Below are 60,948 nucleotides of genomic sequence, written 5' to 3' on the forward strand. Positions count from 1 at the left end.
TGCCTACCCCTTTTTCGGCGACCCTCAACCTTTCCCAACATCAAATCTTTATCCAGCGACGCCTCTCTTCTCATCAGATGACCAAAGTAGCTGAGCTTTAACTTTAGAATTTGATCCTCCAATGAGCAGTCAGGGTTTATTGTCGACAATATCGACTGATTTGATGTTCTGGCAGTCCAAGAAACTCTCAAGTCTCCGCCAGCACCACAATTCAAACGCGTCAATTCTTCGGCGGTCAGCCTTCTCCACAGTCCAACTCTCCCATCCATACATCACAACTGGAAAGACCATAGCACGAGTTATACGGATCTTGGTTGGCAGACTAATTTCTCTGCTCTTTACTAGACGGTCAAGGCTAACCATGGCTCTCTTTCCCAGAAGCAGGCGTCTCCTAATTTCATGGCTGCAGTCTCCTTCCGGGGTAATCTTGGAGCCCAAGAAGAGAAAATCTGTCACAGCTTTCACTTCTCCATTGATGCTCCAGGACTTGATAGGGCAAGACGCCATGATCTTTGTTTTTTTTTAATGTTCAGTATAAGCCCAAACTTCTCACTCTCTTCTTGTACGCGCATCAGAAGTCTCTTGAGTTCCACTTCACTTTCTGCCATTAAAGTGGTATCATCCGCATATCTAAGGTTGTTGATACGTTTTCCAGCAATCTTCACTCCAGCTGAAGACTCGTCCAGACCGGTCTTCCTCATTATGCACTCTGCATATAGGTTATATAGGCAGGGCGGCAGTATGCAGCCTTGTCTCACTCCTTTCTCAATCGGAAACCTATCAGAAAGACCACGCCCAGTTATGACTGTGGCCTCATGCCCTTCATACGGGTTCCTGGGGAGACAGATGAGGTGAATTGTAACTCCCATCTCTTGGAGAGCTTGCCACAATCTGCTGTGATCTACGCAGTCAAACGCTTTCGCATAATCAATAATGCAGAAGTAGATGAGTTTCTGGAACTCTCTTGCTTTTTCCATGATCCAGCGAAGGTTCGCAATCTGACCTCTAGTTCCCCTGCCCTTGCGAAACCCAGCTTGCACGTCCGGAAGCTTCCGATCCACATACTGCTGCAGCCTACCTTGGAGGATTTTCAACACCACCTTGCTAGCATGCGAAATAAGCGCGATCGTGCGGTAGTTGGAATAATCTTTGGCACTGCCTTTCTTTGGAATGGGGATGTAAACTGACCTCCTCCAATCCTGTGGCCACTGCAGGGTTGTCCAAATCTTCTGACATAATGCATGCAGAATGTTAACAGCGTCATGGTTGAGGTTTTAGAGCAACTCAGCTGGAATGCCATCAGTTTCGCTAGCTTTGTTCTTAGCAAGACTGGCTAAGGCCCATTCAACTTCACTCTTCAGGATGCCCGGCTCGAAATCAGTAATCACAACCGTCTTAGGTTGGGTTTGCACATCCGTTTCCTTCTTGTACAGTTCTGTGTATTCCTGCCACCTCTTCTTTATCTCTGAAGCTTCAGTGAGGTCCTTGCCTCGTTTGTCCTTTACGCGTCGCCTAAGAGACGGTGACATTACCTCCGCGATCATGCTCTCTTGTTGAAGTGAAGTGCGACATGGCGCATACCGGCGATGGTATCGCCGAAAGGGCAGTCACCCTGGTACTAAGCCGAGGTGTTTCTATAGCTCGAGGGCTAGTTAACTTGACCAATGGGCAGACCGAAGTGCTGCTGACAAACTTCAGCGACGAGCGTCAACAAATTTCGAAAGGCACAACTGTGGCCTTTTTCGACTGCCCCCCAAATGCGCAGCACCGCTTCTTACTGCAACAGGAAGGATCAATGTGCAAGATGCCCGTACCCATCGTCGGTGCGAGTCCAAATTTGTCTTCTTCAGAACGTGACCGTCTTTTGGATCTCATAGATCAATTTCGAGACTGCTTTGCTGCCGAATCGCGGATCGGCCAAGCGCAATTTGACAAAACATCGAATTATCACGGATGACTCAATTCGCCCGATTCGACAAAATCCTTACCGTGTAGCTCCGAAAGAACGTGAAGCCATTCAGCGCCAGGTGGCCGTAATGCTTAGAGACGACGTTATCCAGCCGTCACAGAGCCCCTGGGCTTCCCCCGTGGTACTTGTTAAAAAGGACAGCAGCTTACTGTTTTTCATAGATTACCGCAAGCTCAACCAAGTAACTAAAAAAGACGTGTACCCTCTTCCTCGTATCGACGATTCTCTTGATCGCCTGCGAAATGCACGTTACTTCTCATCAATAGACTTGAAAAGTGGATATTGGCAGATTGGAGTAGACGAGAGAGACCGGGGGAAGACAGCATTCGTCACTCCCGACGGATTGTACGTGTTTAAGAGCAGGGTTCGCGTTCGGTTTATGCTCGGCACCAGCAACATTTCACAAGTTGATGGATACTGTGCTCTCGAAACTTAAGCGGCAAACATGCCTGGTGTATCTTCACGACGTGACTGTGTTTTCGGCCACATTTGAAGAGCATCTACGCCGTTTGCTAGCTGTGTTTCGGGCCATACGATCTGCGGGCCTCACACTAAAACCCGAAAGTGCCACTTCGGTTACGAGGAGCTGCAGTTCTTAGGTCACGTCGTTAGCCAAGAAGGTGTCCGGCTTGATCCTGAAAAACTCTCCGCAGTCGCCAAGTTCCCAACACCTACGGACAAAAAGACATTGCGGCGCTTCCTGGGTCTTTGGGCCTATTACCGTCGGTTTATTGCTGGCTTCTCACGAATTGCCTGGCCAATATCTTCACTGACGAGTGACAACGCTGTCTTTCGCTAGGGTGAAGAACAGCAACAAGCTTTTAATGAGCTGCGGAGGCGTTTTCAGACACCACCTGTCCTTGTCCTGGCGAACTTTGATGACACGCCCCTACACTGCTTCATACGGATGCCAGCAACGTGGGCTTAGGTGCTGTGTTAGTGCAGCGCCAGGATGGTGTGGAAAAAGTAATTGCTTACGCCAGCAGGACCCTATCTAAAGCAGGAGCGAACTACTCGGCAACCGAAAAAAAATGCCTTAGGCGGTTATGAAGTTCCGCCCTTATTTGTACGCTCGCCCCTTTCAAGTTGTTAGCGACCATCACTCTCTCTGTTGGCTGACGCATCTAAAGGACCCTTCAGGGAGACTCGCGCGTTGGAGCCTTAGATTACAAGAATTCGACATGGCCGTTATTTACAAATCTGGAAAGAAGCACACGGATGCTGACTGCCTTTCGCGAGCGCCAGTCGAACCTTCCACTATGACCGATGAAGACAGTGCGTTTTTAGGTGTCATAGATGACGCAATGCTTTCCCAACAGCAGCGAGAAGATCAGGAATTGCTCCCTCTTATTGATTTCTTGGAAAAGCGAACTACGGTTGTGCCTAAGATTTTCGCCCGAGTAATCTCTTCATTCTTTATTCGCAACAACGTACTTTACAAGAACTTCCGCCCTGGGGGAGTCATCTACTCGTCGTCCCATCTGCTCTCCGCAGTGAAGTTTTGCAAGCGTGTCACGACGAGCCAACCGCCGGTCACCTAGGCTACACCCGAACGTTGGCTAGAGTCCAGCACGGATACTACTGGCCAAAACTGCCGGCGACAGTGAAACACTATGTACGTACGTACTGCCAGCGCCGTAAATCACCTCCTGTAAAACCAGCTGGCCTACACCACCCTCTTCAAGTGCCAACGACACCTTTTAAGCAAATCGGCATGGACCTCCTGGGACCATTTCCGACGTCCACAGCCGGAAATAAATGAATAATTGTCGCCACCGATTATGTAATCCGCTACGCGGAGACCAAGACACTGCCAAGGGGTACCGCCGCCGAAGCAGCCCGGTTCTTCGTTGAGAACATTGTCCTGAGGCATGGCGCTCCGGCATTCATTATAACTGACCGAGGAACTGCATTTACGGCCGAACTTTTGGAGACCGTTCTCCGCCTCAGTGGTACCAGTCACCGTAAAACTACAGCCTATCACCCCCAAACCAACGGGTTGACGGAACGCCTCAATAGAACCATCGCAGACATGCTTTGCATGTAGGTCGACGTGAACCACAAAAATTGGGACGAAATTCTTCCCTACGTCACGTTCGCCTACAATACGGCATGCCAAGACACCACTCGTATGACACCATTCAGCCTCCTTCACGGGCGACCAGTAGCAACTATGCTGAATGCAATGTTGCTCCCAAATGCCGACACCGATGATCTCGATCAGGACGCCGAGGAATTCGCTCAGCGTGCAGAGGAAACTCGCCAACTAGAGCGTGTGCGGATAAAAATCAGCAAGAGCATGATGTACGACGCTACAATCATAAACACCGACATGTCATGTACGAACCTGGCGACAAAGTGTGGGTCTGGACGCCTATTCGCCGCCGTGGACTCTCCGAAAAACTATTGCGGCGATACTTCGGGCCCTATGTTGTTCAGCGACGTTTAACCGACGTCACTTATGAGGTGGTGCCAGACGGGGTGTCGACCTCAAAGCGACGCCAGCAACAAGCCGACGTCGTCCACGTTGTACGTATGAAGCCGTACAACTCGGACTGACCTTGACCTCCTACTTCCTTTTATGCTCATCGGGACGATGCTTCCTGAGGAGGGGGGCAAATGCCGCATAGAAGACGACGCCAAAGATGATGACTGGCCCCACAAGCGCGAGCCTGGAAGAAGAAAGAGGAAGCTTGAGCGCAAGACTCGTTCCAGTCGACTATTAAAACCGCCTTATCTTTCGGGCCTCCTTGGCGTTCTATCGAGACGCGACAATATGAAAAAAACATGATCTTGAAATGGTTAGGTGTCCACCATTCCATGGAGTCCACGCAAAAGTATAAGGTGCATTCCTTTCCCTAAAACCTAACTTAAAGGTGGTCTAAATTACTCCGCAGCCCTCCATTACGACTCCTTTTCTCTTTTTCCACTTTCACTCACACCTTCCTCCCTTCCCTTACGGCGCGGTTCAGGTATTCACAGTGCAAGTGTGACAGACATTGCGTCTTTCCCTTGCTGTGAACCAATTATTGTTACATATATTATTAAGAAAAATTGTTAAAAACTGCGAACTAAGCAGGCGGTATTACAAAGGCTATCGCTGCAACACTCACAGCTTTAGCTCTATCACTACGTTCAAGCCATGCCTAAATCCCCACTTTTATTGCGATAGGAATACTGCGCCAGGTTACGAGCCGTCGCGAATCCCCGGCGGACGCCACGCTTGACCTTGAACAGCCGCGGAGGAGGAGGAGCAAAAGAAGAAGGCTGGTAACTTACACTCTCGCGTCATACTCTTCAAGGGTGAGCTTAAGTGTCCCCAATAATGTAGCACCTAACACTCATACGGCGTGATAGGGGAATAATGTAGTAGGCAAAAGAAGCTTCCGCCATTGGTATCGCAATTCAACTATGGTTAACCAGAGTTAAACCTCCACTAGGGGTGAACGTTCCTCCACCACTGGGAGCGGACGTGCGATTCATGGGCTCCGCTGACAATCTTCGATTGCGGCGGATTAGAATACTGGATCACCATATATTTAGCACCCACGGGTTGCCTTCAACACCTGACATCGCCTGATACCACCAGTGAGCCTGTGAGTGCCACATTTTCGGCTGTCTGACTTCTCGCTACCCCGTGAAGAGCGCTAACCCTAACGGCCAAGGAGTTGGGGTGCCTTACCGCCGCGGAGACGCCGGTGCGCCCGCGGATGCGCGGCATAGCGTTCGCGCAACGCGGGTCTAACGACGCTCGCCAGTGAGTGCTCCCGCTTCATTGATGACTACCACGACCACGATGAATTCTCTAAGAGGCTACGACCCGACGGAGATGGACTTCACTCATGTACCAACATCCCAGCAGCAGCTGATGCCCCCGCAGGATCTCCCGAAGGAAGACAACAGCCATGGCTGGAACATATGGCCCCGGCGCAACAACGACAGAACGGCGCAAGCTAAATCCACGCCTCCCAAGAAAGAGCAGGGGAACAAAGAACACCGAGAGCCTCCTGCACCGAGACCTCCGCGTCTACCGAGTCTCAGGAATTTTCCATACAAAGTCATCGTCCGACCTAAAACCACGGTGGATCTGCAATCTGTGGCTCCACGCTCCTACGATCTCGAATTAGGGATCCAAGCAGCCCTCAACACCCCTCTACAAGAAAAGCCAACGCTGCGCGTTGTTAGCCAGCAGAACATTATAATGGTGTGTACTCACTGTGAGGAAGACGCGTTCCGCCTCGCCAAGCTTAATTGTCTGCACCTCGACGGCAAGAGTATAACGGTCACCGCTTATGTTGCCTTGCCAGATGATGTCTGCAGGGGTGTCATACATAATATCAAGCCTGAAGTGAGTGATGACTCTATCTTCCAAGACGTGTCCTCACCCAGCCATTCCATCCTGGGAGCGCGCCGACTGGGCAAGACTACGTCGGCAGTCATCGTCTTCGCCGGGCAGAAGGTTCCCTTCACGGTCAACTACGGGTGGTCAGAGCGCCGCTGCTACGTCTACCGGAAAACAAGGGCGGCTTGTATCAACTGTGGAACGCCAGGTCACCGAGCAGATGTCTGCCCGAAACCCAAGGGGGCTGCTTGCCAAACCTGTGGAACGCCGAGTCCAGATGAGACGCACGAGTGCACACCCGTTTGCGCGCTGTGCAAGGGCCCGCACAAGACTTATGCAAGAGACTGCAAGGAGAAATTCCAGAGACCGCTGAACAAGAACGCTAGTGCCGCGTCATCAAACGCGGCATCAACAACGAAACTTGAAGATGAAGAAGATAGGAGCAGGCCAAGGCAGAAGAAGCAGCCTGCACAGCGACACAGAGGAGCGTCGTCATCAGTCTCCCGCTCTCGTTCCGCCTCCCGCGGCCGTTCCAGCTCAAGACGCCGGGCAACAGGCTCCACCCAGGACGCCAGTCACGTGGAGGCGGGTAAAGAACAAGGGAAGGAGAACCTCATCAAGACCACCGGGGCGCCGAAGAAGACGTCCTCGGGTCAGCTTTCAGATTCGAAGGTGAGCTTTGCAGAGTGGCCTCCCCTCCCCTCGTCCTCCCCTCAGAATAACACGGAGTTGGCAGCACTCAAAAAAGAGATAGAAAGTCTGAAAAAACAAGTCAGTGCTTTAACAATCCAAAACCAAGAGCTTAAGCGAGCTACTACTAGCGCAATAACCCCGGTAACTCAGCCGACTCCTCAAAACCAAAAACAGCAGGTAGTACCTAGCTCCCAGCCCGCCTTAGGCGAGGTCTATCAACAAATTATCCAAGAACTGAGGTCCTTCAAGGAGGAGTTTCAAGCTTTTCCAATTTACGTGAACGCCCAATTCCAAGAAATTCGAGAGCAGATTGCAAACAACCGACGATACACGGAGACGGCAATTTCTGCACTTCGGAAGGAACATGCGTATAAAAGACATAAGTCGAAATTCGCTCGTACAATGCAAGTGGACGAGCCATCCGATACGGATTCAACATGCCAGCCAAACCTAGAGTAAAGATCTGGCAGTGGAACTGCCGGGGATACAGGAGAAAGCAGGCTGCTCTAAATCTACTTATGTCTCAGGAGTCTGACCCACCGGCAGCTATCCTAATTCAAGAACCCCACCTAATACCTATTAAACTCCAAGACTATGTCACTTACCAGCACGACCAGTTAACTGCCACGTTAGTGCACAAATTATACACTGCCATATTGCACGACCCTTTCGAGCCGGATATTGCCCACTGCTATATAACTATTCTTCCTCTCCAAAGAGGAGCGGCAAGCACGCACGTATTGAATGTATACAGCCCTCCTAAGACAGGCACGCAAAATTGGGTTCCCTCATAAAGAAATTTCTGACCTCAGTGGGCCATTCCCCCTGCGTGATTGGGGGCGACTTCAACGCGCCACACCCTTCATGGGGCTACCCGGCAGCGACACCAAAAGGCAGAAAACTGGAAGAAGTAGTGACGCAAGAAGGGTTATCGACCCTCACCGATCCCACTTACCCTACGAGGCTGGGAAACAGTGTCAGTAGAGATACGTGTCCTGACCTGACGTTCACCAAGAACATACAAAGCGCCATTTGGAAGAATACCGAACAGCACCTGGGAAGCGATCACTTCATACTCTCTCTGGAGATAAGCACAAATGCGTGCAAGCGCAAAATAGGTATCGCAAGAGTTACGAACTGGGACAGGTGGAGAAAGGCCCAGACATCTCCTGCAAACCCTATTACCGACCTAGAGGAATGGGTTAAAGATGAGGTGCACACTTTGAAAGCCTTTACAAAAGAGGTCTGCACGACAGAGGACTGCCCAGCGGTCGATACGCACCTTCTACATTTATGGGAAGCGAGGCACTCATTGACAAAGAGATGGCGCAGACAGCGGCTTAACCGCAAACTCAAGAAAAAAATAGAGGAGATAAACAAAAAGGCAGAATCCTATGCCATATCCTTAGCCAGACAGAACTGGAATTCGCTCTGTGATGGTATTCAGGGGAAGCTAGGGGTGTCAAAGACTTGGAAGCTCCTACGTGTCCTAATCGACCCCAGCAGCAGCAAGTCGGCCACTAAAGACAGGCTCACGAAGATCGTACACGCCACCCCGGGTACGGACACAGAGTTGATGGAAAAGCTCAAGACCAGGTATCTGTGCACTGACCAAGTCGTGGAACAGCCGGAGTATTCTGGGCTGCCGAATCCCGAGCTGGACATCCCACTCACGAAAGAAGAAATAAAAGCAGAAATCGCGGCCATGAGAAAAAATGCAGCTCCAGGTCCAGATCAGATAACAGCGAAGCTCTTATTTAACCTCAGCGATGACACCATCACCTCGCTGGTGGAATGCTTCAACGAGCAGCATTGGGCTACAGGAACGTTACCAATATCCTGGAAGACAGCCGAGGTTCGGTTCATTCCGAAGCCGAACAAACCCCTTAAACTGGATAATCTAAGACCGATATCGCTGACCTCGTGTTTGGGGAAACTCATAGAGAGGGTCATCAACACGAGACTGAGTAGATACTTAGAAGATAACAACCTCCTACCTAACACTCAATTCGGCTTTCGCCCACACCTATCAACACAGGACGCCCTGTTGTACTTGTACAAAGACCTCCTTGAGACACCTCCCAAGTCACAGACAAGGGCCATCCTGGCACTTGATTTGAAAGGAGCGTTCGATAACGTTCTACATAAAAATATCCTGCAAAGCCTCGCCGATACCAACTGTGGCGCAAGAACCTACAACTATATCAAAAACTTCTTATCAGCCAGGCAAGCCACTATAAACTTCGGTGGAATAAAATCAGATCTCATCACTCTAGGCCCGAGGGGAACTCCGCAAGGGGCGGTACTGTCACCCCTCTTGTTCAACTTAGCTATGAAAGATCTACCAGGCCTTCTTGCCGAAATTCCCGGCATCAAACACACATTGTATGCGGATGATATCACTGTCTGGTGCAACTCGGGGAGTGACGCCGAGATCGAGGAGCGTCTTCAAGCAGCAGCGGACACGGTGGCCCGGTACGCCAGGGAGAGAGGCCTCCAGTGTGCGCCGGAAAAGTCCGAGTTGCTAATTCTGAAGAACCCGAGGACACCCCTAGCACAGAACATCTCGGTGTATATAGAGAGCCACCCAGTACAGAAACCCACGGAGATCAAGATCCTAGGGCAGTATATCCCGCAGGGGCGACAGAACACCACCACAATGAAGAAGCTTACAACATCCACCGAGCAAATCCTCCGGATGATACATCGTATCCGAAATAAACACCATGGCATGAAGGAAAGGGACACCATCCGCTTGGTGCAAGCTTTCGTGATCTCGCGGATAATGTACGGGACGGCATTCCTTAACCTCTCCAGGTCGGAAATTGAAAAGTTGGAGACACTCATCAGGAAAGCCTACAAGACGGCCCTGGGGCTACCGAACTCCACGCCAACGGCCAAGCTCATGGCTCTAGGAGTACATAATACCCTCGAAGAGATGTGGGAAGCACAATGGCTCTCACAACTCAATAGGCTCGCACTTACAACACCCGGCAGAGAACTGCTCGAGAAGATCCATGTTAATCAGCCCTATACAATTGACCAAAGGGAAGAGGTCCCACGCGATGTGAGAAGACGCATCAACGTGTACCCCATTCCACGGAATATGCATCCCGCATATAACATCGAGAGGAGGATAGCAAGAGGGGAAGCCCTGCAGAAGAAATGGGACAAGCAGACTAACACCCTTTACGTGGACGCAGCAGGACCACACAATGGAGTCATGACTATCGTAGTCTCAACGCCTGCGGGGTCGGTGGTGAACTGCGCCTCGGTGAAAACATCTAACCCCACTCACGCAGAGGAGGCAGCTATTGCATTAGCTGTAGCATCTAACCCCAACGCCGTTGTGCTCACTGATTCCCAAAACGCCTGTCGCAACTTCAATTACGGATTAATTCATAAGTCAGGGTTGTCATTGCTAACTAAGCACCCACCCAACCAAGCATCAATCATCTGGTTTCCCGGTCACCTGGAACTACCAGGAGGAAACGAAGCCGCTCACAGGCATGCCCGAGCTCTTCTATACCGGGCGTCTCCCCCTGATGACCATAAAGGGTGCCGTGACCTGATAGGTTTAGCAGTGTATGCTGACAATCTCGCGCCATACAGAACAGCCAGAAAGGAGTACCCAACACCACACAAATCCCTCAATAAGTTAGAAGAGAACATCCTTAGGAGACTACAAACCAACACATACCCAACACCAGCTAAATTACACCTGTGGTACCCTACACTATACTCTCCGCAGTGCCCACACTGTGGAGAGGTAGCTAACCTCTACCATATGGTGTGGGCATGCCAATTTAATCCCTTAGTTGACCCCATTCCCAACCCCTCGGAGGAGCAGTGGGAGGCTATTCTGCTCAGCGATGATCCTGACCGTCAGCACTGGCTGGTGGGGAGGGCCAGCGCAGCAGCAGCAGCCAATGGACTACCGGACTAGGCGGCCCACCCACATGTTCTGAGAATACTGAATAAAGATGTTTTCAATCAATCAATCAATAAACCTCCACTATTTGTTTTTTCTTGTATGGGGCTGAGGACACGACCAATGAGTACAAATCATAATAGTGCATTCTTCAACAACAAGGATAGAGAAAGGCACGCCTCATGATAAAGCTCGCCGGCCATTTTGTTGAGCCCACGTACCGGAGGCACTCTCTCCTCGCTGGCTAAGTCCTGAGGACGGTTCTCCTCAAACCGAAACTTCCACCTGCATAATTTGAAAAAGGTGCAAAGGTAGCAGATAATCATTTCCCGGGTCATCCACTTCGTGTCCTGAACTTGCGCACGTAATCTGTGTGATCAGTGTATACTATAATCAATTAATCCCGCGCACCTCTTCTCGCCGACAAGCGCCGGGGGCGTTCTCCTCCAGAGCCTCTCCACGTTCTGCGGCTCCTCGCTGCGGACCCGGATGGAGCTCAGGCCCACCGAAGACCTCCGCGGTTGACAGTGGCCGTCCACTGAGAAAACGCACACCGACTCGACCTCGTTTAGAATACACCTGATGTTGCTGCACACAGCTGCCCACAGTAAATGTGGTGCTGTTCAAAACTTTCGCCTTTTATTTGGCAAATTCGTTTCAACTTATAGTACTCTAATTTATCATCATAATTATCATTAGCCGTGCTATACTTGCTGCAGGGCGAAGACCTTTCCCATATTACTCCAGTTGACCCAGTCCTATGCTAGCTGCATTCATTTGCCCCATGCGAACTTCCTAACCTCATTCGACCACCTAACTTTCTGCCGCCCCCTGCTACGCTTTCCTTTCCTTGGAGTCCAATTTGTTACCCTTAGAGACCATCGGCTATCCTCTCTTCACACTACATGCCCTAGCCATTTCTTCTCCTTGATATCCACTAGAATGTCACTAACAGGACTTATAAATACTTATTAGCATTTACATGAGCGCCGCCATACGCGCACAGGAGAAGACACACCTTCTGAGGAGCTTCAAATATGAGGAAAGGTTTCTTCCTCAAATACGAAGCTTCTAAAAAAGCTGCAGAGCTTTCATCCATAGTCGTATGGGTTCTGTTATACAGATGTGAGCGAGTCATTATTCTTTACAGGGAATTGTTTAGTTTGGTCTGCGGGGTTTAACGTCCCAAAGCGACTCAGGCTATGCGAGACGCCGCAGTGGAGGACTCCGGAAACCTGGGATTCTTTAACGTGTACTCTCCACATTGAAAAATACACTCAAATGAAAACGTATGTTATAAAAACGGGCTCAGGAAAAGAAAACAACAGTACCGCCTAAGGAAGCAGGTGTGGGAAGAGTAAAAAAGACGCCTCTAATAATACCGGAGAAGGGAGCATCGCATGGTAATATCACATTCAATGATACATCTATGCTATCCGGAAATAATGCCCACGTAACTACCACAGAAACTTGTAGACACAGGTTTTACATAAGTATTTGTGCTTATACCGTCCAAACCATTGTAAGATTTGCAAACACGACAGCAAACTGTTCCATTATTTCCATCTTACATGCTAAAATATTTTTGTGCTGCCTATTTCAAAGATCTTCACCGCGGCCTTCCGTGCTGCACCTCATCTATCCTATGTTCTAATTCCAACGTCTGCATTACTTGTTCTTATCAATGCTCGTTACAGCAGAAGCACACAAATTGCTTGCCAAGATTGCGCCGCTTCGAATCTATTTCCAAATGGCAACACGATTACATTGTTATCATCTTCGCCATCACCATCAGCACAACACTAGACAATGCGACAGAGTATATTTCACCAATGACTTGTCAAGGTGGCAGAACTAATTTGACGCTTTGTTGTCACTGCGAAAGATGCAAGCATGCCGGGAGGACATAAAACTCCAATCGGGCGAAACATTTGTTTCGTTAAAACACCCGTCTGTCACTTATGACCGGCTACATCTATCGCGACCTTCCAAGGCCGCATCATTGGCATAAGGATAATAATTTTCGTTCTTTTCATGTAAGGCTATGTATACATTTACTTCCAATACACCTGCAAATTTAAAGTGGAAAGCATACAGCTGTTCACTGCAACCCTTCTGCACATATCCCTCCTCACCGTTGTAGAAGGTCGCGAGGACCACTGCAGTAGACCACGGTGGAATAAGGCCCGTGTTTGGCTTAAATTTGAACTCAGGGTCATCGCCGAACTGCACAGAGACAGGTGACCTTCATTAAGGTTTTGGGCTCATGTTCACGGGATTAGCCACCCTCGTCCAGCACGTCGTGGACGCCCGAAGCGGCAGCAGACACGATTCCGAAGGCTCCGGTGGTGCATCGAGCCACTTTCTTGGTACGGACGTCTTTTAATTCAGTGCGAAGCGGATCCCTGTCGTTGACAAAAGTCTCTGAAACACTATCGGAGCACTTGTCGACCAGTGAGAGAGAGAGACTAATGAAAGAAGAGTTGGAGAGGTCGGCAGGCGCTAGAGACCCTCTACTCCACACTTGAAAGAAGGGGGGGGGGGGGGGGCAAGTTGAATGCTAATGTAAGAGTACAATGAACAACCAGTAGTTTCAGACTTTACTTGCGGGCATAAAAGTTGTTTGATTTCGCATGTTTGCAGAAGAAACACGTCAATAATTTGTTCATATATCTCTTCTAATGCCAGGCGCGCGTTCCAGTCCAGTTACTTTTGTAACCGAAATGCATGGTAGTGTGCGCAGGTTCAGGGCTCATCATGAATGTAGCGTCATCATCATCAGTGCGTCTGCTGCCCTCAATAACCAATTAAAGGACATTATATTAACTAAACTCGTTTTCTCGCCGCACTTTTCGAAAATTATCGGGGCCCAAATGCACCGAGACACAGACGCGTGCAGTTACTATAATGACGTAGTTCACGCTACCGGACCGGGAAAAAAATAATAATATGGTATATAATAATACTGCGCTACTCGTAACAATTCACCAACAAGCCACTCGCGAGAGGCATCAATACTCACCCGAAAGCTGACAGTCTTGCTGCTAGTGTTCGTAATTTCGATGCTGCCGCTGAAAACCTCTATGCCGTTTTCCCGGTGGGCTTGCTTAAATACCACCTCGTCGTGTGGCCTGGATATCGTGAGAACAAAAACTCCACTCAGCTAAACAAAATAAAAATCTGGAGGCATGCTTTTGAATGTTTACGCCACTTACAAAGCCATTCTGCAGCTTATAAAGGACATCAGATGCGTGTTTATCGGGCAGCGGTAGGCGACAATGTTTTTTAAGGTCAAGTCAAGGTCACTTTTCCTGGATCTCCGGCGTAGTTGACGTAACAAAAACTTACAGGACCCTTCAAGGGGTCATGACTGCTAACTGAACATAAATTGATATTGCATTTCACTCCAAACACGTTAAATTATAAATCCTCGATATTCGAGCTCATTCGGTGCAGATATAGTTTTAAAATTAATTTTTATTATTAATATCGGAATCAGCTTTCTGGTCTGGCTTTAATTGGCCGCTGACGTCACAACGAGATATCCCCATGTCGTCTGTTATTCGCGGTGTCGGCTGGACTCTTGCATGCACGCCGTGGATGGTGGTCACAGTTCTTTTTTCTTTTCCTTCAGCAAAAATATTTTTTTCACATATCTTTTCTTTGACAAGCCATCACTATAATATACGACCTTAGTGATCCTAGGATAGGTTTGGGCTTCGTCTAGAGATTGCTGAGGCCCAAATCGACAGGCTCATGCTGTAATAATATTTAGGCATACAATCAGAGGCATATCATTCTTACGTTATGAGAGTTAGCTTGTTTTATACAAAAGGCGCTCCTGCATATAAAAAGGCACCTGTCCGACGTTTCCTTCCGACGTGTACATGCGCCGCGAAAGGGGTTAGCGTTATGTTCCTGATTGCTGAGCTATTGCCGTCGCTCTTTCGGTAAAATAAAATAATAATAAATCTCAAACAAGCATATGTTGATGCGAGAGCATACCTTGCGACAGTAGAAGAGCGCAGACAGAACTATTGAACGAAGCGGTACCACGATAACGACACAACAAAGAAGCGGAACTAATGTTACACATTGACAGGCAAGACAACAAGCCCGATGTAATTGCTCTAGAGGAGACAAACGGGAAACCAAGACTTCCGGCGTACGTCACTTACACGGACCCCACGGAGAACGGAACGGCGGTGCTCGTTCGCAGCAACGTGGCGGCAACTCAACATGTTACGGCGCAGGGCGGGTGCGAGCACACGCTGGTCGAAATTCATGCAAGAGAAATTGGCAGCGCGGGCAATTTATTTGTATTGAGCGCGTACTGTCGGCCGTCACAACGGTAGTACGAATTTGACCGCATCGTGAGCCAGGCGAAAGGGTTGGCGGGGAGCAGGCCACTCCTGATCCTCGGCGACTTTAACGCCCCTCACACAACGTGGGGCTATAAGTTCCAGTCAAAAAGAGGAAAAGCATTGGCGAAAGCAATGAAGGATCCCGAGATTGCCCTCCTGAACGAGCCGGGCGTAACTACCAGAAGAGGCAACAGTGCCGCAAGGGATACCACACCAGACCTTTCGTGGTTATCGGACACGCTAGACGTCTCCTGGAGAAGCGAAGAAGTGGACCTGGGGTCTGACCATAGCGTGATCGGCATCACGATCCGGGGTTCCCGATATCGGGCTGTGTTGGGGACAGCGCGGATCACCGATTGGGACAAGATGAGAAAGTTCACCCAGGAACAAGAGGCGTCTGAGGAAGAATCAGGTCACGCTAAAACGCAACAGACCTGCACCGATTGGTTGAGGGACCATAAGAAGACCCTCCAAAAATTTACCCAAGAAATCGCAACGACGTCGCAGACATCGTACGTGGACGCCAGACTGACCCACATGTGGGCGGCCCGGCACTCGTTAACGCGACGATGGAAACGTCAGAGGCACAACAGAAAGCTGGCCAAGCGCATAGCAGCCTTGAACAAACAGATCGCCGAGCACGCGGCCAAACTATGCAGGGAGAATTGGCTGAAGACCTGCGACGGCCTGCAGGGCACGCTCTCGACGTTGAAGACGTGGTGTCTCTTGAGGCATCTGATCGATCCGCCGAGTGGCAAAACTGCGACCAATCGCAACCTTACCAAAGTATTGAACATGTACAAGGAAGACGGCCGCAGGCTTCTGAAAGACCTGAAGGCGAAGTACCTAAAGACAGAAAAGGGGCAGTACCAGGTGCCCGAGATGTACGAAGGAACCAACAACGAAGAGTTGGACTGGCCGTTTTCCATGACGGAACTTTGGACAGCGATAGATGAAAGTAACAAGAGAAGCCCACCCGGCAGGGATGCCATAACATACAAACTACTCGGTAACATGAGCGGTAAAGCGGCCCGCGGCCTCCTAGAGCACATCAACGAAGCCTGGGAGAGCTCGTGGTTGCCGAAGGAATGGAAGGATGCCGAGGTCTGCTTCATTCCAAAGCCCGGCAAGGCCCTCACGATAGACAACATGCGACCCATCTTCATCACGTCCTGCGCGGGGAAGGTGATTGAACGCATGGTCCTTTGCCGCCTGCAGAAGCACCTCGAAGAAACGAATCAGATGCCGGAGACGATGTATGGCTTCAGGCAACATCTCAGCACCCAAAACGTGATGATCCAACTTCACGAACTGATCGTCAAGACGGCAACGAGGCACACGCCGCGCGGGATACTCGCCCTCGACCTGAAGGGAGCGTTTGATAACGGGTCTCACGCGAGCGTGTTGCGGAATCTGAATATGACCAGGTGTGGCCGAAAGACATTCGGCTACATCAAAGATTTTCTGTCAAACCGAACAGCGACCATCAGGATAGGGGAGAAGTCAGACCCTGTCGAGCTCGGTGACAGGGGCACCTCACAGGGATCGGTCTTGTCGCCCCTGCTCTTCAATCTGGCCCTTCTTCCCCTGCCCGGTCTACTCAAGCAAATTGAAGGCGTGGACCACGCTTTCTACGCCGACGATATTACGGTGTGGACGGCTCGAGCTGGGTCTGATGCCTGGATGGAGGAAGCCTTGCAGAAGGCTGCAACGACCGTGTACGAGTACGCGGACTGAGCTGCGCTCCCCAGAAATCAGAGCTGATTGTGATCCAACCGGGAAGATCCAAGAAAGAGCTGCCGCCGAACGTGATCGTCACCATCGACGGAACGGCCATCAAGCCAACACAGCAGATTAGCATCCTCGGCCTACTACTTCAGACCGACGGGAAGGCACATGCCGCCGTCACAAAGATCAAGACTACAACCGAGCAGATACTCAGTATGATTAGAAGGGTATCTAACCGAACGACGACTCAAGGAGGATGATTCCATGCGCCTGATACGCGCGTTCGTCGTGTCGCGGGTTACCTACTCCGCCCCTTATCTCCAGCTGACGAAGGCAAATAGGAACACCCTAAACAGGATGCTTCGTAAGGCAACAAAGCAAGCACTGGGCATACCCATATACTCGTCCACGCAAAGACTGCTAGACATGGGCGCCCACAACACGGTGGAGGAGCTTATTGAAGCCAACCTCTCTAATCAGAGAATCCGGCTCAGTCACACGAAACAAGATAGGTTGGCAGATTGAGCCAGTACCCCTCAAAGAAGCCCTTCCGGAAGACTGGAAGACGACCATTCAGACCAAACCCCTTCCCCGGAACATGACGCCGGGCAAGGACGACGAGAGGCGCACTTCGCGGGTCAAAGCCATAGCCCGGAAGCTGGAAGAGAACCCCAGGGTCCTCTACGCGGCCGCCTCGCTTCGACAACACAGTGACCGTGCAGCGGTGGTGGTTACGTCAAAAGACAGGCTGATCGTCAGCGCGTCCATAAAGACAACAAACCCCGCAGTTACCGAAGGAGCGGCCGTGGCCCTCGCACTCGCACAGCTGAGCATGGATACCGTGGTCACCGACTAAAGGCAGCCTACCGAAGCTTCCGCAGAGGGATAATCCACTCCGCGGCCCGAGCCATTCTATCCAAGTGCAAGCCTCCGGGAAGAGCCATAGAGCTCGTGTGGGTCCTAGCTCACTCGCAGGTAGCAGGCAACACCATCGCAGACTACTATGCCCGAGAAAGGTCAATCCGGGGCGAGCACGAGCCGGAATAGCTACCGCATCCGGTTACCAGCTTTCGGGAGATAGCCTGTATGTACCGAGAGGAAAGGTGCAAACTGCCAGAACCGCACCCCAAACTCACCAGGGAACAACAGACGATCCTGCGTCGAGCGCAGGCGGGATCGCTTGCGCATCCCGTATAATGAACCGCATGTACCCCGCGGAACACGATATGCTCTGTCCTTTTTGCAAAAACGAAAAAGGCACCCTGCCGCACATTTTGGCAGAATGCACAAAACTCAAACCTCCCCTCCACCCCTTCCCGCCAATACACCCAATCCCCAATCCCTTGAGCGATGGGAGACCTTGTTATCCAGCCCCGCCCTATCCATCCAGCTCGCACTGACGGGTAGGGGCCAGGAGCTGCTGGGAACATATGGGTCCCGCAACTAGGGAGCCACCCCGTCTGGTGCCTGCATGCACCATCGAATTATTTCGGGCATAATAAATGTTGATTTCTCCTCTTGCTGTTATATGCGCGCGTTAGTGAGACGTTACTATTTTCGGCTAGTAAAGCATTTCTGCAAAACTATGTTCAGTCTGGTCACGGCCAGCGCACGAAGGCTTCAGTCCCGTATGGATCGTCATCGCAAATCCAACGCGCTTCACTGCATGCCCGAATAAGAGCCGCCGTCTCCTCCCCCGCAGCCGCGACTGCGACCGGCTCCCGAGCCTAACCTTGGTGTTTTTCTAGTGCTTCTCCAGCAAATGACTCGTGAGTGCTTCAACGTAAACATACACCATTCAGTATTTAGTGTGTGAATTCTAAACTCCCGCAGGAATGCGCCGATTCGCTAATTACGACTGCGCCTCCAGCATGCTTGTTTACATATCTTTTGCCATGACCGGATGTATGCTGCTCTTTCGCACGGCATAAAATGGAAGCTGAGCACCATTTGCGGTGGCCTTGTGGTAGAGCATCCGCCTCGCATTCGGGAGGTACGGGGTTCGACCCCAGTACCGCCGGGTACCCACCGGTTTCCAATGGGTACAAGATTTCCCCCGGCCTGGTGCTCGGCTCTTCTGGGGTGAAATGCTTGGGAAAAGGGGCCATGAACCAAAAATGTTGGTTTTCGCAAGGGTTGCACCTTTATTTGTTCACAAACTACAACTGCGCTGCAAGAAGCGCCGTGGATGCATGACGCTGGACAAGAACTAATATATGCTCTCAGGTGTCCGGCGTGGCTGTCGGGATGATTGACTGCCATAGTGGGACAGGTCGCGCAACCCCGCGTGAGGCATTAAAGACTCGTCTTAAAATGGGTAACAACACAGGAAGCCGTGAGTTTGAAACTGGCGTCCCTTGGGCCTCGATCAGGTGTGCAGCCAATGATATAGGGGAAAAATGGTGGCGGCACCATTCCAAAGACCCATTCAAACTTGCGAGTCGGCATGCAATCAGGGAGCCGCTCAGCTCGACCAATGTTCACTTGTGAAGGCTACCCGCTTTAACGAGACTTGTCGATCTTCACTATCAGCAATAAATTCCCCAGCTGCACCACTGATTTGTTACCAGTTTGCGACCAACAGTCACTCGATCGGCCTGCGAATGCCGCTTTTCGACCACCATACGAGAAAATAGATTTATTTACAGCTCTTATGGTGCTTTCAGTCCAGAGCTCCAGTCGCCGCCGCCCTGGCCACCAGCGACTGCTGGTCGCTCAGGGGTGTCAAGCGGAGGACTCGTGCAAGTGGGTCACGATCCCATGGAAGCCCACGTGACGTGGTACAGAACTGAGAGCGCTGCTTGCATGTGGGCTGGCGACAGAGCGAACGCCGGTCGCCTTCGCCGCCTCGTCGTGTCGCTCTTTTTGCATGGCCGGACTACGACACACAGGGGTGTTACCTGTTTATCGCGCTGAAAAATCGTGGTGCATGGGACCCTGTAGCCGCAAACCTACGCATGTTTTATGCTCTGTTGTGATATTCGCGTTCATTTTTGCAAACGAGACGTCGTGAACTTGAGCGCTCAAAACGCCCTATGGTGATTTTTGCCGCAGTACAGATCAGCCATCCTTGCAGGCGCTGGCTGTGTATCAGCGTCTTGCTGAACAGCCAGAAACCAGGTAAAAACTCACGTACAATGCTGCTAAATTTTTTGGAACCGAGTTCTGTTGTTGTGGCTGTGGCTGTAGGAAGAAGGAAAAGAAAATGCACGGGCCTGCTACTGGCTCTGTAGCTGAGCCACCTCCGCTGCCTCGTGTAGACAGAAGAGGAAATAGAGAAAGAAAAGGAAGAGAGAGAGAAATACGCGCGCCGCAACAACAGCCATCGTCCACCACCGATGAGGTGGCGGGTGCAATGACGGCCTCCCCGCGAACCCAGCCCGCACAAATCCCGCGTCCTGCTCCGATTACGACCGTCAGGAAATAATCGAACTGCCTTTCTCTGCTCCGTAATGCGAGTCCATCCGATAAATAATAAACTTTTTCTTGCGAAGTTCTGTTGTTGTGGCTGTGGCTGTAGGAAGAAGGAAAAGAAAATGCACGGGCTTGCTACTGGCTCTGTAGCTGAGCCACCTGATTTAAAAAAAAAAACTGATTTATTTATAGGAAGGGAAAGGCGCGGTAACTGTCTCACTTGTTTTCTGTGGACACCGCAACCGCGCCGTAAGGGAAGGGAGGGAGGTGGGAGTGAAAGTGGAAAGAGAGAAACAGGAGCCGTAGTGGAGGGCTACGGAGTAATTTCGATCACCTGGGGATCTTTAACGTGCGCTGACATCGCACAGCACACGGACGCCTCTTCATTTCGCCTCCATCAAAACGCAGCCGCCGAGGTCGGGTTCGAACCCGGGTACTCCGGCACAGTAGTCGGGCGTCTTACCACTGCACCACCCCGGCGGGGCTAGCTGAGCCACCTCCGCTGCCTCGTGCAGACAGAAGAGAAAATAGAGAAAAAAGGAAGATAGAGAGAGAAATACGCGCGCCGCAACAACAGCCATCGTCCACCACCAAAGAGGTGGCGGGTGCAATGACGGCCTCCCCGCGAACCCAGCCCGCACAAATCCCGCGTCCTGCTCCGATTACGACCGTCAGGAAATAATCGAACTGCTTTTCTCTGCTCCGTACTGCGAGTCCATCCGATAAATAATAAACTTTTTCTTGCGAAGTTCTGTTGTTGTGGCTGTGGCTGTAGGAAGAAGGAAAAGAAAATGCACAGGCCTGCTACTGGCTCTGTAGCTGAGCCACCTCCGCTGCCTCGTGCAGACAGAAGAAAAAATAGAGAAGGAAGAAAAGGAAGAGGGAGAGAAAGACGCGCGCCGCAACAACACCTCCGAAGCGGTGGCAATGGCGGCCTACAACAGATAAAACTTCGGTGGCAGGCAAGCACCCACCTGCCCCAGCCCCATCAGGGGAGACCTGGAACCGAGTTCTCCATCACTGGGGAACTGGTGAAAAGAAACGCCAGTAGTCTTTCCAGACCGGGACTTACAGAAGGGTCGGGCACCATGCCTGTGCACGTTCACGGGAAACAGTTAAAGCGCCAAATGCGACCGAGAAAAGCTCTACCGCTCAGACGTCAGCTTCTTCAATACAAACCGGGTTTAGCAGCGTAAGTGGCAGGCACGTCGGGAGGCTTTATGAGGACGGTAATGAATGCTGTCTGTTACGTCGAGGCACGCCTCAGAACCGCAAGAGGGTGAGCGCGCCGTTCGAAGTGCACAAAGTGCGGTAATAGATCTTTTCAAATTTCGCTAACAGAACTTATAGCGGGTCAACGACCAGCCTAACTTACCGACAGACACGTGAAAGCGCCCGAAATTGCGGTAAATGTCCAGAAGCAACGTGCCCAAAAGCGAAAAAAGTACTGGCATATTATTTGAGACAATGCATGCAGATGAAGCTCCTCCTCGATCGGCCACTAATTGCAACAGGCAAAATTCGGTGCATCGCCACGAACAATGAATCTGACGGAAACAGCGCGCTCGCTCCATTTCCAACAACGTAAGAAGATAAAATGCTCACGTGATAAGTTATGTGCTTCTGTAACCTTATTACATTTTTAATGAACGCCAGTTCCTCTCATATCATGAGTGAAACATCGTTACCGCAGGAAGAAAAAAAAATTAGCTTTTGTCAGCGGGATTAACCGTACAATAGAACGCTGCTACTTGGATGTGCTTGCGGCGCGGAATATGATTACAACAGAGATTTTCAAATTGTGTTTAGCATATGTCGTGCACTGTAAGAAACAAGCCAGAGTAAATATTAATGTTCCTTGGACTGAACCGCTTTTACACACGTAGAAATGAAACTATGTAATTTCCCTAAGGATTTCACTCACTCCGTAAACTGAACGGTATTCATGTTTAGGTAAGTGATTAGTGGCTCATACCATTCACCAAGTTAAAGCAATCTTTACTGCCAACCTTTAGATGCGCCACATGAACTTGGATATATTACTTCCCGCGGTATTCAGCGGTATTATTGCAACGAGTTTTTACAAAGTCCTCGCAGGTGTTGTCTTCTTCCTTGTCCTTCGTCTCCGCGCTGTTATTCCTTAAATATATACGGTGTAGACGAAGAGGAAGTCGAAGGATGCACGCAATGAGTCGGCATTCCCCGGTGCTCGCGATCATTTACTTGTTCTCACTTTCAGCACCTGTTCATTTCGGTATGAGTCATCCTTTTGGCCCACTTAGTATGTGCTAAAAGGGATAAACTTAGGAAATAAATACAAGTACAGCTTTTACATTTACGACCGCAAAATGTAATATATACTCGGTCTAGTTCGTAAAACGATTTCTCCTTCTGGTATTTTATAACTGCCAGCTGTGCGAAAAAAATATAGCACCTTTCTTGAAATTCGCAAAGTAAATGAACCCTCCGCAATTATTTTTTTTTTATTTCAGCACTGTGAATATCGTCAACGTGCGAAAGCAGGTGCGCACCGGTCGCCACCACAGCGGCCAGGGTTGAGACACTCAAACCAGAGCAGGTACATAGTATCCACTACGTACCGGCTCTGGGTTAAATTAGGGTGCCTCGCTGCCGAAGGGGGGCAAGACGCTTAGAATAGCTCGTATACTGTATCCGCGGCGAGTGCGCAGGCCGTATGAAAGTACAGTGATAGGGGAGGTAAAGAAACAAAGGCAGCAAGGGCGGCAAGAAAACATAAAACAAAAAAGGTCTACAAAAAAAACGTAATAACGGCGAAAAAAACTGAAAACGGTCACAAATATTCCGCTAGACAACCTAGCAGCCTGAGGAACAGCTTTTCCCTCTAACTATTAATGAAAGCTGCCACTAAACCTCGTTTGAGAGGCCGCAATAGGTTTTGAGCCCATACTGTTTCCACTAGCTTATAGTGATTCAGGTGATTAAATGATCAATCTCGCAAGTCTTGGAAGTGACTAAGGTCATTTGCGAGATTAATTAAGCAATGAAGCCGCAATCTCGCAAATTTTGCAGAAGCGTTCCTTTATTGATGGCAGTTCATTATGCACCTGTTTTTACTCCATCTCGCTGACTGTCAAGAATAATATGACTGGAATAAAAACGTATGTCGCGCTTTTGACGATGTAGTTTTGTGCTGTTACGGAAACTAAGATGGGTACACGTTCCAATTACTAGAGTTTGCGTGACAGCGTCTCTTTTCTGGTCAACAGGAAAGCAAACCAACGCGCCATGTAGACGACCGCTCCCGCGGCGTCCGCCACCACCATCACGTGTGGAACCGTGAAAGCAGCGAGGCTACGCACGTGTACATCTTTCGCTTCGAACGTCGCGCCGTTCAGCTGTGGAGCGCCTCGGCTGCATCGTAGAGAGCCCTCCATGAGGCACCTCACGAGCGAGGCGCGCCCTCACAACGCTGGAAAAAGTACGCATCTCCGTGAAGCGTCTCTGGCGCACTCGCTCCTGTGTTGTTGCAAGAAACAGTTCGACTGCTTCTTGAAGCTTGTGCCGGAGCGACTTCTACCGCCTTTGCACACGCTCGATGCTGTCTGTGTGATTGCAACACGACGATTTTTAAGCACATTGCACTTAATCAATGCTTGCCGTAAACAATACGCTGACCTGCACCGCGCCACCTCTCCAGGGTTCTGGCAAATTGGCGGCACAAGGCGTATGGCGATGAAACAACATGAGACGACAATATGAAACAATGAAAAGTACAATATTCACAACCGCGCGGTGATAGCGATGATATAGTAAGACATGCATTTTGTTTTTTGTTTCACGTTGAAAATGGGCGAGACCAGTGCTTTAGTTTTCCTTCGCTTAATGACGGCGCCGCAAAAAAAAAATAAGTTCGCGCAAAACAATATGCTTCAACAAATTAAGCCTGCTTGGCGTTCCTGGCGCAGCGCCGGCGATACTACGTTGTATGTTATTTTGTTTACGCTATCTGGGCGAACCTGCTGCTTCACTTTATGCTGCTTATACCAAGCGATCCATCGTTTCAGAGCGTGATCCGCATTTTACCTTGTCCGGCCCCGCGGCGCCGACGGACGGCATTCTCCATGACTTAACAATATACACACACGTTCCTGCGACCTTTGCTAACATGCTATTTCACACTCAGTCATTTTATAATGTTGCAACGCCCCAGAACTGCGCGTCGAAAACAAGTCGATTTAAAGGGCCGGGGATTGGCAATAGCAGGCGACCTGCAGTTTTCGCCGATCCACCCGCGCACTTATTTTTCCCATCGATTGCTGACTGCGGTATTAAAGTTAGCGACCGCACAACCAGTGTTGGCACTGTTATGAATAAGCGTGTTAGAGCCTTCCCGTTTTGCTGAGTTTAAGAACACGTTAAAAGTCTACGAATGCGGTCACTCGCCGTTTAGACACCGGCCGGGCCCGGCGGTCTGGAAGGGAAATGGCGCCCGCGGGCACCTTTGCGGTACTCTGAAAATTTTCTAGTGACTCTAGATGCAGCGACATCTGTGTGCGCCATGTGTGCGCCAAACCGACTGCAGGCGGACAGCAGTGCTGCACACACGTGCATTCGTATTCAAGGCTGCGCGAAACTGGGCGACGCATTCCCGGACTGATTCGAGTGGTTTTTTTTTTTTTTTTTTTTGCAGTTTCAAAGCCATTCAAACAAACGGGATCGCGAACAGGGTAACGATCAGCATTGCATGCGTCGACAGAAGAGACCAAAAACGAAACTATAAGCGTAAACTCACTTGAACCACAGCGTTGGCCCCGACTTCGGCACTCGGCGCATCTTCTCGTCAGCGAGGTAGATTACGCCTCGCTGGCCGTTTCGTCGAATAGAGAGCCGCACGCTATCATCTCGATTGCGGCATTAATTAACGCGCCAAGAGCAGTGCGCTCAGTGACGTTGAACGGAACCGCCACTGTCAAGTTCTTTCCTTCCTCCATGGCCACTGTTCTACGCATGTTCTACGCCATTTTCCTAGCAATGCATCAGAGGCATGGACCCACCTTTTGAGACAGATGTGGCCCGAATTGAAATGGTGAGCAGCGCCCTCTCACAAAAAAAAGCTTTTTTTTTTGTTGTTGTTGTTGCTGCTGCTGCTACTGCTGTTGTTGCACGTCATCTTGCACAAAGTATGTTGTGACGCGCGTTGCTCTGAGGAGCGAGCGAAAATTTATATTGCTTAAAAATTGTTCTTAAAGGAACAGAACACTCGAATTTAGGTCTCAATTTTTTTTTCGCCACAGTGGAAAGATTGATGTCTAAAATGTTCGATTCCATAACGGCTTTTGTTAGAAACGCTGTAGAAAATTTTTACCGGGAATTTTGCGATCAATGCATGCGCCCGTTTTTATGTAGTTTGATGCTGGAAACCATGAGCAGCGACCGCGATGACCACTGGTGGTCGACAAAAAAGACGCACTGAAAACAATAACTTTCACTCGCCAGACAGTAATCAGACATTTTTTGCGTAGAGTAACGCAATTTTAAGCTTCACACTCAATGCTGTTACGGAACAATAACGCATGCCCTCGTCGACGAAAGTTTTAGTGGGCACTGTCATTGCTTCATTCACAAAATTGCAAACACTGTGGCGCCATCTAGTGGCAAAACCTGAAAGCATACCTCTCGCGGTGCGAAAGCAGGGGTGGTTTTTATTAAGGACGCACTGGAGAGAGCGCAAAATATAGTAAATTATGGCAAGCACTCCTAGAAGAAAAAAGAACAATGCAGTTACGAAAATCAGCGATATTCTGCTGACATGTAGTCACGTGGTGGGCTACACTGAAAGTACTAGGGTTTCTTTGCTAGATAGCGCCTCGGTTGTTTTCATGCGATTTTCAATGGCAAATTAAAATTGTAAAGCCTCTTTTCTTTGATATTGTAGTGCTCGATTTGTACTATATGAGGCAAGACCTTTCATCTCCACCATAATTTCATGACATATTTGGCCAGTGTTCTGTCCCTTTAAAGCCAGACGGGGATTCAGACTGTTCAGACTGGCTACGAGCACTTCGGCTTTTACTTGGTTTCGGGCAACACATACTTGTTAATCTAGTTCTATGAAAAACCACCCGACATATAAAGCACCGCTTTTAACATTTTTGCCCTGTTGCGCAAAGGCTTTTTAAGATTTTACCCTTGGTGACTCTGTGCCCCGAAAGGTACGAAATCGCTCGCCAAATAAAGTTTTTCCTCCTCCTCCCTTGTAACGTGAGTATACATACCTGATTGCCCGCCACTGTCTTCTTCAGTTGGCTGTCTTTACCTTGCTGCAAAGTGACCATACGTCCCGATTTAGGTGGGACATGTCCCGCTTTTGCGGGTGTGGTCCCGCTGTACGGCCAGCATACTTGTGGGACGGCGTTTTGTCCCGCTTTGGCTACACTCACGACACCCGCTTCGCCTGGGTGTACCGAACCAGCCGAAATTACTGCAATCATGAATGAACAAGCAATTGTCCCCAGAACGACTTTTCTCGGGACCATACGGTACAGCTACAGTGTACTAAAAGATCTAGCGAGAGAGACTTTTTGTTGCATGGAGGAAACAGTTGTTTCCTTCCTCCATGTTTTGTTGGCCAGGTCCGGAACGTTCGCAGCATGCTTACGTTTGCTTTTTGGTGAAGTGTTGCTTCTTTATTGCGCCAACCGCAAGGCCTAAAAGGAAGTGCAAGTTCAGCGGCGAACTAGGTAAAGAGTTTCCGTTCTTGAAAAAAAAATCAAAGTCGGAGCACGATGTGCGCTGCGAAAAATGTGGGGCAGACTTTTCCATCGCCCACAGTGGACGTTCTGACATTTTAAAACATATAGGCACCGAGAAGCACGAGCGGAATATATCAGCTGCTGCGTCTTCTAGCATCTTAACGCAGTTTTTCAGACAAGAACGTGCTGGTGACAAGAAGCTGAAGCTCGCTGCTTCCGAAGGCGTCTTTGCGTATCATACGATCGCCCACAACCAAACCTTTCGTTTGATGGATTGCACATCAAAACTGCTTCGGAAGCTTTTCGACAAGAGGTTTGCCTGCGCACGCACGAAAGCCGAAGCGATTGCCTTGAACGTACTTGCTCCTTCTGCCGTGGAAGAGTTGAAGGCTGAACTCCACTATGCGAAATTCATCTGTTTTCTGTGATGCGTCGAACCATAAAGATTTGAAAATATTTCCAATAATGATCCGCTACTTCACCTCTGCTGCTGGTGTGCAAAGCTGCTGAAGATCGACACCTTGCCAGGTGAGACCTCGACCATGGTGAGTTAGTACATCCTAAAAGCACTGGAAGTCAACAACCTCGCATCAAAGCTGATTGCTTTTATCGACAAACTGCAACTTCGGCGGTGCCACGCGGAATTGGAAAAACAATGTGTTCTCAAGAATCAGAGATTCTTTACCTCAAAAGATCACTGGGACTGGCTGTGCAGCACATATTGTGCACAACACCATCCAGACTGCTGCCGAGTGTCTGTCGCTTGACATTGAAGCCGTGATTGTCAAACTCTATTCATACCTTTATATTTGCACAGTGCGGGTGGAGCATTCAAGACGTTTTGTGACTTCGCGTCTGTTGAGTACCAGCGGCTTCTGGGCTACAGCAAAACAAGGTGGTTGGCATTAATCTCAGCTGTTGAGAGAGTGCTCAAGCTTTTCCCGGCTTTAAAGTCGTTCTTTTTGTCGGCAGAAAAATGCCCCTCTTTGATTAAGACATGTTTTGAAAATCCTTGTGGAGAGCTCTGGCTATTCTTTCTACATAGCCATGGAGGAAGGAAATACATAGCCAAACGGCCATGTTTCAAGACTGCCATGGAAGTCCACAAAGCTCTGAAACAACTGCAGACCAAAGTTGAAGACAGACTTCAGCAGACATTTTTGCCATTAAGTGTGCATTCTAGAATAACAGCACTTGAGGAATCAGGAGAAGTTTAAAGAGGATCGGTAGTAGAAGGGGCAAAAAAGTTCTACCAGACCTGCGCGTCATACCTCGAGTGATGGTGCACACAATTTGATGAGGTTAGCAGTTTCTCATGGGCCTCTCTGGAGTCAGCACCACTTTGGGATGATGTGCAGAGGAGTAAGCAGCTCATAACTTCAGAGTTCAATGACGTCCACCTCGACGAGATTTTTTTAATTGACGAAACCTGTAACGTTTCACGTTACGTCACACCTGAAAATCTAGATGAATGGAAGAGGCAGAAGAAACCAGTTGGGGAACGTTGGATGGAGGTGCTTCAGCACTTCCAGACGAACGATGGGCCTTGCGAGAACATGAGGGCAGTTGTTGAGTACTGCATGTGCTTGCCCGGTACAATTATGCACCAGTGGAGAGAGTGTTTTCTATTATGAACAAGATGTGGTCTGCAGAGAAGACGCAGCTTCAAGCGACAACACTTAAAGCAATGTTGCTACTTAAAGTGAATGTGCACATGACGTGTGAACAGTACCACGCACACATCTGCAAAAATGAAGAGCTGCTGAGGAAGATTCATTCAAGCCAGAAGTATTAGATGTGCCGGCTAGGCAAAGCTGAATGAAGAATGAAGAGAACCGTTTCGTGGTGTATATATGAATAAAAACGACCATGTCTAAACCAGATGCCCTGCATTTCATACCCCCCCCCCCCCCCCCTGTAGTCCTCCCATGTCCCGCTTTGGGGTCTGAGGAATATGGTTACTTTAATCCTTGCATCATGAACCAACTAGATCAGAAACAAATCGTTCGCATTTAACCAAGGAAATCAGAGCTGGCGCAGTGGTTACGGCGCTCGACTCCTGTTCCCAAGGATGCGGGATCGAATCCTGGCCTCGGCGGCCGCTTTTCGGTGGAGGCGAAAAGCAAGGCGCCCGTGTGCTGTACGATGTCAGTGCATGTTAAAGAACCCCAGGTTGTCGAAATTTCCGGAGCCCTCCACTCAGCGTCTCTCATAGCCTGAGTCGCTTGGGACGTTAAACCCCACAAATCAATCAATCAATCAATCAAGCGCTTTAACCGCATTTAACTAAGCTAATCAGCATCAAGCTGTATGAACGTGTTTTAGTCGGCTGGTAGACGCGTAGATATAAATTACGTATTAGGGGCGTTTCACCCTAGAAACGTGCTCCAAAACATTATTCGAGAGCTCCAAAGCTCTCGTTTTATTGCTCCAAAGCTGCTCCAAAATGCCATTATAACTTCTCCCCAAGCTGCTCTAAAATGCTCAACTCTGCTTCCACCCCTGTGAGGAGGAAATAGCTGGCCTCGAGCCTCAACCGCTTGCCCAACCAACACCTACATCATCAACCCCATCATTTATACTCCCTGTCCGCGGGTTCAGCAACAACCACACTGTCTCAATCCACCTCTACATTGAACTGACAGACCCCCTCTGGCAAGGTTACTCCTTGTCAATTGAACCCTGGGCCGACAGCAACTATGCCAAATGCCATGATCATGCCTACGTGCGCCAGGAACGTCCCATCTAGTGCAAAACCCCTCCACCACTATACTTTTGCAACATTAAATGGACCTCAAAAAACTGTTTCCTCCCTTCTAAACAACTTAGCGAAATCCCCCAACACATTTCCATCGTCAAAACTTTTGTCTGTAACCTCCTCCCCATTGTCTCTGAGGAGCTACCAATGCCACCACCTCCCTGGAAAAAGCCATCCACATGAACACTCCCACCCCATGCAAATCACCTCCCTATTTTTCAGACATATATATCCCACCCCACTATTTCGTACAAACTTTGTGGGTTGTCATTTGATATGAAGCCCCTTTTGAGGTTTATGCTGACACGTCATTTCACCTGCTAACTTTCTTAGTGCGAATCTTGTCCTGCACTGTGAAGCAGAGAAAACATCCAGTGAGAGTTATGTTCGGTTTTTTTGGCGCTTAAACAGTTGAGGCCATCATGCGCCAAACCCAGGGTTAAGTGTACTGCTATGTTAAAAAATACATTTTTTAACAATCAGGGTTTGTTTAGAAGTTCGACAAAGCAAGATGTTGGGCGAGTTGGTGCCAACCTTCAATAGTTACAGAGCGAAAGACAGGACAAGAGAGAAGGAGAGAACACAGTTGTCCTGTCTTTCACACTGTAGCTATGGAAGTTGGTTACAAGATTTGTTTCTTTTAAGAATCGGAAACACATGAGGTTTCATCAAGGGTGCTTTCTCCTAGCAAGAAGCTTGCATGAAAAGGGATGTTTCATTTCCTCAAGTTTTGTGAATATGATTGATTGATAAGTCATCACCACATGCTTCACATGTAGGTTTTTCTTGTTAGAGCTGGAAGCATAATGTAATTGTGTGTGAGCTATGTGTATGTCAACAGGCAACATAGGATTACTTCAAAAAAGTGCTTTCGATGACAGCATGACTTGCATTTCTCAAATAGTATGTTGTTTACTTCATTATCCCAAACAGACTGCCATTTATTCCCGAGTTTACTATGTATGAGCTTCACACAGTCTTTACGAGGCATGTTGATTAGTTTTATTACAGCATTACGAGCGTGTGCAACACTTTTGTCAGTTTTCTGGTTCCCTATGATTCCTATGTGGCTAGGAGCAGAACTTCATTACCTGTCCTTGTCTGTCAGCCGTTATGACATTATGTATGATGTCTCGATTAAGGCTGCATTTTTGTAATGCAATGCTGTGATTAAGCTTAGAGTTAGAATAGATAATGAATTTTTAGTATTTTTCTTTAGTATTGTTTCTGCAGCTATTGACACAGCATAACGTTCAGCAGTAAAAACTGATGAGCACGGAGGTAATCACATCATTTTCTTCCAACTACTCTGAATTAATGCGCTTCCAACATGTTGCATTCTTTTCAAGCCATCTGCATAGAGAGCAGTGTACTTCTTGTATTTCTCATCTAATTGCGTGGAGTTTGCTTTTGATGAAAGTATGTTAGTGTGAAGTCGCACACTTCGGGAAATGGCAGAAGTGGGTTCAGTGTCTGGGCAACATTGGGAATAGCAAACAGTAATTCTCTGCATATTTCTTCAACGCAAAGGAGTGGTGTGATGGCTTGGGGTTTATTGTTGAATAGTGCTCTGGATAGTGCCATTCTAACGACACTGCGACAGAAGGGGACCTTATTTTCGGTACATATACGCATGCATAAGCATGATTCTTCTGTCTGCAAGGGGCGGTTCATTGCTTTTAACATATAGCCTATTTATGGGGGATGTTCACTATCCACCATTGAGAGACAAAGGCCTAAGTTATGTGCTGGATCCAATCGTTCAGATATGATAGCCTATAGCAGAGCCATACACTATAAAACCATAATCAAAACAGGAGCATATAATACAGCAATAAATCTGCAGCAGACATGCTCGATCAGAGCAACAGCATCTTTGTGACAGTATGTTTAAGACATTGAGGACTTGAGAAGCTTTCTTCTTTAAGTGCAGCAGAAATGTGAGCTTTCTATAAAAAAAAAAAAAAAAACAGGATTAGAAATTGTGTGTTCTTGTTTCGCTGGCAGTTTGGCTTCATTTAGGTACAATGTAGGATCGGTATGGAAGCATCTCTTAAGTGAGAAAAAAGTTATTGTTTCTTTTTTTTCATGAATTTAAATCAATTTTTGTCTGCCCAGGCCTCAAGTTTATTTCATAATATTGTTATTTATCTCTCACATGCTGTTATGCCAGAGGATGTGCAGTCATTTTTGAAATCATCAACATAAACTGAATATAGGACGGACTTTGCAATATTTTAGCTATGGAATTTAATTTTATAACAAAACGTGTAGTGCTTAATCTGTATCCCTGCAGTACCCTATTCTCTTGGATAAATTTCTTTGACATATATTTGTACATAGACAGACATTGAATGAGTGGTTAGAGAAAGTCACTCAGAACATTTAGCATCCTCCCATGGATGCCTAAGTCTGCAAGGTTACACAAGATTCCAAACCTTATTGTTGTGTCATAGGCCTTCTCAAGGTAAAAGACCACGACACAGTGCTGCCTGTGTATTAATGCTTCTCTGATAGTATTTTCCAGATGAACAAGGTGGTCACCTGCAGAACATGTTTTCTTAGAACCACATTGATGAATGTCAAGAAGTTTGTTGGATTGAGGAATAAATATGTAATATTCAGGATCCTTTCAAAATATTTAGCAGGACAACCCTTCAAACTTCTAGGAGAGGTTGGTGACTTATGTTTCAGGAATGGCACAGTGGTAGTTTTTGTTTCCATGCTTGAAGTATTTCTCCTAATACCAATATCTTGTTAAAAACTTTAAAAGTGCTTCTATATGGACAGTTCAGAGAATTGGGACAGAATTTCATAATGTACTTTGCCATTGGTTTGCCAGCCGGCAGTATATTACGGATTTCTTGTAACATAAGTAAACTATTAAAATTTTCGTTGCTGCTGCCACTAGTTGGAAGTGTATTTTTCAGCTGTGGTTTTACATAACAAAAATGATTCTAAACAATTTTAAGAACTGGAAACTTTGGAAAAATGGCCTCCAAGTATATCTACCTGCTCCTCTAAACTTGTTTGCATATCTGAAAGTGTTAGGAGAGGGGGATTGTGAAGGGGCAATATGAGTGCCTTCTAATCTGTGAACTTGTTCCCATAATTTTTTAGATGAGACTAAGCTTCTCATGGTTGACACGTTGATTTTCTAGTATGTTTTCTACATTACAATGAATAAATTTTGCTTCTGCTCTTGCTTTAGTAAAGTTTACATCATTTTTGCGGGTAGAGTATCTCAAAAAAAAAACAGGCTTTATTATTTTATTTATTTATTTATTTTGTAGCGAGAGCTACACTGTGGTAGGTTTTCAAGCCGTCGGCTTCGCACCTAGTTACTGTGGCACTGTGGAAGATGAAGAAGAAAAATAGGGAGGATAAGAAGAAAAAGAATAAAAAGACAAAGAAAAAGAAAAAAGAATGAAAAGACAAAGAAGAAAAAGAGAGGGAAAAGAAAAAGAAGAAAAAAGGAAAAAAATAGGAAGAAAAAGAAAAGGGAAAAAAAGGGGGAAATAAGAAGGAAAAGAAGAAAAGAAAAAGACGAAGAAGTAGAGCAAGAAGAAGACATATAACTCGGTAGTTGGTTGAGGCGAACGACAACAGCGAGTTGCTAGGACAGAAGGTTTGTTCGAACCTTGTGATGATGGTGTGCCCCGGTGTTCGGAGTTCGACGCAGAGACTATGTCATACCACTAGGACATCCAAATGAGAATGGTCAACGACGAGAGGCAAGGGGTGCTCATACGTGAAGTGATTCCCCTATGTCATAAATAAAGCTGCAACCATGGAGTAAACTACTATGCGCAAAAGCCATGTCTTTACTTTGAAGCTGAACCTAAGCTACCATGCATCCCTGTGTGTACCAGAATTTATTATTGTGTCGACTTTGAAACAGTAAGGTGTGTGACAGCGAGGATGCAGGCCATTGAAAGTTCACTCAGTTCATCCACACAGAGGCTATCTGAAAAGATTCCCTCCATATTTGCTTCAGGTTTTAATAATGAGCAGTCAACCATAGAGAAACATATACGTAAAGAGCGGACACTTCCATAGGGCCCTGCGGCCGAGCAGCGCCAGCGCCCCGAGCGGCTGGTCAGACCGCTAATTTCGTCCTCCGAGATTTTTGGCACGTGATTTGCTCTGTTTCGGTTCCGCTTTCGATAGAATGCTTTCAATTCTGACTTACCTTCAGCAATAAAATATTCAACTACATCGTCTAGAGTTGCGCGCAAGTGCTTTAACGATGCCATGCATACGGACGTATTAAAGTTGTGGATCGCAATCTTTTTACTGGAAATACCGGCAAAGTTCACGGAGAACATAAGCGTGGCTGACTTAGTTCATGCAGGCTAGAATAATGCGATCAGAGCTGTTATTGTAATTTTTTGCCGTTATTGAGCCGCTTTTTTGAGTGGCACACAAGGAGGCAATGGTTCCATACAAAAAAGTTTATTTTCTTGTTTACATATTGAATGGCACAGAAAGAATATTGAATCACACACTTATAAAATACATCATATTACAAAGAGCAACAATATTGAAGGTATGGTGAAGCACGCAGAAAAGTGTCACGATGAAGAAATTTCGCATACCGGCTGTGTGTCTTTCCTCTAAAACATCACCTGTGAAAATAACAGCAAAGGATTTGTGAACTGGTAGACACAAGTAAGGAGGGAAAAATGCAGGCACAGCCCGCGCGGAATTTCTATAAATCAGCCTAGATCAGTAGTCTGTTCAGAAATTTAAACACACCATACCGAATATATAATAGTAACCCAATGATATGATAATACTCAAGATCGCGGACAAAATTGCCCTCTGCCCGTATGGCAAAGGTATTACAGGGAATCCACTGTTAGCGACTAATAGCAGTAGGTGTCGTCAAAATGTAAGCCACGAACAGGCAGCAGCGCTTTTTAGACCCCAACGAGAATGCTTTAGCCATGACAAGAAATTCGGCATGTAAACATGGTGCTTGCGAAGCGGCAAAAGCCCATTCATTTTGCAAACACAGCAAAGTAAACACTATTTACAAAACGATCCCAAATGCACAACACACACTTCTTGTACTGCCGAATAAAAGTTTGTGTTAAGATACATCTGAGCCATCGAAAAATTCTTTGTCTTAAAGCTGCCTTAGAATATTACGCAGTCGAAGGAATGCACAAGTTCTTCAGAAAAACACGACCCAAAAACATACACTAACTGCACACTAAAAATGCGTCACATCTCCTATTCTATGTTACACGTGCAAAATACGTTCACGTTGCGCCACAAACGACTTCTTAGCGTTCTTAGCTCAAAAACAGCAACATTATTTCTGCAGGCAAAAGGAAACTAGTTACCGGCCAAACAAGGCGACGCATTGAAAAGCACGGTGAGGTGGGCGTGACCGGCGGCACATGACCGGCTCAGCATCAACGTTTATATGGAAAGAGCAAAGAAAGCATACGCTTTGATGCAAGCCGGTGTACGTATGATAAGCTATCTACCTTTGATGCGGAGTGGAAGCGAACATCGCTACGCCGCCTTGCGGGTGGTCAGACCCTTACTTGCTGGGCCGCGAAAAGGCTCGAGTGTCCGCTCTTTACGTAAGTATGTTTCTCTATGAGTCAACTAGATAGAGCTTCCAGTGCCATGATTTGCTGGGAATGACTGATGGAGGAGATGAAATGGATAACAACAGGCAGATGATTGCTTTTATAACAGCTGCCTATAAAATCATTAAAAATAGATAGTGAATAGAGGGATAAATCTAAACAGCTCATTTTTCCAGACCTTGGCGTGCAGTATGTTTGCTTTTTGGTGTTAAGCAAATAAATGTTGTTGCATAAAATAAAATATTCTAAAATATGGCCCCTAGTGTCAGTTACCTCGCTTGCCCAAAATGAGTATTAAAATCGCCAACTACTGAATATGGTTCTGGTTGCTGTTCTAAAAGCTATTTCAAGTCATATGAAGGTTTACTGCTAAGTTTGGTTGAATACATAAAGAAAACACTCTTATTGTTTTCATTTGCAGAGTGATAGCAGCAACGGCTTCATATTTAGTTTGAGGCTGATTTCCAAAATGATGAGTAGGTATTAAAATCACCAACTACTGAATATAGTTCTGGTTTCTGTTCTGAAAGCTATTTCAAGTCATGTGAAGGTATACTGCTAAGTATGGTTGAATATGTAAAGAAAATACTGTTATTGTTTTAATATGCAGAGGTATAACAGCAACTGCTCCATATTTAGTTTGAGGCTGATTACTCTGTTTGCAACACCACTCTGAATAATAATAGCGATGTCTCCGAGGAGCCTACCGGACTGCTCCCGATCAGACCAAAAGACCAAAAGCTTTGTCAAGTTTGTCTCCTGTAAACATAAAGCAACAGGGGAGGTAATTTTTTAAAGACTTTTTACGTCACTGAGGTTCTTAAGCAGACCACGACACTTCCGATGAATGAGGAACTCCATATTTTAAAGATCTAATATTCAGATTTCTGGTCTGTCAAAGCCCATTGTTCGAGGCTTTTTTCTTCTTTTACTCTCAAAGGATTGGTTCTGCCACTGCAGTGATGGACTAGGAGTGGTGCCCATCGCAGAAGTGCTGGACGTTCACAGGGCAAAGGTAGGTTCATGGGCTTCTCCTCTTTCCTGGGGCAGGGATGGTCCTGCATGAAGCATTGCCTGGGCAGATCCAAGTGCTGCCCCCACCATAGAGAAGTTTTCTTTCGCAGTAAATACAAATCAATTTCATTCTTTCAATCGTTGATGTGCTTGAAGCTCAGGTTCCCTTTTTATTTTCATTCTTCCAAGATTGGCATGACCTGGATCGAGTAAGCGGGGTGGTCCCCGTCGCCATTGGCGCAATGAAGCACAGCAGCAGAGTTGTCGGATGTATGGTCATTAACTGCATATCTTGCGAATTTTTTATGGCCACGGCAGCTCTGCAAACCATGACCAAAATACTGGAAATTGAAACAGTATCTGGCATTGGGAACGTAATGTCGGATGTTCACTCATGTATGCTACTTTGTTTGATTCAGGAAGTATAGAGTGGGCAAACGTTTGGATAATTTGTTTCATGGGTATTTTTTTATCGTTTTCTTATTTTAAACCTGTGGATATTTGTTACATGTTGTTAAGTCCCCCAAGCATTTCTTCTTCTGTGAGGTTATGAAGTCATTCTCAGATATTACACACACAGCATTCAATGATCTGTGCATACGCACCCTGATGAAGATGTCCCTAAATGACTCAAGCTTTGGAATGTCGCAATATTGGGCTTTGACGGGCCAATTTATATGTACTTTGTATCCTGATGCCAGGGCTTGTGTGACAGACTTAGACATGAGGAAGGGACATGTCATGCGGGTGGACTTTTTGGGTTCTTTGCTGTGAATGACGTGGAATTCGGAGAACCCTTTGCTTGCTTTCCATGAAAGAGTTTAGATGTTACTTCAGACTGTTCTGAAGAAGTCATAAAACATGTATGCTGCTCTGCCACAGTGCCAGCCACCCACCATGGAGCCCAACAAGAGGACGGGGAAGGAGCTTGCACTACGCCAGCTGTACATCGAGCAACAACCTAATATGGGCAACTTAAGGTGGTTGCACCGCACAAGGTCAACCCTCACCGTCTGTAAAAAAAATATGGCCGATTTGAATAGGTAATCAAATACGAAGTAGGTGCGTAGAACCGCTTATCACCGTTATACCTTTCATGCATTGCCACACACATCTTCGATTTAACTCTCTCCAATTTCTTCCCTCAGCTCACGCAAAAAGTAGCCAGCAGTCACAAAGACAAACAGCGCCGACGATTGCGCTTCCAAAACAAGCAACACACAAACCTAAGGCCCAAACATTCCGATCGCTGCCAAGCTTGGTCGGGCGGCGGTTTCAAAGGGACGTATGAGGCGTCTTCCCGAGAAGAATAGGTGGATGGAACATAGGAGCGTCTCCTTTGAAACGGGGTGGTAGTAGTAGCTATCATACTCATTTTTCTCCCTATATCTTAATTATAGTTTAAGATTGGTTAACTATACCATCATTCTATTTATTGAATTTTTGTTTCTACATTACTAGCAATGTGTCACTTTTCTGCTTTTAAGCCACCAATCTTCCAGTCGTTTTTTCTAGCTTCCACAGCCGGTTTATTCACCCGGCCACTGGCATCTCTAAACCATGTCAAAACCCCAGAGCTTCACGATGAGTGACTGCGCCTGCATAGACTTCCGGATGAATACCATTACATCCGAGTATAATATGGTCAATTGTTTCACTGGAGATACCACATACAGCACATGTGTCATCTTCATTGTTAATTTTTTTTTTTGTAGTTGCGTAAGTGTTCTAAAGTACCTTGATTTTGCTTCAAAAAGTAGGGCACTCCCTCTTGAGTTATCAAAGAAAGCTTCCTTCATGATCTGCCTTTTCAACTTTCGGTATATTTGCACACTCTGTTTCTTTTCCATCGAATTTATCCAATTTTTACCTTCTGTGTTTTTCACCTGTTGCTTAATGCTCTTCATTTCTTCGTCCTTGAGACAAGCATACTTACTGGTTAGTTTCCTAGTTCTTTTCCTCCGTTGTGAGTCATCGCTTTTTAAGTAGATATTTAAATACTTTAGCTGCCCATCTGTTACTGACCAATTTCCTCAGGCGTTCCTCATATAATATTCTTCCCGTACTTCGAAAGATGCCCATCCTATATCTCCCTGTACCGCCTTATTTGTGGTTTTGCCGTGGGCACCTAGTACTAATCGTCCGAAGGCTCTCCGATTTATTTCTAATGTCGACTGTACCTCTGACTTTAGGCACAAAACCCGCATTTCCGAAAGTAAGCCCGGGCACCAGAATTCCTTTCCAAATACGTACCCCTCAAATCCTCATACCTGTTGTATCCCCACAATGCCCTATACTTCATTATCCCGGCATTTTTTATTCACAATTTGGCCTTAAGTGGTTGCTCATGCTTCCCAATGTATGTCAATCCTTTGTTTACCCATACCCCGAGATATTTATATTCTGCTACTCTGGGTATTTCATGGCCTTGTAGACCCTGATCAGTTGAGCCGTTGAAAATCATCAGACCCGACTTAATTGCGCTAAAACTGAAGTCTAGAGCATCCCCTTCGTCTCCGCAATACTTAACTAAAGCTTGCAATTCTTCAGACTCTCAGCTAGCAGCACAATATCGTCTGCATACATCAAACCGGAGAAGCGCTGCTCTACCGCCTTTCCACCTAATCTATATGACAGGTTAAAACCTAGGTTACTCTCTTGTACCCTTCGTTCCAGGTTTAACATATAAAGCATAAACAGCAGCGGTGATAAAGGACAACCTTGTCTTAATCCTTTGCATACTTGACAGCTTCCGTACTTCTTATCCCTTTCTATGTAATTTCTACTTTGTTATCCCGGTATATTTCCTGCAGGAACTCTGTTATCTCATAACCGATACCTTTTTCTTTTAATATGTTCCACAGGAGTTCCCTGTTTACGTTTTGGTACGCCCCGTTTATGTCCAGGAAGGCCAAATACAAAGGCCTATTTTCCACTCTAGATATTTCGATGCATTGGGTAAGCACGAACAGGCTATCATCTAAGCGCCTACCATTTCTAAAGCCGCTCTGAAGTTCTCCGAGTATCTTGTTACTTTCTACCCATGCTTGCACCTTTAATTTCACCGCCTGCATGGCCAACCTGTACATAACAGAAGTAAGGGCAATCGGCCTGTAAGATTTTATATGCATCCTTTCTCCTTCCCCTTTATAAATCAAATTCATTTTACTCTGTCGCCAGCTGTCCGGAATTTGCTTATTCGTAATGACTGTTTCCGAAGCTTTTAACAACGTTTACTTATACTTCTTGGACCAAGTTCATTATTCAGCTTGATCGGAATTCCATATATTCCTGTAGATGTGTATTTAGGGATATTTTTTCTACCTTTTTCCAGTTTAAATTAGTCAGTTCTAAGCTGCTTTGTATTCTGCTATCTTGTGCTGCTTCCTGATTTGCGGAGATTACCCTATCGTCGCTCTTAAATGACTCGGCTATAACTGATGTAATGTAGTTCACTGCGTTGTCTCCCTTTAAACAATTTCCCTCGTTACCTTGAATCCGGTCCTGCTTTCTTTGATTCTTTTTACCTAGCCAGCTTATTATGGTTCCAGAATTTTCTTGGTCCGCCCCTAGAGGCATCGTGTATGTCAGCCATCCAGCGATCGGTGGACTGCTTATTTTACTTTGTACGAGGGCCTGTACATCAAGTTTATTTTGTCGATATGATTCCCATTTTTTTGTCGATTTCCTCCTGAGATACCTGTGCTTTCTTTGCCTCTCGGTGTTTCCTTGAAGCAGCCCGTCGTTGTTCAATGGCTTCCCAGATTTCCTTATTCCCCCAGTTCCGTGGCGTTATCTTTCAATTCCAGCGGTTTGCTACTTTAACCTCCTTAATTTTCCTCCTTATGAGTAGTTCTACCTGTTCATAACCCCAGTCTACCATGGAGCTTTTCTCTATTGCTTCCTCTGTGTCTGCTGCTATCTGCGCTATTTGATCGTCGTTTAATTTTGCGTTTACTTTTTGTCTAAGTTTCATTTCTCTTTTCATCAAGGGCCCCATCTGCAGACTAATACGTTTATGATCACTTCCCAGACTACACTCCCCTTCGTCTATTTCCATTTTTTGCCCTTGCTATAAATTCCCTGCGACATTAGACAGTAGTCAATAGTCGTCTGCTTGTTGTGGAATTCCCAAGTGATTTGTCCTTCGCATTTTGTTTCTCTATTTACTATAACTAGGTCGTGTCGCTCACAGAAATCTAGCATTAGCTTCCCGTTACAATGCGTGTATCCATCCAGATCGTCGATGTGGCCATTCATGTCCCCCAGCAGAATAATGTCGGCCCCGTCTCCAAACTGGCTTATATCGTCACTGAGACATTCAACAAGATCCTTGTTTTCTTGCTTGCATTGGTGTCATATTCCTAAATGAACTACCCCTAGCAATGTCCTTATGCCGGCAATTGTTCCTGATACCAAATATGTTCTTTACAAGATGATTTTATTCTCTGCCTCCACCCTTTTTTTCCATTCTCGTACTATTGCACCCTTCCCAAATGTAGCCTTCTATAAACGGCGGATCTTCTATAGATCCCTGAGATGAGTCTCGCATAGAGCGTACACACCTATTTTGTCATCCTTCAACTGCTGTTCTATCTCTATACATTTCGCTCTTTTTCTACCTCCTTGCATGTTTATGTAGCTGATCCTAGTGTTAAATCTCTTTTTTGTACTTTTCTTTCTCGACCTCCTCCTTGCCATTTTTGGGGGCTCAGCCTCCGTTATTACGCTTTCTTCTGCTTCACTTCTACCTCTGTGCACGGAGCCCTCGCAGACCCCCTAAAAAAGCTACAGCCCTGCCTGCCAGGCGCCAGCCGATCTCTGCTCCCACCCTTCTGTTAAAATGAATGCCATCTCGCTAAAAAGCCCTGCCAAAACCTGCTTTATGCACCTCCCTGTTTACCTCAACCACTTCAAAACGCTCCTCTAGGCTTAACTTTCTTATGTCCCGATTAACTGTCACCACGTCCTTTTCCAGCTTTCCGTTCGATCCTAGTACCTCCGGTACTGTACATACAACTATCTGCGCTTGCTGTGTTATCTCCCTGATATCGTCAACTCCATTAGCTAAACTTTCCACCACTCCTGCAGCGTCACCATTTAGGTCATCGTTTAGCCCCGCGGCTGCTATCAACATTGCGCTCTGCGGAATTTTTCAACAGCCTATATTTACTCTCTTTCAGCACTGCCCTCATTGTCATCCCTGAGAAGGTTCCAAATAACACTCGCTTATCACCCTTTACACGTTCCAACATATCTCGCTTGCATCTGCTGATGTTAGAATATCCGGCGATAAGCACCTGGGCCTTCTTTCTCCCTCTCCCAACTGTTGGCTCCTGCTTTCGGTTATATCTGTGTCCTTCTCTCTGGGATTTTCATTCTTCCTTGCCTCCTCCTTTTTTTTTTCCGACTTCTTAGTAGCTGCTTCTAAATAACTCTGTCGGTTCGGATCCGCCTGACCTACTTTGCTTATGCCTTCCATGCCAGTGCTGGTCCCAGCCACGTGGCCCGCACTGGAATGTCCGTCCTTGTTGGTTCCAAAGACAAAGTCGGCCATTTTGTTTTCCATTTGAGGAAGCTATCCTAGCAGTTTCTGATTTTCTGCCCTTAACAAACCTACTTAATTTTCTAAATCATCCACACGAGACACTAAACTGCCCTTTTCTCGTTCAAATCTATCTAGGCATGCACTCAGCACGCAATACCAACACAAAAAGTCAGTGCCTTCCGCTTCATCTACAGAGTTAAAACGCGTAACCTCGAGATTAACCTGCGCCTCACACAGAGTACACTTTACCTGCTTTTGATTGCACATCATATGCATGTATCAACTGAACTATTTCTACTTCGAATGCTCAGAATATCCATGGTTGGTTTAGTTTGTGGGGTTTAACGTCTTAAAGCGACTCAAGCTATGAGAGACGCCGTAATGGAGGACTTCGGAAATTTCGACCACCTGGGGTTCTTTATCGTGCACTGACATCGCACAGCACACGGGCGCCTTGGTTTTCGTCGCCATCGAAAAGCGGCCGCCGAGGCCGGGATTCGATCCCGCGTCCTTGGAAACAGTAGTCAAGCGCCGTAACCACAGCGCCACCCCGGCGGTGTTTTTCAGAATATACAAACTGCAGACACCGACAGCAGCTCCCTCAGCCGCGCATTCTCCCGAGCCCGTGTATTGCCGCGATTTATGGCCTCCGCGCCCTTTCCCCTCAAACCGAGAGACAGAGCAGTTAGCACCGAACCCACAACCACTGCGCTTACGCTGTGCTTTTTAACTGCTCTGGTTTGCCTCCTTCGCGGCACGGTCGAAGCGCGACTTTTCCGATCGAATCGGAATGGACCGAACCGACGGCGTCGCCCGTTTCCATGTATTCCTATACCACTTCCGAAGAGCGGCCGCCTGCGCAACCGTCATAAATAAACTCCGTCAAGCTGCCACTTGACCTTGGCCGCCCCTTCGGATTCTCCCCCGCGACAGTGGACCCGCAGTGAACACTTCGTTTCTGGGAGAAGGAGCCGACGAAGGTGATCTATGCTCGACCGGTCAGCTCGCTGCTATAGCCTTGCGTGAACTTGACCGCTCAAACGGCCGCGTCTCCTACGACTGTCGATTTGTGGGCCTCCGGCTTTCCGGTTCTGCCTTCAAAGGCCGTTTCACATGATGCGATTCTCGCCGCAGCAGAGTGCGATTTCAGCCGCACAGCGACAGAAGGCATGCCGCTCCCCTCGCAGAGCGGCTGCGACAGACAGCGATCATGCGAACGAGATGGCCGCCAGCCAATGGAATTCAGCCTGATGTGACTGTTGTACGCGGTTGCGTACAAAACAAAAAAGTTAAAACTATCTATTTTCCTCTCTTTCCACTTTCACTCCCACCTTCCTCCCTTCCCCTACGGCGTAGTTCAGGTGTCCACAGTAACAAGTGTGACAGCTAGATACTGCGCCTTTCCCTTCCTGTGAACCAACTACTACTATTATCATCTATTTTGCATTGCTTTATATTTTGATCAAAAACATAAATGATACATTTAATCTTATACGTGTTCTAATTTTATTGTTGGTAAAATATGATGGGTGCCGCCGCTCGTGCCGCACCTACAAAAATCGCTGGCGCCGCAAGCATGTGAACGGGCTGTTGCGATTGGCGCCGCAACGACACTGCGACTGCACACGAAATTTTTCGTGTGCGTCCCATCATGTGAAACAGCCTTTAACCGTTGTACTTCAGCACGTCGAGCACGGCGAACCTGCGCCGCAGTGCCAACTTCCTGAAACGAGTCTTCCTCTATAATACTACTACTACTAATGATAATAATAATAATAATATTAATAATAATAATTAGCAGGAAATAATACTGTGTATTATTATTATTATTATTATTATTATTATTATTATTATTTAGTAGTTGTAGTAGTAGTAGTATTAGAGGCTCTCTCAAGTTAGTGCCGCGTCCAACGTGACGCCCATTGAAAAAGCATGCGCCGCTAATCGCTAGGCTGCTCGGCTCCTGGGGGCGGTAGATGCTAGCCGGAACAGCCCGTTTTCTTCGTCTCTTCTGTTGCTTTGTCCCTTGCGGAGCCACCGTACCGAGCAAACCCAAATACGCTGCCCGGCTTCATCCACTGCGACGCGCAGCAAACGCACACACGCTTGTGCAACGCTGCCCAGCGAAGGCCGCCATGTCCGCAACTGGCACGCCCCTCTCTCTCTCTCTCTCTCTCTCTCTCTCTCTCTCTCTCTCTCTCTCTCGCAGGGGTAGTAACAAAAGCCTGATTAAGAAATTAAAAGATCAGGCGGAGCTCGTAGTCAGAGTATTTAAGAAGACGTCCAACAGAAGGAGTGGTCTCACGGAGGCTACTCAGACTCGTACAAGCTTTTGTCACGAGCAGAATGTGCTACGCGACTCCATTCCTAAATATCAACAAGAGCGAAGAACACAAATTAAACACCATAATTAGGAGATGCACGAAGTGCGCTCTAGGACTCCCCATAACTACTTCTAACGACATTCTAGAGAAAATGGGGTTGCATAATGAGTGGAAAGAGCTGGCTGCCGCGGTCAGGCTGTCCCAGAGAGAGCGACTCGCAGGAACGGCGGCGGGTAGGCAAATCCTCGATTGGGTAAACCTACTAGCGCCCGGGGAAGGCGAAAGTGTCAGAGAAAGCATAGATCGAGAAATCAGAAAGCATCTATACGTCTCGCCCATACCGAAGAACATGCACCCCGTACACGACGAGGGGAGGAGAAAAAGCAGAGCTAAGCACCTCGCTAACAAATTGGACAAACTCCCGCCGGGATCGGTCGCCTACACCGATGCAGTAGCGATCGGGAAAGAAGGCGACGTAACCTCGGTCGCCCTATTGGACACTGGGATCGCCATAGGAATAGAAAGAAATCGAGATCTACCGCCGGTAGAGGCGGAGGAGATTGCAATAGCCATTGCCATTGCACGACCAGGCGTGAAACACGTCATCAGTGATAGCAAAGCGGCGGTTAGAAATTTTAGCAAGGGTAGAGTCAGCAATCGTGCTGCAAAACTTCTGAACGAGTCGTCTCTCGCCGAAAGCGTGACCATAATCTGGACCCCAGCACACGCCGGTCTCGCCGGCAACGAGGCTGCCCACATGCTCGCCCGCTCCTCGCTACCTCGGGGTGCTGCGGACGCCTCCACAACATCTAAAACCAAGGAATGTATAGGTACCTTTAGGGATGTAACCGACAACTTGAAGAAAGACCGGAGGATATATCCGCCACCGGTTAGATCCCTGAGTAAAAAGGAATCGTACGACTGGAGAAGACTCCAAGCTCGAAATTTCTTTTCGCCCCTGTGGAGGAGTTGGACGGGTGCCAGAGGGCGGAAGAGGGACGGTGCAGAAACCGAAATTTGTAAATTTTGCGGCCACGTGGCAACATTAGATCATATAATATGGAGATGCGTTCGTGCCCCAGGGCGCAACGCGATTAAAACTAGCGATGAATGGGAGACCACGCTAAGAAGCTCCGACGAAAAAACACAGCGATTCGCCGTCCGCCTGGCGGCCGAGGCTGAAGACCTCTTCTCCTAGACGAGGCCGGGTGTCCTCTGGCCGCGGTGTGACAGACTGCCTCCCCGGACGCCTGCGTGCGGACTCGTAGGTGGCTGCTGCACCATATTCGGCGGAAATAAATGTTCTTCCTCCTCCTCCTCTCATCATGCGGTCACTCCGCCCCCTCAGTGTTAAGCCGCGTGATGCGGTCGTCGCCACTTTCCCTTCCTCCTCTTCAAGTTAACAGAGAGATGGATGGCCAGAGAGAGAGAGAGAGAGAGCGGCTTCTACTACAGCTCTACGGTCGCTCCACCTCCTCAATGCTGAGCCGCGAGACGTGCGCGTAGCCACCTTATAATTATATATAATTGGTTCACGGGAAGGGAAAGGCGCAGTATCTGTCACACTTGCTCTGTGGACACCTGAACCGCGCCGTAAGGTAAGGGAGGAAGGTGGGAATGAAAGTGGAAAGAGAGAAAGGGGAGTCGTAGTGGAGGGCTACCCAGTAATTTCGACCACCTGGGGAACTTTAACGTGCGCTGACATCGCACAGCCCCCGGACGCCACTTCGTTTCGCCTCCATCAAAACGCAGCCGCCTTGGTGGGGTTCGAGCCCGGGAACTCCGGCACAGTAGTCGGGCGCCTTACCACTCACCACCCCAGCGGGGCCGTAGTCACCTTCTCTTTAAAAAAACTGATTGATTTATAGGAAGGAAAAAGCGCGGTAACTGTCTCACTTGTTTTCTGTGGACACCTCAACCGCGCCGTAAGGGAAGGGAGGAAGGTGGGAGTGAAAGTGGAAAGAGAGAAAGAGGAGCCGTAGAGGAGTGAAAGTGGAAAGAGAGAAAGAGGAGCCGTAGTGGAGGGCTTCGGACTAATTTCGACCACCTGGGGATCTTTAACGTGCGCTGGCATCGCACAGCACACGGACGCCTCTTCGTTTCGCCTCCATCGAAACGCAGCCGCCGAGGTCGGGTTCGAACCCGGGTGCTCCGGCACAGTAGTCGGGCGTCTTACCACTGCACCACCCCGGCGGGGCTGTCACCTTCTCTTTCTCTTTCTCCACTTCAAGTTCACGAAGAGAGAGAGAGTGTGAGTGGCTTCGGACAGACATCGGTGCTACGCACTAAAAGGAAAAACTACGAAGAGAGGAGGGGGCAGGACAGAATTATAAGATAGAAATAGGAAAGTGAAAGATGTAAGGAAGGAGAGGGAAAGGCGACTGCCACAGTGCCAGTTCCCGGTCCCGGTTGGGTGAACCTAAATAGAAGTGCCGTCTATTATAGGGATGGATGGATGTCTAAAGAAAACGTGAGCCAAAGTGATCGACACCAGTGTCACCTTTTCCTGGACGCGGCGATGTGGTACCGGGGTACATGGTGCGAGCACACACAAACATCTGATTTAGCAGATCCAGTGATTGCACGAGTCATACGCTGGTGAAACGAAATTAAATTACAGAAGTATCTACATTTGCCTAATTTGTGGCAAGACTTCAGGCCAGCCGTGCTTCGCTCCGTCGCTGTTGAGAGCATCAACCCCAACGATGCGCTGGCACCATTACATTAATGGACGTTTGTTCAGGCAGAATAGTTTTAACGCGATAGCGTTAAGGAGCTCGTGTCGCAGAAAAGCCGGTGTCGTCGGCGTCGGCGGCGTTGGCCATGAGCGAAAAATCCCGGCATGCACTTCATAAATAAAAAGCAAGTTCCAAGATGGGCTGGGTGGGAATCGGACCAGGGTCTCCGGAGTGCGAGACGGAGACGCTACCACTCAGCCACGAGTTCTTTTTTTTTTTCTTTATTTCCTGGCTTTGGTTCATACCATTTCACAAGAACACAACACGAATAACACAAAACAAAGTACATATTGGAAGGTCATCATCAGCCAATGTCAGGCTGGCTTCGTCTCAGTACATTAAAACTCCCGCAACGACAGCAAAGGCTCTACCCTTGAGAGCCATTCGGGAGGTTCAGCAGCCACTTTCTGTATGGCAATAAACCAATTCACACTTTCTCGAAAGTATATTCTAGCGGGTCGAGCATCCCTGTCGCAGTGATAGCCCGCCATTCTGGAGCGCCATATAGAGTGGAGGCCCATGAGCATGATTAAATCATACGGAACGCCATCTTCATTATCAATGCTTAAATACCGGATGCCGTGGGAGTCTAGTGGAAATTCTTTCTTTATCGTACGTTGCAAAACATCCCAGAAATAAACCCCTTCCCAACAATGCAAAAAAACATGGTCTATTGTTTCCGGCTGCTTGCAGATTAAACAGTGCGCCCCCCACGGTAAAAAAAAAAATCCCTTTCCTCCAAAAACTTCTTTACTGATAATGTTCCGGTGTGTAATTTAAAGAAAAATGTCTTAGCTCCTGGCGACACCTGCATTTTCTTTACTCTCTTCAAGACATCTCTGCCCGGACCTCCACTGTATAAGGTTCTGTACAAGGGTAGTGGCAAAACAATGTCACATAAATAGCGATACAGCTTTTTTCGTTTTACAGTGGACAAATATTCATTAGAAAAACGCACTGAAAGAAATCTTACACTAGCGACGACCTCCCTGTAATAACCAAAAATCCCACCCGTAGCTTCTTCGGTGGAGACAACAAACTCCGGTAGTAGGCGCCGTAGCCTAACTTGGCAGACGGTGCGTAAGAAAGGGTCCGAAGCATCCCGAAAAAACAAAAACCGGTTGACCACTTGCCGTAAAAACAAATGGCCGAGTCCCAAACCGCCGTCTTTTACCCGACGGAACAAATTCGTCCTGCTGCAGCGTTCCCATTTACCTGCCCAAACAAAAACGGCGAAAATCCTGTGTAACTTCTGTACGTTTACGCGCGAACAACTCAAAACTTGCATTGCGAACCAAAGTTTGCTGATAAAAAAAAGATTGCATACAGTAGCTCTGGCAAAAATCGACATGTTGGCGCCTTTCCACTTCTCGGCTCTCTCCCGTAGTTCGGTCATTTGCCCTTTCCAATAATGCTCGCTTTCGCGGTAGGCATCCAGCTCGACGCCCAAGTACTTGGTCGGTGTGTCTGTCCACGTAACATTGGCAAAGCGATCTGGCTTCGACGGCCACTGTCCATGCCAGAGCCCAAGGCACTTGGCCCAGTTCACCCCGCTACCGGTAACTTGAGAGAACTCACGGATACATTTGACAGCCTCGGTGATACTCTCCTGGTCAACCGTAAAAATAACGATGTCGTCTGCATACGCGAGCAGCTTCACTTCGGCTGCTTGTAACCTAAACGCACTAATGTTGACATTATTCATAAGTTTCATGCACAATGTTTCAATATAAATGCAAAACAAAAGAGGGCTGAGGGGACAGCCCTGTCGCACCGAACGCTGCAGTCGAATGGGGGCTCCCAGACTCTTATTAATAATCACTCTCGTCGTGCAGTTACGGTACGCCAGGGCCACACCCTTACATATAACTGAACCAACATTCACATGTTCTAAAAGGGAAAACAAAATTTCGTGATCGACGCAGTCGAATGCTTTTTCGAGGTCGATCTGAAGCATGGCGACCCGACCATCCCAGTCATCACAACACTCAAGGACACTTCGCGCCTTTCGAATGTTGGTCACTATTGACCTCCCTTTTATCCCACACGTTTGGTGTGGTCCTACTATATCCTTAATAACCGTTTGCAACCTTCGGGCCAAAACCTTCATAAAAATTTTATATTCAACGTTTGTAAGTGCTATGGGTCTGTAAGATGTTACCAGGCGTAATTTGTCTATTTCATCAGTTTTAGGAATGAGTACGGTGTGGGATGACCCATATGACGGAGGCAGGGCATTTACTGTGTAGGCATCGTTATAAATTGCGTTCAAAATAGGTGTGATTTCGTACTTAAATTCTTTGTAAAAACCCGCGCTGAACCCATCCGGTCCCGGCGATTTACCGGCATTTAAACTGTCAATAGCGTGCTCCACTTCTGTTTCAGTTATCTTTAGTTCTAATCTCTCTTTCACTTCATCGTCCAGACGCGGTATCGTCGCCAGAAACTTATTCTTAAAAGTGATAGCGTCTACCGTGTGGGATGCGAAGAGGGTTTGGTAATGGGCGTTGAACGCTGCTTTGATGTGGTCGTTGTCCGCCGCCAAGATACCGCCCCAATCTATTTGGTCGATGTGGTTCCGTTGAGCGTTTGCTTTTTCGAACCCCAGCGCTCGTTTTGATGGCGCCTCCCCTGCAGCTGTGTCTTCTGCCCTTGCCCTCACTAACGCACCTCGATAACGATCTTCGTCTATCAATTCTAGTTTTTGCTTTGTTTTCCGTAGAGAGGGCAACCTGTATACGGTTTGAGGAAAAACAGAAAGAGACGGAGTTAAGGACACTGCTCCGTACGTTGCTTAAACAGGAAGCTCGAGCGCCGGGGAAATGGATTGAAGATATACGGAGAACACTCAGCCACGAGTTCGATGCTTGAAAGCGGTACAAAAGCGCTTCCAGTGAATGCGGTGTTACCTTAGCAACGTGCCGTAGAACGTTATATTGCGGTGTATATCGGTAATTATGAGCATGTTACTTACAAAAGTCGCAGTTACACGAGTAGCGAAGTACGTTTCCGCTACATTTCTTCTGCGCTCTGCGCACATGCAGAGTCATCTCGCGGCAAACACAGAAGAACCCCTCCTCGCAATGTGCGGCGCTGCCCCGACACGTGGCGCGCCACTCGCCCCTGACGTTTCGCCGTGCACCCTCACGGGTTGTAGAATCAAGCGTCTTTCCTTTCTTTAGATCACTATCTTCGCTCACCCGCTTCTCCCCTTCGGGCCGCGCGGGTACCGGTGCGAGGATGCCCTAATACCCTTGCGTTTAATAAGTTTTCTCGCTTTCTCCCCTTCCAACATCCAGCGTGCGTCACTCGAACAGTGGTGTTTAGGCGACGCGGCTCCTTTTTCCGCTCACAGCGCGATTGCTAGGTGCAGCGTCTGATGCCGGACGCCTCTGACGTGATCGCTGCGCCGTAGCGCTTCTGCTGGGAAAGCGTCCGCTGCGATGTGTGCCGAGCTGCTTCCGAGGAATCATGCTTCTGCGTGGTGCTCCCAAGCGAGATAGAGGACGATCCCATCAAGGCGTCAGCCCCATGATCGCGTCCGCCTTCATGGCGCGTCGCTGCCCGGCTTTCTCCCTCCGAGACACCGAGTTCTTTGGTTCGTTCCGCTTGCTCAGGCGCACGTTTCGTTGCCGCGCCGAACGCTGCGTTGCTCGGCGCTCACCGCGTAATTCGTGAATGCAAAGTCCGACGCGGGGCGCCTCATCAGTGATTGCTGCGCCGTAGAGCATTGTCTTACACTCCTTGGCAGGTCGACGGGTGTTGTATTGCAGGGCCTCGCGCGCTCGCTCTTGTGTGAACGCTAAAGGAACACGGGAGCAAGAAACGTTGTAGTATGCACAACACAGTGCGATAATGTAGATTGTGAGAAGCACTTGTTTGAACAAATAATTACAAAAAAGTTGTACAGTGTACTTAGATGTGTTGAGTATGAAAACTATGTATTTGTGTGACTCAAGAGCATACCGAGCGAATGAGTGGGCGGTGCGAACGAGGTGCAATAACGCTATCGCGTTCCACTCTTGAAGGCGAAGCTTAAGCGTTTTCCAATTTTTTTTTTACATCGCTCTGCTTTCTACCTCAAATTAGAAAAAAAAATATTTAGAGGGTCTCTTAAAAGGAGAATGGCGAAAGCTATACCTTTTCTATCCCATAATTTGCCTCCCATCGTTAGCCTCTTGTCGACATTCGTTGCAGTGCTACACATAATTTAATTGGTTTACAGGAAAGGAAAGGCGCTGTATCTGTCACACTTTCTTCGGCAAGTGTGTTTAGACGGTACACCATCGCTCCTGTCGCGTGGCAATCCTTGGCGGGCGTTCAAGTGTGACCTTGCAGATGGCAGAGACGCATCCCGCCTCGACCAATCAAACGCGCTAAAGCGGGACACAATTTGTCCAGCCTTTCGCCTTAAAATCTTCTTGTGCAATGCACCACTTTGCTACTATTTCGGCATAAGCTGCGAAGCTAAATAAGTACGGAGTAAGACTCGGCAGTCCCTGAATGTTTCTCGGCATTCGTTGCAGTGCTACATATAATTTAATTGGTTTACAGGAAAGGAAAGGCGCAGTATGGGTGGTGATCCTTGACGCGCGTTAGTGTGGCGTTGCAGATGGCAGAGACGCATCCCGCCTCGACCAATCAAAACGCCGCTAAAGCGGAACACACTTTTCCAGGCTTTCGCCCTAAACTCTTCTTGTGCAATGCACTACTTTGCTACTATTTCGGCATAAGCTGCGAAGCTAAATAAGTACGGCGTAAGACTCGGCAGTCCCTGAATGTTTCTCGGCATTCGTTGCAGTATAGTGGTTGCAGTGCTACATATAATTTAATTGGTTTACAGGAAAGGAAAGGCGCAGTATGGGTGGTGATCCTTGACGCGCGTTAGTGTGGCATTGCAGATGGCAGAGACGCATCCCGCCTCGACCAATCAAAACGCCGCTAAAGCGGAACACACTTTTCCAGGCTTTCGCCCTAAACTCTTCTCGTGCAATGCACTACTTTGCTACTATTTCGGCATAAGCTGCGAAGCTAAATAAGTACGGCGTAAGACTCGGCAGTCCCTGAATGTTTCTCGGCATTCGTTGCAGTGCTACATATAATTTAATTGGTTTACAGGAAAGGAAAGGCGCAGTATGGGTGGTGATCCTTCACGCGCGTTAGTGTGGCGTTGCAGATGGCAAGGACGCATCCCTCCTCGACCAATCAAAACGCCGCTAAAGCGGAACACACTTTTCCAGGCTTTCGCCCTAAACTCTTCTTGTGCAATGCACTACTTTGCTACTATTTCGGCATAAGCTGCGAAGCTAAATAAGTACGGCGTAAGACTCGGCAGTCCCTGAATGTTTCTCGGCATTCGTTGCAGTGCTACATATAATTTAATTGGTTTACAGGAAAAGAAAGGCGCAGTATGGGTGGTGATCCTTGACGTGCGTTAGTGTGGCGTTGCAGATGGCAGGGACGCATCCCGCCTCGACCAATCAAAACGCCGCTAAAGCGGAACACACTTTTCCAGGCTTTCGCCCTAAACTCTTCTTGTGCAATGCACTACTTTGCTACTATTTCGGCATAAGCTGCGAAGCTAAATAAGTACGGCGTAAGACTCGGCAGTCCCTGAATGTTTCTCGGCATTCGTTGCAGTGCTACATATAATTTAATTGGTTTACAGGAAAGGAAAAGGCGCAGTATGGGTGGTGATCCTTGACGCGCGTTAGTGTGGCGTTGCAGATGGCAGGGACGCATCCCGCCTCAACCAATCAAAACGCCGCTAAAGCGGAACACACTTTTCCAGGCTTTCGCCCTAAACTCTTCTTGTGCAATGCACTACTTTGCTACTATTTCGGCATAAGCTGCGAAGCTAAATAAGTACGGCGTAAGACTCGGCAGTCCCTGAATGTTTCTCGGCATTCGTTGCAGTGCTACATATAATTTAATTGGTTTACAGGAAAGGAAAGGCGCAGTATGGGTGGTGATCCTTGACGCGAGTTAGTGTGGCGTTGCAGATGGCAGGGACGCATCCCGCCTCGACCAATCAAAACGCCGCTAAAGCGGAACACACTTTTCCAGGCTTTCGCCCTAAACTCTTCTTGTGCAATGCACTACTTTGCTACTATTTCGGCATAAGCTGCGAAGCTAAATAAGTACGGCGTAAGACTCGGCAGTCCCTGAATGTTTCTCGGCATTCGTTGCAGTGCTACATATAATTTAATTGGTTTACAGGAAAGGAAATGCGCAGTATGGGTGGTGATCCTTGACGCGCGTTAGTGTGGCGTTGCAGATGGCAGGGACGCATCCCGCCTCGACCAATCAAAACGCCGCTAAAGCGGAACACACTTTTCCAGGCCTTCGCCCTAAACTCTTCTTGTGCAATGCACTACTTTGCTACTATTTCGGCATAAGCTGCGAAGCTAAATAAGTACGGCGTAAGACTCGGCAGTCCCTGAATGTTTCTCGGCATTCGTTGCAGTGCTACATATAATTTAATTGGTTTACAGGAAAGGAAATGCGCAGTATGGGTGGTGATCCTTGACGCGCGTTAGTGTGGCGTTGCAGATGGCAGGGACGCATCCCGCCTCGACCAATCAAAACGCCGCTAAAGCGGAACACACTTTTCCAGGCTTTCGCCCTAAACTCTTCTTCTGCAATGCACTACTTTGCTACTATTTCGGCATAAGCTGCGAAGCTAAATAAGTACGGCGTAAGACTCGGCAGTCCCTGAATGTTTCTCGGCATTCGTTGCAGTGCTACATATAATTTAATTGGTTTACAGGAAAGGAAAAGGCGCAGTATGGGTGGTGATCCTTGACGCGCGTTAGTGTGGCGTTGCAGATGGCAGGGACGCATCCCGCCTCGACCAATCAAAACGCCGCTAAAGCGGAACACACTTTTCCAGGCTTTCGCCCTAAACTCTTCTTGTGCAATGCACTACTTTGCTACTATTTCGGCATAAGCTGCGAAGCTAAATAAGTACGGCGTAAGACTCGGCAGTCCCTGAATGTTTCTCGGCATTCGTTGCAGTGCTACATATAATTTAATTGGTTTACAGGAAAGGAAATGCGCAGTATGGGTGGTGATCCTTGACACGCGTTAGTGTGGCGTTGCAGATGGCAGGGACGCATCCCGCCTCGACCAATCAAAACGCCGCTAAAGCGGAACACACTTTTCCAGGCTTTCGCCCTAAACTCTTCTTGTGCAATGCACTACTTTGCTACTATTTCGGCATAAGCTGCGAAGCTAAATAAGTACGGCGTAAGACTCGGCAGTCCCTGAATGTTTCTCGGCATTCGTTGCAGTGCTACATATAATTTAATTGGTTTACAGGAAAGGAAAGGCGCAGTATGGGTGGTGATCCTTGACGCGAGTTAGTGTGGCGTTGCAGATGGCAAGGACGCATCCCGCCTCGACCAATCAAAACGCCGCTAAAGCGGAACACACTTTTCCAGGCTTTCGCCCTAAACTCTTCTTGTGCAATGCACTACTTTGCTACTATTTCGGCATAAGCTGCGAAGCTAAATAAGTACGGCGTAAGACTCGGCAGTCCCTGAATGTTTCTCGGCATTCGTTGCAGTGCTACATATAATTTAATTGGTTTACAGGAAAGGAAAGGCGCAGTATGGATGGTGATCCTTGACGGGAGTTAGTGTGGCGTTGCAGATGGCAAGGACGCATCCCGCCTCGACCAATCAAAACGCCGCTAAAGCGGAACACACATTTCCAGGCCTTCGCCCTAAACTCTTCTTGTGCAATGCACTACTTTGCTACTATTTCGGCATAAGCTGCGAAGCTAAATAAGTACGGCGTATGACTCGGCAGTCCCTGAATGTTTCTCGGCATTCGTTGCAGTGCTACATATAATTTAATTGGTTTACAGGAAAGGAAAGGCGCAGTATGGGTGGTGATCCTTGACGCGAGTTAGTGTGGCGTTGCAGATGGCAAGGACGCATCCCGCCTCGACCAATCAAAACGCCGCTAAAGCGGAACACACTTTTCCAGGCCTTCGCCCTAAACTCTTCTTGTGCAATGCACTACTTTGCTACTATTTCGGCATAAGCTGCGAAGCTAAATAAGTACGGCGTAAGACTCGGCAGTCCCTGAATGTTTCTCGGCATTCGTTGCAGTGCTACATATAATTTAGTTGGTTTACAGGAAAGGAAAGGCGCAGTATGGGTGGTGATCCTTGACGCGAGTTAGTGTGGCGTTGCAGATGGCAAGGACGCATCCCGCCTCGACCAATCAAAACGCCGCTAAAGCGGAACACACTTTTCCAGGCCTTCGCCCTAAACTCTTCTTGTGCAATGCACTACTTTGCTACTATTTCGGCATAAGCTGCGAAGCTAAATAAGTACGGCGTAAGACTCGGCAGTCCCTGAATGTTTCTCGGCATTCGTTGCAGTGCTACATATAATTTAATTGGTTTACAGGAAAGGAAATGCGCAGTATGGGTGGTGATCCTTGACGCGCGTTAGTGTGGCGTTGCAGATGGCAGGGACGCATCCCGCCTCGACCAATCAAAACGCCGCTAAAGCGGAACACGCTTTTCCAGGCTTTCGCCCTAAACTCTTCTTGTGCAATGCACTACTTTGCTACTATTTCGGCATAAGCTGCGAAGCTAAATAAGCACGGCGTAAGACTCGGCAGTCCCTGAATGTTTCTCGGCATTCGTTGCAGTGCTACATATAATTTAATTGGTTTACAGGAAAGGAAAGGCGCAGTATGGGTGGTGATCCTTGACGCGCGTTAGTGTGGCGTTGCAGATGGCAGGGACGCATCCCGCCTCGACCAATCAAAACGCCGCTAAAGCGGAACACACTTTTCCAGGCTTTCGCCCTAAACTCTTCTTGTGCAATGCACTACTTTGCTACTATTTCGGCATAAGCTGCGAAGCTAAATAAGTACGGCGTAAGACTCGGCAGTCCCTGAATGTTTCTCGGCATTCGTTGCAGTGCTACATATAATTTAATTGGCTTACAGGAGAGGAAAGGCGCAGTATGGGTGGTGATCCTTGACGCGCGTTAGTGTGGCGTTGCAGATGGCAGGGACGCATCCCGCCTCGACCAATCAAAACGCCGCTAAAGCGGAACACACTTTTCCAGGCTTTCGCCCTAAACTCTTCTTGTGCAATGCACTACTTTGCTACTATTTCGGCATAAGCTGCGAAGCTAAATAAGTACGGCGTAAGACTCGGCAGTCCCTGAATGTTTCTCGGCATTCGTTGCAGTGCTACATATAATTTAATTGGTTTACAGGAAAGGAAAGGCGCAGTATGGGTGGTGATCCTTGACGCGAGTTAGTGTGGCGTTGCAGATGGCAGGGACGCATCCCGCCTCGACCAATCAAAACGCCGCTAAAGCGGAACACACTTTTCCAGGCTTTCGCCCTAAACTCTTCTAAAACTAGGCACAAAACTAGGCACAAGCTCCCGACAATCGAAAGACTTATCCATATTGATTACTGCAGATTTCTGATTTTTGTTTACATAAGGAGAAAGTCCTCCCCTCCAAAAATTACAAGCCCCAACTGCCTCAGTTGGGAGCAATAGCCTCTCTCTGAGATCCCGCCTGACTAATCATGTTGTTGTTGTAGTAAGAAGGGAAAAAAAATGCACGGGCCTGCTACTGGCTCTGTAGCTGAGCCACCTCCGCTGCCTCGTGCGGGCAGAAGCGAAAATAGAGAAAAAAAAGAAGAGGGAAAGAAAGACGCGCGCCGCAACAACGGCCATCGTCCACCATCACCGAAGCGGTGGCGGGTGCAATGACGGCCTACAACAGATAAAAATTTTGTGGCTGGCTAGCCCCCGCAGCGAGCGGCGTTGGCCCACCGTCCCAACATGGCCTCCGAGATCACCTCCTCGCGCACGTTTCTCTCCGGCCGTTCCAGTCGGCCGGAGAGAGCATAAGTTGGAAAAGGAGTGTGGCAGCGTCTTTCGCCGCACCGCGGCGCTCGCCACCTATGCATCACGTGTTCCGCCGCAGCTTGGCGCAAACTATACAACACGAGTTTTCTCAGCTTGCGATCGTACCACAGTAGAGCTGCAAGCTTTAAAATGCCACGGGCAAGACGGCAGCCAACAATTTCGCTATCGTTAAAGTACTAATAATATAAGGCCCACAAGCGCAAAATTAGGCAGCGACTACCCGAAGCTGCATGCCTGCCTGAAGCATGCATGCGTGTTCTGGCGCTCTCTGCTGCGGTTCCGCGTCTTTTTTTTTTTTTTTTTTTTTATATAGACGCCGTACATTTGCAGGTTCATTAACTCGCTAAATACAGTATTTACGAGTGCGGCGACTTACATAGACATCCATCGCACGAATGCAATTCTCTAAATGGTTCAGCCACAGCCACATGATTATTGCTTACTTAGATGCATGTCACGATAGCTATTTTTATTCTCGCACGGTTTTAAAGCAGCTTTGGAAGATCGTAAGCACACAAGTTGATAGAGTCCTTACGAAAAACATTTTACATGTGTTTTTATAATATGCCTTATAGCAAGCTTGCGTAATAAAAAAAGTTCGATAAAGGCGAAGGGTAATCGGGGCACGTTCAGGCACCTCTGCCGTCATATGAGTATATGCGAGGTTTTCGGAAGTGATCCCGATAAAAACGGATCAGCTTATACGATCGAAAGTGAGGAGAAGCTATTACCTCGTTTGTAAACTACGCGGCCCGCCATAGCATAAATGTGCGATATTATCACGCGAGTTTCAGCTTATTTCTTGTTTTCACTTGTTTGCATATGCTACAGACTGGGTGCAGTGCTTTTATTTTTAATTTTTACTCCTATGCCTATACACGCAGAGGGCCAAGCCGAGCAAATGGGTTAATTTGAAACGAATTATGATTAGACTATAGAATGGCACTATCATACACGCCTGCCATACTAGTTAGCAATTTTTCATTAACTTTAAATGATATGCGAAGCTTATCAGAACATTTTTGGTACTAAACCTCCGCCGGTTGTAATGATACTAGCCACTTTTTGAACAAAATTACGAGGCAAACACTGTGAGCAATTTAAAAAAGACGTATATGTTTCTTTATTTACAAAACTCATGAGGTGAACAAAGAGAAAAACAAAATGGGCAAGCACAATCAAGAAGTACACACAAACATTTCGTTATTTACAAAGTTCAATCACCACATGATGACTACTTGCGTAGTTTTTTATTCGCAAAGATAAAACAGTCCGACTAAACACGCAGCTCCTATTTTGCTCAGCAGTTTTTTTTTTTTTTCCGGTAAGCTGCTTGACCAATTACTATTTTTTCTGCGTCGATCAGCTGTGGCCTAAGCAACTTTTCTATGATTATCTTTGTTGTTTCAGTGGCGCGGTCCTTTCTTGGTGCACAAAGCTAGAAGAGAGCACCTCTCGAAGTAAGCAACATAAGCTAGCGACATGTACGCTACACATGGAATGTAGCGATGTACGCTCCACTGGAATTTGTTATGTTTGCAAGCAAGCGCAGAAGCCTTAGGATTAAAAATGGGGAGGAAAACGAATGTCTCATCAGTTCACCAAACTGCAACAAGACATTGCAGCTGAGAAACATGCATGCCTTTGACCACTCGAGCATACGCTCGTAACGTTGATTGACTGCCGGCTTCACGAGTGACCATTAGGCACTCATACCACCTACACAAGGTAGTCTTGACGAGTAACTGTTTCATAAGCAAAGAAAACTATCTAGACGAGCACAATGCGTAAATTCTAAGTAGAACGGAACGCATTATGTGAACGCAGCAAGAACATCAACACTCCGCTTCGGTAGTAAACACAACACTTAAATTGTGAAACATTTCGGACACACCTTGCGGTCAGTTTTTGCTGGAAAACCAGCTAAAAATGAAAGGCTATGCGACACGCTCGTAGCAAATTTTTCGTCAATGTACACAGGAAAAGAACGAGAGAACCGCCAGCGGGCTGGACAATGCATCGACGCATAGGCGCGCACTGCCGCCTGATGGGACTGACAAAATTACATTTGGCTGGGGCGTGCGCCGATTGGAACGGCCGGAGAGAAACGCGCGCGAGGGTGATCGCGGAGGCCATGGTCCCAACCTCGTAGGGCCAGGAACTGCCACCAGGACCTGCTCGCCTCACTAATCATAGTTGTTGTTGTAGTTGTGGCTGTAAGAAGAAGAAAATGCACGGGCCTGCTACTGGCTGTGTAGCTGAGCCACCTCCTCGTGCAGACAGAAGAGAAAATAGAGAAAAAAGGAAGAGAGAGAGAGAAATACGCGCGCCACAACAACAGCCATCGTCCACCACCGAAGAGGTGGCGGGTGCAATGACGGCCTCCCCGCGAACCCAGCCCGCACAAATCCCGCGTCCTGCTCCGATTACGATCGTCAGGAAATAATCGAACTGCCTTTCTCTGCTCCGTACTGCGAGTCCATCCGATAAACAATAAACTTTTTCTTGCGAACTCTCGAACTGTTAATTTAAAACTGTGTTGCGGAAGCATGCCGGCCATTATATAAACACAAAGTGTGCTCAAAAGACTTTCAATACGCCAGCATAACCTCAATGTGAATAACTGATAAACGTCATGTTTAACTGGTGATGGCGCCACTTGAACACCGGCTCTCTCTCTCTTAGCATTCATCCACCGAAAGTAGTAAACTGCCCTTCGAACATTTTCGTGGCATGCAAAAAAACGCGTGCAACGCTCGTTTTCAGTAGCTTTTAGAAGAAGCCGGCAACTGGCCGTTATGGATTGAAACAGATAATTATTCTAAAGCTTTAAAACAGCCCTGTTGCTAAGAGCTGACTTGTTTGTGAAAGTACCGTCACCGCTGGCGTACTCATCAGCGAAGCGGAGAAGACATACATCGTCCATGGCATACAAGAAGACTTCCGCTGCGACGGTCGCAACTGCTTAGAGTGCAGATTTCTGGAACTAGAGACCGGCATCGTGTCCAACTGCAGCGGTTCATCACATGCGCGGCTAGCAAGTACTGACACCTTGTTTGGCATTAAGGCTGAACTTGATGCTCCTGATCCGACTGCACCTGAGCAAGGCCGCGTAGAGTTTTTCGTCGAATGCTGACCCCGAATTTAAAAGAAGAGGTGAAGAAGAGGTTGCCACTAAGATAAGGTCAGCCTTGGCTCAAACTTTCGGCTCTCCAAAATGCATTGCAGTCTTTGGTAGTTATTCGTGGTCAACAGGCCTGGGTTCTTTATGTGGATGTGTTGATTTTGGATTGTGGAGGGAGTTTGACGCTGTGTCTGTGGCGGTCAAGGCAGCTTTGTTTGACCTGAAGATTCCAAAGGTTTCAGTCATGGGAGCCTGAGATTGATGTTCACACTTGCGACTAGATGAGGTCGCGCGACTGGAGGAGAGGAGCTCGCCACTACCGATGTTCACACTTGCGACTGTCGCTTTCTCGTTCTATTCTGGTTCCGAACGAGTTGGGAGTAGGGGAGCTGCTGGGCGATGACAGCGAACATCGGTAGCAGCCGCTTGCCAGACTCTTCAGCTTTTTTGAGGCGAGCCCGTGCGCATGCCGCGCTTTCGTGTTTCCAGGAGAACGCCAACGACGAATAGACGGTGTCAATATAAAATGATGCGCCTGCGTGAAAAACCCATTTCTCAAAAGTTCATGGTACTTACCGGATAGTCCGAATACCTTTCCAATCTCCTCCCAGGCCAGATCCTTATCCCTGCCTTTGAATTCCGGTTGCTGTTTGTTGAAAAGGTAGGGGTATTCTTTAATTGCATTGAGAAAGTGCTCGATCGAGTACTCCGGGACCTCACTGTTTGGTGAAATGGTTTGCGACCTGGC

The 60,948-nt window shown here is 47.9% G+C and overlaps 1 protein-coding gene and 1 pseudogene across 1 annotated transcript; both read left to right on the forward strand.

Moving 5' to 3' along the window:
- Positions 1–25,467: 25,467 nt before the first annotated feature.
- Positions 25,468–27,603, forward strand: LOC146190134 (uncharacterized). Its single transcript, XM_084605424.1, has 2 exons — positions 25,468–25,509; positions 27,100–27,603. The coding sequence occupies exons 1-2, from the start codon at positions 25,468–25,470 to the stop codon at positions 27,601–27,603; spliced, it is 546 nt and encodes a 181-aa protein (XP_084461550.1).
- A 9,811-nt stretch (positions 27,604–37,414) lies between these two features.
- LOC146190135 (exosome complex exonuclease RRP42 pseudogene) lies at positions 37,415–60,456 on the forward strand (annotated as a pseudogene).
- The last annotated feature ends 492 nt before the right edge of the window (positions 60,457–60,948 follow it).

The sequence above is a fragment of the Amblyomma maculatum genome, chromosome 5 (genome assembly GCF_055883805.1).
Source record: "Amblyomma maculatum isolate TAMU_Amacu chromosome 5, ASM5588380v1, whole genome shotgun sequence".
Taxonomy (NCBI): Eukaryota; Metazoa; Arthropoda; class Arachnida; order Ixodida; family Ixodidae; genus Amblyomma; species Amblyomma maculatum.

Coding starts and splice junctions, on each gene's coding strand:
- LOC146190134 (XM_084605424.1), top strand. CDS start 25,468: ATGGACCCACCTTTTGAGACAGATGTGGCCCGAATTGAAATG. Junction 25,510..27,099: donor ATGTGGCCCGAATTGAAATG/GTGAGCAGCGCC, acceptor TTTTTGGTGAAG/TGTTGCTTCTTTATTGCGCC.